This window comes from Lepidochelys olivacea (assembly GCF_965140295.1).
Source record: "Lepidochelys olivacea isolate rLepOli2 genome assembly, chromosome: 10".
NCBI classification, from domain to species: Eukaryota; Metazoa; Chordata; order Testudines; family Cheloniidae; genus Lepidochelys; species Lepidochelys olivacea.
In genome coordinates this window covers 63,989,144-64,061,232 of record NC_140420.1, presented here as the reverse complement: position 1 = coordinate 64,061,232, position 72,089 = coordinate 63,989,144, and the positions used below count along the sequence as shown (strand labels likewise).

The 72,089-nt window shown below is 41.9% G+C and overlaps 1 long non-coding RNA gene across 1 annotated transcript; it reads right to left on the bottom strand.

Moving 5' to 3' along the window:
- Positions 1-21,776: 21,776 nt before the first annotated feature.
- Positions 21,777-63,520, bottom strand: LOC311527691. Its single transcript, XR_014713420.1, has 5 exons — positions 63,360-63,520; positions 62,524-62,639; positions 61,236-61,431; positions 22,127-22,224; positions 21,777-21,857 (listed from the first exon to the last, which is right to left on the bottom strand). It is a non-coding gene; the product is annotated as an uncharacterized lncRNA (long non-coding RNA).
- Positions 63,521-72,089: the final 8,569 nt, after the last annotated feature.

Below are 72,089 nucleotides of genomic sequence, written 5' to 3'. Positions count from 1 at the left end.
GACATTTTTGAAAGAAAATGCTGATTTTTCAGTTCAAAATGACTTTGTTTAGAAATTTTCTCGAATTTTATTTCAAAAATTAAAACACACAGTAATGCTCAAAATTGAAAAGGAACTTTTTTTTTTACCCAAAACAGTTTATTTTTTTAATTTTAATTGTATTTATTTATTTTGTAATTGCCAGCAAACTGAACAAAGGCATTATTCACCCAGTACTACTTATGATATCAAGATACATTTCTACCCATTATTCATTTTTTTAACTTGTAACCTTTTCAACAGATCTAATATTATGACCAACAAAACTCCACTTGTCGGGAAACATGGTCCATTTCAGAGAGTCAGAAAAAATGCAGCATAAATTGCACAGGCCTGACCATGGGACTTGTAAGCCAGGAAATCTTGAGTTCTAATCCTGGCTCTGCCATTAATTCACTATCTAGTCTTGGACAAGACACTTAACATATCTGTGCTTCTATCTCCTCACCTGTGAAATGGGCATAACGGTATATATTACCTACCTTACAAATGACATAAGGATTAATTACAAAGGGCTCACCTAATAGCTGTGCTCTTCAAGAGGAATTGAATGAGGAAGCGGTCCAGCATTGGCTAAAATGCACACACCCTGTAGAATACTGCACACCAGCTGATTGTGGGAATATGTACTGCACCTATTACACAGACAAGTGTTGCAGGTGCTACCAGTGAGCTTGCTTACCCTGGCACCCCTGCTGCACGATGCCTGTTCCTGGCCTATGCAGGCATAATTCATCAAGGGTTCCATTATTGGGTGCTGCCCACATCCCAACTCAGTTACACCTGGGACTCATGAGCCATAATAAAACCCTTCATGTTTGGGTTTTGAAGTTAGATGCCAAGGGCTCATCTCCACTCCATCCAGGGGGAGAATGGAAATGATGAGCCTCAAAGAGCTGGTCATAGCTCCCTCTTCCGGCTAGCCACAAGAGAAACATAATTGAGAGATGGGTGCTGAAGAGAAAGGGCAAAAGACTTACCACTTCAGTTCTACACTGCTGAGAAAGATTTGAGGAATCAGTCTGTTGCTTCAGTTCCGACGGATGAGCTACTCTAATTAAGGTTGTTCAATCACATTTTTGAAGTTTTATATCTCAATTCTTAAAGGAAAAAAAGACTTCAAATCCCATTACAACTCTATATGCAGTTCCTGATCCTACTGTAAAATGGATGTCATGTACTTTATGCCATTAAAATGTTTAGCATTTTATTTTGTTTGGTAGCCTTTAACTGGGATAGTAGCATACAAAATACAACACAACTTAAAGAGCAGTACTATCTTTTTGGATAGAATTAATGTTTTAATAACGAATACTGCTATTTTTTTAAATTTCTCTTCAAAATCATCTAATGTAATTTGCTTAGCTCTTAAAAGTTGTTTATTCACCTTCTCTGGGCTCATAAACAAACAACTAGAAGATGACTAGAATGGGTGAAATGTACTCTTGCACAGAGTGCCAAAATAAAGCCCGGACATCACATAAGTCTTCAGGAACTTGTGCTGGCAATCAAGGGTGAATTTCACCCAACGGATAACTTTATATCAAAAAGGTGCTAGATTTTCATAACTATTGCTGGGCTAGCAGGCTCCACAGAAGGGTTATTTGAGAACCTACATGATAATGCCAGCCAGCTAAAGGCTCTGAAGGAATTATGTGATATTAAAACAAATTTTACACAGATTTTAAAATGCCATAGTGATCTGCATGTGGTGAGGCACTTTCATTTTTCTCTAAATTATTTGAAATACCCCGGACATGCCAGGCCAATCTCCCCTTATGAGACAACACTTTGATACCACTCTCTTACATGCTCAGATCCCTGGTCTCACAAGACCCAAGATGCAATGTTCTGCCCACACAGAGCTCATTACTGGGCCATGTCCCAAATTTTTAAAATCAATCCCAGTAGACAAAGCACAAAGCTCTCTTACTCAATAAACAAACAAATAAATGAAGTCTTTTTAAAATAACTTTCAAACAATCTGGTGGCAAAATATCGGTTTAAAGACTTGTCAAAATTTTCTGAGAGGTCTTTTCTGATTTTCTTAAGTTACCAACAATCTTCATTAAATGGGCACAGAGAAAGGCACCAGTTTGACTAGATTTCTTTTAGTAAAGGCAAACTGGATTAATGTGGCCATTGGTTGTGGTATTTGGTCTTAATTTAATCTAAGAAAAATATTTTAACATTCATTTCAGGATGGAAGTGATGGCTGGAAACAGAATGGAAAGGAAAAGGAATATCTGTCATCTTATCCCATGTGTTTTCAAGTTTTATCCATTGAGATTTCATGCATCCTAAATTACATAATTATTTCCAGTATTCCCTATACTTTCTATAGGGTTCTATAGACCTGAGGGATTAGAGTCACAAAGGGGATTTATTTCAGAGTAGCAGCCGTGTTAGTCTGTATCCGCAACAAAAAAAAGGAGTACTTGTGGCACCTTAGAGACTAACAAATTTATTTGAGCATAAGCTTTTGTGAGCTACAGCTCACTTCATTGGATGCATCCAGTGAAGTGAGCTGTAGCTCACGAAAGCTTATGCTCAAAAAAATTTGTTAGTCTCTAAGGTGCCACAAGTACTCCTTTTTTAAAGGGGATTTAGGCTCAGCCCTGCAACACCTAATTTTGGGTACCCTGCCACCTAGTGGAATCCATTACCCCAAGACAGGAGCCCAGACTCCCTATACAAGACTTGGGAAGAGTTAGGCTCCTAAGAATGGGATCCACAAAAGCCAGGAAGCTGAGCTGGCCTAAACCCCATCCCTCAAAAGAAGTTAGGCACCTATCTCTGGGCAAGAGGAAGGCACCTACTTTCATTTATTCACAGCCATGAATCATCTCCTGGAGTTAGATGTCTCCACTAGATCAGCCCCTTCTTGCCCCAAGGAAAAAAAAATGCTTACAGGATTAGGTGGCAGTGAATGGGGATCCCTTTGTGGATCTAACCCTGAATATGTTTTAAAGGGTGACTCACAAACTCTGCATAAATATCCACTGATAATCCAGTGATCAAAAAGTAAACATCAACACTACAGTACAATTTTATTGTAGACTTACTAGCCTGCAGGCCTTTAAGATGTTCTGCCTTTATCAAAGCAGAACATGTTAACATGAGCTTCTTTTGAAAGATATTCTTCTTCAAAGTTTCAATGAGCACATTCTATGAGGTCTGGCTTGACAATAGCATATTGATATCTTTATTCATCATCTTCCATTCACATACCCTCCTCCAGGCATCCTTGGAGATATCTACCATAGAGCCCTTGATTCTTACCACCATGCTGTGAAATTCTGTGTACCCCCAATCAACTTAATATATCTAGACTCAACTATTAACCACCTTAGCCCAAAGGATGAGAGTGGATTTGACAACCTCATATGTTACATGAGAGAACACTTGCTCAGAGACAGATTATCTTCATTGGTACATCTCTTTTTCTTATTGCCCTCACTGATTACAAGAAAGTATTCTTTTAGAAATAGAAAACATCCCTCCGAGTATTACAAGATATAATATATCTAGCCTGAACAATGACAAAGAGCTAAAAGAGATGAAATCATGCTTAAGTTTAGTAAAGACTATCTTACTTTTGAATCATTTACTTCGCTAGAATGTTCTATCATTTTACACAGTCCTCTTTGGAGTACCGATAATACTAAATAAAGGACACCCACAATAGGAAACCAACTTGTTTTACAGGTGCTAGATCTAACTCCGCTTGAAGGTTTTAGATTTGTAAGATGTCAACTTAACCCACAGAGTGTGGTTTGTGAAATCAATACAATCAAAACCAGTGTGTTATACACAATCCTACTTATGACTCTGCCACTGTATGTTTGGGGTCCAGAGAAAGAACATATATCAACTGCAAAAATGTAGAAGGAAGTAATACTGTCAAGAGATTCTTTTAGACTTGCTACCATTAGATGCCCATAATAGGTCTTGCATTCCAGGCCCTCTTGCAATAAACAAGTATTCTTTAATTCCAGGAAAATATTATAAACACCCCTGTACAAAAGATACACACAGAGCAACTCAATGCTGTGCCAATATCTTGTTGGAAGTTTTGAATATTTATAACTACTAGGGGCAGATGGACTACACAAACAGTGCTGGGTTTAGCGAAGGATAAAAAAAACTTAATGGGAATTATTTAAAATGTTTTTGGCATTTTTCAAGAATGCATGCCATCTCCACCAGGCTGTAGAGAATAAGTTGTGAGGCTGTATTCTGAGCCCTGTCTTCGCAAAAATTTACTACACTTTATCAGCCCTGACTGCTCAGCAAGTGAATGGTAGAGAAGGGGAATCAGTTACTCACCATTAATCACTCTAAGAAGTAGCCCTGCAAGCCCATACATTGCAGATAAGCCATTTTCTCAGACGTGATTAGGATAAGTAAGGTAGGACTATAACTTCTGGGGAGAGAAAAAAAAAAGGATACTCCCAAGTTGTCAAGACTGTCTGAATATTAACGTGTCTCAAGTTTTGCTACTACTGCACCAACCCTTTCCTTGGCATTAGAGCAGGGGTCGGCAACCTTTCAGAAGTGGTGTGGTGTTATAGTTTATATAACTAAACTATTGTCGTATGTAAAGTAAACAAGGTTTTCAAAATGTTTAAGAAGCTTCATTTAAAATTAAATTAAAATGCTGATCTTAAGCCACTGGCCCATTCAGCCCGCTGCCAGCCTGGGGTTCTGTTCACCTAGGCCGGCAGCAGGCTGAGCAGGGCCTGCACCTGGGACCCCAGCTGGCAAGGGGCCGGCAGCCAGAACCCCAGACCGGCAGGGGGCTGAGCGGGGCCAGCGGCCAGGACCCCCAGACCGGCAGCGGGCTGAGCGGGGCCAGCGGCCAGGACCCCCAGACCGGCAGCGGGCTGAGCGGGGCCAGCGGCCAGGACCCCCAGACCGGCAGCGGGCTGAGCGGCTCAGCCCGCTGCCGCTCAGCCTGCTACTGGTTTGGGGTTCCATCCGCCGGCTCCTGCCAGCCAGGGTCCCGGCTGCCAGACCTGCTCTGCCTGCTGCTGGTCTGGGATCCCAGCCCTGCCCACATACAGTGGGTACCTACCTTCTCCTTGGTTCTAGCCCATTCCCTTCCTCTCTCTCTGCACTGAGCTGAGGGTGGGAGTGCAATGAGCACAGAGCTGGGGGTGAAGGATCAGGCTGGGGGTTGGAGTGTAGGGTCTGGCCAGGAGCTAGAATGAGGGAGGGGGCTCAAGGTTGGGGCAGGAGTGGGTGTGGAGTGGTTACCAGGGCAGCTCCCATTTGGTGCGAGGGGTGCGGTGGGAATGTGTGTGTGTGGGGGGGGGGGAGTGCAGGAGCTCCCGTTTGGTGCTCAGGGTGGGGGTACGAATGCGGGGGGTGCAAGAGTCAGGGTATGGGATGTGGGAGGGCTGGGTATGTGTGGGGGTGCTGGAGTCAGGGCTGGGGTCGTGGGGGCTGCACGGGTCAGGGCAGAGGGCTGGGGGGTTTGGGTTAGAGTCCTAGGGGTGCTCCCAGCCCCCTGCCCAGAGTGGCTCATGGCAGGGGGCTGGAGGGGATATGCCGATTCCACCCCCTTTCCCCAAGGCCCCGTCCCCACCTCTTCTCCGCCTCCTCCCCGGAGCAGCAAGCACACTCTGTCTCCACTTCTCTCCCTCCTCCCAAGGGCCATCAGCTGATCGGCGGCAGGGAGGGAGAGGAGGAGGGGCAGGAACCCCAGCACGCCAGCAGAAGAGGTGGGGGAGGGGGATCTTGCCTTCCCTGCAGCAGCAGCCAGCAGGACCAAGCTTCTTCACCCTGCCCCCATTGGGGGAGGGCGGAGAAGAGCAGGCCGGGGCAGGCAGGATTTTTAATGGCACACTGCTGCTTGCCGGGGTCCCGGCTTGGGTTCGGCAGCAGGATGAGCAGAGCCGGCAGCTGGAACCCTGCAGGCATCAGCATGGCATTAAAAATTGGCACGCATGCCATAGGTTGCCGACCCTGCATTAGAGTGTGTTCCACATAAGTAGTACTGAATCTAACTTGCGAAGAAATTGCAAGGCAGGCAGGCTATGCACAGAAAGCCTCAAATTAAAATTTTAAGGCCCTGGGAAAATACCAACAAGTCTACATCTGGCAGCCAAAATGCTTTTTGCCAATAGTGAGACCTTTTACACCTCTTTCCACTTTATGCTTTCCTTCTTCAGCAAACCTAGACATTTTCTCATCTACATATGGACCCATGTGATTCTTAGCAGCTGAATGCATATTTAATCTCTTTTTTTGTTCTCCGTACCCCTTAGTACAGCTCTTTTCTAAACAGACAGACATTGACACCCAGGTTCACTGAAGGTTATATGTTACATTCATTCATAATTGGAGATGAATGAATATTCTACAATGAATACCTTATTCAATAAGCTTAGCCTCTTACTGGTCATAGAATATCCATGGGCACATTGTAATTTCTACAGGTTTGTCATTTGAATTAATTTAACACTTTTTTTCTTTTACCTCTCCAGATTGATCACATATAGCCAGCCACCGAGCTGTGTTGTGATTCACCATGTAAGCCCTATCTTATTTTTTTCTGTTCCCTGATTAGAGGATTATATAAACAAATATTTTGAACACTGGTTTGAATTTTTAACCAAATTTGCTTCCACCGGACTCAGACGCTTTTTGTGTTCGCTTTCCACTACCAATTGAGTTTTGCTGGCATTAACGTTGGCTGAGATGTCCAAATTTCCAAGTCCCATGCATGAGTATTGTTTTCTGGAAACTAAAATTTAAATTCAGTTTTCCCCCATGATTATACAAGTTCTAAGCATAACATTGTTCTAGAGTCATTCAGTCTCTCACTGGAATATATACTGAGTGTGAACACAAACCTGCTCTTTCTACTGATCAAGAGCTCAACCTGGCTATACATCAACTGCAGTCTAAAAAGGCTCCTGGTCTACACAACATCCATAAGAAGTTCATCATTCCTTTTGGGCCAATCACCAAAAGCTGCCCGCTTTGATTTTTGCATCCTTGTACCCAGGATTGCAGCATCCCAACCGTCTGGCACAGAGCAAAGGTCATAGCTGTTGCCAAGCCAGGGAAAGCATTGACAGACCCAAAGAGCTATCAACCATTTTCTCTGCAGTGTATTATCTACAAGGTGATGAAGAGACTAATACTGATGCAGATTAAAGAGGCAGTCTATCCTCAGCTGCCTCACCTTTAGACTGGATTTAGGAGGGGAAAATAGAAGGTACTCTACCCAAATCAAGATATAGAAAATGCATTTGTATCAGAAAAGAAAGTTGGTGCAGTTCTTATTGATCTTACGTCAGCCTACGACACGGTACATCGGGCTGACTGCCAAGCTGCTGCAAGTTATTCCGTGTAGGTGGATGGTGCCATTCATTCAAGAAATGATTAGCAACTGAAGCTTCATTCCGCAAATTGGGGAGATAATCCATCACTTTAAACATCTCTGCAATGGCCTTCACAAAGGTCAGTTTTGGCTCCCCTTTCGTTCAATATCTACATACAACCTTCCTGAAATGCAGGCCAAGAAATACGTGTATGCTGATGGCATCTGTATTGCTGACAAGGGATACAATTTCCACAGGATTGAAGGAAATCTCTGCCAAGACCTGAATACTCTGATCACTTACTTTCAGCAATGGAGACTAATTCAACCGAGACGGTGGCAACTACTTTCCATCTAAACAACTCTCTTGCCAATCGATCCATCCTGATTCATGTACAAGCACAGCTATTGCTATTCCATCCAGTTGTCACATACTTGAGAGTAAAACTTAAAGATACTTTTGGGACACAAAATGGCTGAATGTACAAACAAACTGCTTATTGCTCCTTGGGGCATCAGTCACATTCACTTTGATCCTCTGCTAATCAGCTCCTGGTTCCTCATTTGCTCCAGTGCTTATGATTGCTGCTTTTTTGAGCTTGATTTTTTTTCAGACACCTGGCTTTCATTTGATGGAAAAGGACTGTAGAAAGGGAAGGAAATGGAATACCCTTCACAGCCCTTTGACTTCTGCAATTGTCTCTGTGCCCTTTCTTCACAGTATTCTGAACTGTATTTCCCAGTTATTTGGAGCTCCTCTCCATTACCTCTGATTCTGCAATAGAGGGCCAGGTCCTCAGCTGTTGTGAAGTGAAGTTCCCCCGACTTCAAATAAGCTACACTGATTGACACTAGTTAAAGATCTAGCCTAGTCTTTCAAAACCTCTCTCACACAAACAATTAAGAAAAATCTCCATTTAAATGATAATTTAAAAGTCTTTCAGTAAAACTGAATTTTGCTTAATCTTAGCAAAATAATACACAGATGCACTTGCAGAAAGATTGACAGCACAGGCACATAGAAATAATCTGGTCTCTTTGCAAGTGGTGATCGAAACATCTGCTTAACAATAAATGGCATAACATCATCTGTGCTGCTTTTCTTCCCATTTCAGTCAAAATGTTTTAGAATGCTGGGCTAGGAATCATTCTTGGTTGGACCACTTTCTTGTCTTTGGAGATCGAGTTGTTGTAAAGGAGGTATCTGGACAATCTGGAGACAAAAGGGAACTGACTTAAATTTTCTAAAAGTCTATGAGGTTGAAGAGCTCTGCCAATTAAACAGAGCCAACCAGAGAGAAACTAATTTAATTTCTCTGTCAGCAGACAATGAGCAATGACGCCTTGGCAAAGTATGGGCATTACATAAGGATCCCTGAGCTACTCTTTACAGGAAACATCCAGGCACACTAGTTTGTTCTGGTATATCTGTTCTATGGACAAGTCTTTTTTATAAAACCATTGGGTATGGACCTCCTGCTTGATTTTCGACTTATTCAGACCAGTTCTGATTTTACCTTTGTGTAGATCCCTTGCTTTCTGTAGAATTACTCCAGGTTTATACCAGCATCATTTAAAGAAGAAGCAATTCTACTGCTATCTGTAGAGATTTTGTCTGCCTTTGATTTAGCTCCAAGCTTTGTTTAGTCAATGTGTTTTGACAATTTAAGCATGCTTTGATATTGCTCCAGATAACTATGGTCAGTTATTGGTGTTTTCTGCCAGTCATGAGCTTCTGCAGGGGTGATTTCTGTGCAACCTTTGACTTTTTCTTAACTTTGTCTCAGACACGCATTTTTAATTTAGGTTTTCAAATATGATTAATTTCACTTAATGTTCTTTATGCTATTGAACACATTTTTTTTCTTCTCTTGGTGGTGTTCCCTGTGGGTTGGATACAGAATTCTGTACTTAAGTTTTCAACTGTTCCAATTGTATTATTTTATTTTGGTTTCTTGAGTAGACATGTCACCCTTCTTCTTTGTTCTTGCTTCTTCCTACTATTATAGTGCCCAAGTATTTTTGGGCTGACTGCAGAAGGGCAGACTGAGGTCTGTTTCATCCTCAGCTGGGTTTCCTAGTTCAAGTGGCAGCTCTTCTCAGCCTTGTAGCAAGTATATATAGTTTGTTTCAATTATTTATATGTCATTCAAATACTTTGGCTGTGGCTCAGACTATTAAGTTCATAGAGAAATGACAACCCAGAACTGGGCTCCAACTCTTTTGTAAGATAATATGTTTTAAGGACTGCTCATTTTAGGCAAAGGAGGAATGTCTCTAGGCCTTGCAATCATTCTCACCATTGTAATCCTGCAGAGACATCAAAGAGTCTGAACACACTAGTTAATGTCTTAATTTTGTTATATATGGGATGGCTACTCACTAGACAAAATCTAATGTTCTTCTAGAACTGACTGCTAGACTTCTGAAGGAGCCAATGTGTTTGTTGTAATTATAATTTGACTAACTATGCCAGATGTTTAGTAAATCTTCCTTAGTTGCAGAGACCCACTCTTTATTTAAAATAAACTTAGGAGGATGGTGAGGAACACACTTCTTCTCTTATTTATACTGGGAAGTCGAATGAAGAAGTCAATAAAGTTACATCTGTGTGAAACTAGTGCAAGTATAGGAGTATCCTTTCTAATTTATTATTTATTTATGCTGACCTCTACCTAAAGCCTTAGATCTTTCCACCTTCAAAAAGATGCAGTTCAGTTATTTCCCTTTACGGATAGCTGGTGATTATATATCATTCATTTGAGTTAATAACAAAGTTTGTATATGCATGTACATTTTGCTGTCAATTTAAATATTTTATTTCAATATTCGTATTAAATAATGCCACCTTCTCTGGCTTTCACTGGAATCATTTGAAAGTCATCAGTGTCCTCTATCCCAGCTCAGAGCACTAGCTGCTGCCTGATTCCAGTAATGCTCTTCAACTTTTACGTAACAATAAATGCACTTCTGTTAAAAGAACCTAGTGGTCAGCTCCTCCTTGTCATAGTGTTGAGTGCTGTAATTTGAGGGCACTTGGTACCAACACTCCTTTGGAAGAGAGCCATTTCCTCTTTACCGCAATGCCTTTTCCTGATGTTAAGAATATAGCTGATCAGTATAATAGCACTCTCTTGACGCCTCCAAATGGAATAAGCTGTACTAGAGATGAGCCTACTGATGGTTCTTCCGCCTTGGTTTTCATTTGAATCCAGATGGACATGGAAGAAGAGTTTTCATCTATGGTATGTCTAGACGGCACACAGCAGTGTGTGGTGTACATCCCCACACAGCCCCCTTGCATGGGTATGAACAGAAGTGTATTAAGTGAGTAGAGTGCAGACATGCCTGACGGGTGTGAGTATGTATACAACTACGTACCCTAAACATCTCTCTATTTGTTCAAGCCATGCCTCCCCATCTACACTGCTATGTTTAGCAGTGCAGCCTCCCAGTGCCTGAAGCGTGTAGCTGCACATACCCTACATGCTGCCGCCAGCGATGGGTAGTATAGACGTAGCCTAAGAGGAGCTTAAAAATGCACAGTGATAGTGTTTAATGAGAAACTGATTTCCAGGGAGTCAATCACAATCCCAGGCAGTTATTTTACAAAATAGTAGTAAGTAATATACATACAATATGATGGGGGCTAATTTAGTTACAACCAATCAGGAGGAAGATCTTGGAGTCATCGTGGATAGTTCTCTGAAGACGTCCACGCAGTGTGCAGCGGCAGTCAAAAAAGCAAAGGGGATGTTAGGAATCATTAAAAAAGGGATAGAGAATAAGATGGAGAATATTTTATTGCCCGTGTATAAATCCATGGTACGCCCACATCTTGAATACAGCATACAGATGTGGTCCCCTCATCTCAAAAAAGATATACTGGCATTAGAAAAGGTTCAGAAAAGGGCAACTAAAATGATTAGGGGTTTGGAATGGGTCCCACACAAGGAGAGATTAAAGAGGCTAGGACTTTTCAGATTGGAAAAGAGAAGACGAAGGGGAGGACATGATAGAGGTATATAAAATCATGAGTGGTGTAGAGAAAGTGAATAAGGAAAAGTTATTTACTTGTTCCCATAATATAAGAACTAGGGGCCACCAAATGAAATTAATGGGTAGAAGGTTTAACACAGATAAAAGGAAGTTCTTCTTCACTCAGCACACAGTCAACCTGTGGAACTCCTTGCCTGAGGAGATTGTGAAGACTAAGACTGTAATAGGGTTTAAAAGTGAATTGGGTAAATTCATGGAGGTTAAGACCACTAATGGCTTTTAGCCAGAATGGGTAAGGAATGGTGCCCCTACCCTCTGTTTGTCAGAGGGTGGAGGTGGATGGCAGGAGAGAGATCACTTGATCATTACCTGTTAGGTTCACTCCCTCTGGGGCACCTGGCACTGGCCACTGTTGGTAGACGGAATACTGGGCTGGATGGACCTTTGGTCTGACCCAGTATGGCCATTCTTATGTTCTTATGAAAACAATATTTTTATCTCTAATATAGAGCTTTATGAGCCCCATTTTCAGCAGGCAGCCTCCATGTGCATCTTTGCAGCGGCACACACCTTTTGCACTGTTTGGTGCACTAATACTTGCATGTTTGATCACTACACATGCACATTTTGTCAGATGTTCATGTAAATAATGTTACCACACTGAGCATGCGTACCGGTGTGCACACAGACAGAGGCTGGACAGAGAAAAATCAGGTCTTAGATAATATATGTACTGTACAAACATTAAGGGCCCAATCCTGCAACACTTACTCAGACATGCAGTACCATTGATTGGGGAAGAGATGTTCCAAATCTCCAGTCTTTTAGATGGCGTTGTTCAGGATTCTTGTATTTAGGAAATGTAATGGGGAATCCAATTAGATTTCACATATTTTAGCTGGAGCAGCAAAAAGCAGCTGAAATGTATCAGTGACTACAGAGCCCAGAGTTCTCATTTACTTCACTTTCAAGATGCCAGGGTAGGGAAGGACGCTTCCTGATTTGTATCACTGCACTCATGGTTGGTCTACTTTCACCGATTTGGCAGGCTGTTTGGAATTTGGTGACTTGATTTATCTGCTCTGAAACCTATTTTGATCATGTTACCCCTTGGATTAAGAAGTTTCATTGGACTTTTTTTGAGAACAGGGATATAATTTAAAGTTCTACATATGTTCAAGGCACTTGAAGCCTCTCAGCTGTGTTATTTATAGGAACTGATAAATGCCTATGTTCCATTTGAGAGCTTATGTCAGATGCAGATTACTGTCTGCCCTGACACCTCTTTGTCCACTGGTAAAATTCAAGCATTTTACAGTTTGGTCCCTGTTCATGCTAATTCTGTTTCTCACAAGGAGCCCGAACCTGCATTCCTTATCCACGCAAAATGCTGATTAAAGTCAAAATTAGGAATATGCTTAAGTTCTGTGCTGAATCAGGGCTTGAGTCTCTGTGTGCTTCAGCCCTGCCAGTAATGGGAATAAAAATTCTTTTTCCCCCATCTTTTGCCTGTCTCATCTATACAGAAGATTTTCAAAAGTGTGCAAGCAATTTAGGAGCCCAAATCCTTTCAACTGGGGTTGAGTTCCTAAATCCCTGAGACATTTGAAAATCTCTCCTTTAGTTTGCAAGCTCTTCAGGGCAGGGAATGCCTCCAACTATGCCTTTGTACAACACACAATAGAGCTTTATAGGACTACTCACGCTGAGCTCTCTTGGGCCTAGTCTCATAAATACTATTCAGACTGAATGGAAGTTGCAGAATTGGACTGAAGAATATAAAGTTTAGGGGGCACATCCTCAACCAGCATAAGTTGTCATAGTTCTGTTGAAGTCAATGGAAGTGTGAAAATTTACATCAGTTGAGGATCTGCCCTTAGACTTTTAGGAACTGCTCCATAAATAATGGTCTTGCCAACAGGGTTGCCAACTTTCTAATCGCACAAAAGTGAACACCCTTGCCCCGCCCCTTCCCCTAGGCCCCCCCACCCCTTCTCCAAGGCCCCGCCCCCACTCACTCCATCCTGCCTCCCTCTGTCGCTCGCTTTTTCCCACCCTCATTCACTTGCTCATTTTCACCAGGCTAGGGCAGGGGGAAGGCGTCTGGGGTGTGGAGCCAAGAGGTTCAGAGTGTGGGAAGTGGCGCTGGGCTGAGGCAGGGGGTTCGGGTGCAGGCTCCGGGAGGGAGTTTGGGTGCAGGAGGGGGCTCCAGGCTGGGGCAGGAGGTTGGGGTCTAGACTCTGGGGTGGGTCAGGTATGAGGTGTTTGGAGTGAAGGAGGGGGCTCTGGGCTAGGGGTGTAACCAAGGGATTCAGAGAGTGGGAGGTAGCTCTGAACTGAGGCAGGGGGTAGGGGTGCAGGCTCCAGGTAGGAGCTCAGGGTTGGGGCAGGGAGTACAGGGTGTGGACTCTGGGAGGGAGTTTGGGTGTGGGAGGGGGCTCAGGGCTGTGGTGGGGGTTGGAGTATGGGAGGGAGTGAGGGGTGCAGGTGGTGCTTACCTTGGGGGGTCCCCGGAAGCTACAACATGTCCCTTGGCTGCTCGGCAGAGGTGCGGCCAGGCAGCTCTGCATGCTGCCTCTGCCAGCAGGCAGCGCCCCCGCAGCTCCCAGCCAACGGGAGCTGCAGAACCGGTGCTCAGGGCAGGGGCAGCACACGGAGCCCCGCTGGCTGCACCTCCACCTAGAAGTCGAGGGACAGGTCACAGCTTCCGGAGAGTTGCGAGAAGCCAGGTAGGGGGCCTGCCATCCCTGCCAACCGAACTTTTAACAGCCCGGTCAGCAGTACTGACTGGGGCCACCAGGGTCCCTTTTCGACCAGATGTTCCAGTCAAAAACGGACATCTGGCAACGCATACATTTTAAACAGTTTGAAGATGACTCCAGTGATTACAAGACCTAGTTTATACGGGGGGTGGGGAGGAGGAGACAGAGACTATTCAGGATACAGAATGTTGTCAGAAAAAACAACAGAATTCCAATGCCCCATTTTCTCTCCGTTCTGAAAGCCTGATTCTGATCTCAGAGTATTGTAAATCAAGAGAAAATTATTTCACTTTTTGAATTTTATGAAGTGGTGGGCTGCATATTCTGAAATCCTGACTTCGAAAGGTAAAAGCTTTCAAAACAGCAACACGCTAACCTCAAACTATAAAACATAAATAAATATTCAATGCAACTACATAATCCAGAATAACTCCATTTTCAGCATCTTGTTACAAAGCATAAGATCTTTGCTCTTGTGATTTATGGTATCACCCAATGTTGGAAATAAATAAGTTATCCTTTATTACCAAATGACAACCTTTTTTTTTTAAATGGTGAATACATATATAAATACACTACCTGTATAAACATACTATAGCATGTGCTGTTTGTATATATACACACACACACCTATAACCAAATAAAAGAGATTCTTTGCTTGTGCATCTCCATCTGCATTGCAGAAATTCTTACCACCACCTCTAACCTGTTATTCCGCAAAATTAGATTTATGGTGCTCTAAATCCCATTTATATTTTTATCTGAATCAGCCTGCTCATCCCTTGCTGCTCTGCCTTTCCAAATCAAATTCAGTCAGTCCTGTCTAGCTTTGTCTGAATGTTTCCTTTGATTGAGTGATGTTATTTCTAGAAAAAAAACACTCAAATCAATTTAATGCAAATGCCTTTTCACGTCCTGGTTGACCCATCAGGACTTTGACAATAATAGATTGAAGTAGTTACTTCCTGAGGCAGATGACTCATTGAGTGCTTAGTAATCAATTTTCATCGTTGTGACTGCATAATCTGTCTTTGGGGTTCTGTTACATATCGTGACTAGAATGCCATAGAATACCAATGTGCTCCATATGAAAAATGGATTGCACAGTTGCAGAGGAGTTGACAATCTCTAGTCATTGATATATTTTGCTTTCCACAACCAAATCTCTGTACAACTTTTCACAAGGGATGTACGAGTATTTGGATTCTAAAATCTAAACTGTATTGTTAAATCTATTCACCTAAATTTGGGTTATTCCTGATTACGTACTCTATGTATCATATGACTTTAAAAACAAACTTTGTATTTGAGGATAATCTAAGCACTATAACCAGATGTACAGACACTCTTTTCCCAAACTATGTTTTATATATATTTTTTTAACATTTCCTTTAATAAAAATTTTAAATCTGTCAGGGAAAAGAGTGTCACCCTTATCTCCTCTTTACTCCAAACTTTACTCTGTATAGTCCAGCGTAACTCCATTGAATTCAAACAAGATACTTCAGCAGAACATTTTACCCTCATGAAAGAGTTGAGCTTGGAGTGATTAGCATTGGGAAGTTCTGAGTTTGGGCAACTTAATGAATTTTACTGCAAGAAAACCATGTTCTTCTGTATGGATGAATCCAATTTTCTTTGGCAGCTTCCTGGTGGTCTTCACTGCACAGGCCTATAAAGTCTGCATTCTTTATCTTTTTCACAAAAGAAACAACTTCTTACTTTAACCTTTAATGGAAGGATTGTTTTTAAAAGTTAAAATAAATGAAACCTACATGAAGTTATATTGGGGAAATATTACATTTTAGGAGACTAAAACAGTCTGAAAAATGGGAGCGAAATATTTCTTTTCCTGTTAACAATACAAGCTAAATATTCAGACACACTGTTTCAGCTGAAAAAGACAGATGTAACAGACTAAAAAATTCTAGCAATCACTTGTCAAAATATGCAGTGGTGTTGTTGCCCTCTTGGTCCCAGGATATGAGAGAGACAAGGTGGGTAAGGTAATATCTTTTATTTATTTATTTAGAAGTTGGTCCAGAAAAGAAAATTACCTTACCACTTTGTCAAAATACAGCATTTTCAAAATGACTTAAGGACCCTAACTTACTATAGTGTATAGGAATAGAGAAGTATCCCTTTAAATAGTTGGAGTCCCCTAGTAGTACTCACCATGTTCTATACTTAGAATCTAGGAGAACCCTCCCAGAGCAGCAGTATATATAGGCAGCTGGACCTTGAGAGTTCTATGTGTATACTGAAAACGTGATTATTTTGACCCCACTGTGCCAGTGTTCTGTCCCTCACACTCTTATGTATACAGCAAAAGACACAACACCTACACTCCTTGCATGATCAAGACACACAATGAAGACAATGGTATTTAACTTCACAAAGAACACAGGACTAGTCTGTATGGAGTAAATATAGTTGGGCTGTATTTTGGCTGCTCCTAGCATGTTTGCAAAGGGAAAGATAGTGCACAATTCCTTCCCTGCTAGTGGTCCAGTGAAAAATGCAGCCTAATGATATGTCTACACAGCAAAAAATAAACCCAAAAATAAACTCATGGCAGCGAGTCTCAGAGACCAGATCTATAGACTCAGGCTCACACTACAGCACTAAAAATACCTGTGTAGACATCTGGGCTCAGGCTTTGAAGCCCAAAAAGTAGGATGGGTTTCAGAGCCCAAGCCCAAATGTCTACACAGCTATTTTTAGCACTGTAGCACAAGCCCAAGTCTATAGATTTGGACTCTGAGACTTGCTGCTGCAGGGAGATAAAAGGTTGCCATGTAGACATACCCTCAATCCTATCCCTTGCACTGCAGCCTTGCCGACCCTAGACTTATTTTTATGAAATTTCTTGTTTCTACCTCTAACTTACCCCTAGGAATGGGGGGAATGATAGCGTAGACAAAGTTCTGGCAGCTGCTGGCCTTACGAGCACATGCTCAGATCAAGGTTAGGTGTCACAGTGCCAGAAATACTAGCAGTTGTCTGGAACCAGGTCTACAATAGCTCTCCTGAACCAGCTCCAGCAACAATGGGAAACTTTTGGCAGAAGACCCTATTGTAGATACAAATGGACATATCCTCTCCATAAGCTCCTTTGCTGTGAAGTGTGGAGGACCATCAGTAGCTGCAAGGCACCACAAAGAAAACAGGCCATGATTTCTTTCACCTCCATATTACCCAGAGATCTGAGTCTGGCACAACAAGGAACAGCTACTGTATCCTTTATAAAGGCAATCATAATAGTATATACTTCTGAATGCACTCCCCCAGACCCCAGAGGTCTGGGGGAGTGCATTCAGAAGTACACACTATTGTTGCCTTTTACAGGCAAAACACCTCTAGCCATTGCTGCTTGTTCAAGGCGTCTGTATATATCCCATCCCCTAATACAGCAAGAACTACAGATGTCACAATCCAGTCCATGGTAATTTAAGTTTCCAAGTGAACGTGTCATAGAAGCATGGCTACAGGAGTAAGATTTCATAATTCAGATCACATCACAGAATGTCTGATAATTGTCAGTGAAGTATTTAGAATGAAAGAGATTCTCTCTTAAAGGAAAAGTACATGTGGTGAATGTAGACTGACCATAGATATGCCGAATAACAGCAACTGTCTGAGCTGCAAATACAGTCTATTTTGATCATGATTATTATCTCCACAGGTACCTGCTCTTTTGCCTGCCTGATTTTCCATATTGTGCCAGTAAAACACACTTGTAAAAAACTGCCTCTTTCAAAGACAGTTGTTACAATAAAAGAAATTGAAATATAATAGTGATTTTTATTGCTTGGCAATAGTTTTCCAAACAACAGTACTTTGTCCAGAAGCCTTATCGTGTTACAAGTTCCCTTTACACCTGTTATCTGAAGATCTCCAAGCAGCTGACAAGTAATGGGCTCATTCCTGCTCTTGACTGAACTCATGCATAGGAGCAAGCTGATGAATTAAAGCATGGTTGTGCTCTGAAAAGTGGTAATGTAAAAATGGCAGCCCCCTAACTCAGCAAAGCCCCTCCCTGTGCTTATTCAAAGACACATGAAGTGACTTAAGCAACAACAAAAGAAAAAAATATAAAGCGATTACTGCCTTTTACTCTTGTTAGAACTTCCAAGTGAAAGACGCATTCTACATCTTCTTGGGTATTCTTGAGTCTATATGGTCTAGCAGTTGAGGAAGAGATTTAAAAATCGCACCATGGAATGAGCTTCCCTGCAAGGGGGGCTTGCCCTGCATAGCTAGGAGTAATTTCCTAGGACCAGGAAAGGCTCTTTGCTGCTACTGCACTGGGATATGATACAGCTGGAAGGAGTATACACAACCCCTGCAACAGATTAGAAGTACTTCAATTTGCACCCCTACCATTCAAAGCACAATGCTTTCCAGTGCTCTGCTACTCAATTACTGGCCTTATGGGGGTGGACCTGTCAAATGAGTCACTGGAATTTCATCAAGAAACAGAGAGAAAGTATGCATATGCTAAGGAGGTATATAGATGTCCAAGGACTCAAGAAGGGTAAGATAGCTTGAGAAAGTTCTCAGGGAAACTCTGGACAGAGATACTACTAGAACTCTCAACAGCACTCCACTTGGGGGATATATGTAAATATTGGAATCTCTCAATCTGCTTGTACCCTTCTTCAAAATCCATATTTATACTCTTGCTAAGTCTGTGCTAAGGTTTGTATCTTCTTTTTGTGAGATTTTTTCCCCCTTCTGTTAGAGATACTAAAGTTCTATTCTTTTTAAGTGCTGTAGATTGAGGCCACACCAAATGCCACCACTTGCATCACCAAGAGAATTGCCTGCTAAGTTCCAATAAATTCCATCTGTGTCAATCTGACAACAGCAGTAGGGTTACACAGATGTCACTGAAGAACTAATTTAAACTTTGTTAGGGGTAATATGTTTGGGCAGGAAAGATCCTGATCTGATTTGCTGAGCTTTGGGTGAGTTTTCCAGAATGGCAGTTAAAAAAAAATCCCCCATCAGTTTACTTGGAACATTTATACAGGTGATATGGAATAAAGAGAAAATAAAGCAGGAACTTCATGCTGCTTTTCTTTATAGTCACTTTCAGAAAGGAACTGTACTTTAAACTATGCTGCATTTGGTAAGGAACTGATTCTTGGAGAAATTTTCTAAAACAATTATGAGATTTAGGAGCACAAGCTCCATTGTAGCATAATTCTCCATGGAAGTCAAACTCCCTTGGGTGCTTCTGAAAGTCTTCCCTTCAATCATTAGGGAATGTTAGGCATGGAAAATTAATCAAACCTGCCCAATGTGACTCAGCAGCTTAGTGATAGAGCTCGGGAAAGAATCCAAATCCCCTGACTCCCATTCAGCTGATAGTGTTGTCTGTCTCATTCTCATTCACAAAATAAATCCTGAGACAGCGAGACAACTTTTTCTATCAAGCTCTCCCTGCTGGGTGTTACTGGATGTTACTGATGACACAGGAAAATTCAGGCTATGAAACCTCCCACTTGAAGAGGAATTTACCAGTTGATTTTCAGCTTTCCCCTCCATTGGACACAAATATTTAAACTTTGCTAAACTAACAGTTTAACTGGCAAAACATCTGTTTACTTAATGCAAAAAACAGGTTAGACTGCACTGAGGAATGGAATATGTATTTATTTTGACTTTCTAAGAAAGAAGCAAAACATGAGTTTTGATTTCTCATCAAAGATAGAAACCATTTTCTAGACATCATACCCCAAGTTGTTGCGGCCCTATTCAGTGTACTCGAAGTGACCTTGAGACAGTTAGGAGGCAGACATTCAACTTGCCAAATATATCAAAGCAACTTTTGATGAAAGAAAATGTCACCATCACTATTTTCATGATTTTCAACAATAATACCAGGTAACATAGGGATTATGAATGTAGCAGAGAAATGCATAGCAAGAACCAACATCTGGAAGTTGAAGGAAGACTCAATTTAGAAATAAGGCACAATTATTTAACATTGAGGCTGATTAACCACTGGAACAAAACTACCAAGGAAAGTGGTGGATTCTCCATTTCTTGAAGTCTTCAAATCAAGACTAGATGCCTTTCTAAAAGATATCTTCCAGTCAAATGCAAGTTATTGGGCTCAATTTAATCCAGGAATAACTGGATTAAATCCTATGGCCTTTATTATACGGGAGGTCAGACCAAATGATCTAATGGGCCCTTCTGCCTTTAATATCTATGAATCTATTTGGAATAGATGACTGATATTTTGAAATTTGGTTTTTGTCCTGATTTGGAATGAAAACCAAAAATTTTGAAATTCTCCACAAAAGGGAAAACCCTGGAGTTCCCAGCATGGGGACCATCCACTTGGAGGGCTGCCCTGGAACCTGGAACTCTTGGCAGGCATGTTTCAAAGACTGCTTGGAGGAATTTCATCTAAATTGAACCAGCTACACAGAATGTTTCAGTTTTGAACTAAAATTGATAAAATCTGAGGGGAAATGTTGAGGAAATATTTCTGACTAGCGCTAATTTGTAGTGAATACTTTTAAAGAAATTAGCAAGCAAAAAAATGGCTTAATGACTATTTGAAAAACACCAAATTCAGTTCATTGTAATTTATGGGGTCAGATTATTTGTTGCACAAATGTATTTGGACATCTGTGAGGTACCCGTGAAAATGTTCACAAATCTTGAAAGTTTTACAAATGTTTATTCATCTCAATATTTTTATTGGAAAGGTGTTATTCAGTCATTGCTATCTGAAAGTTCCAGACATCCAAACAGGGAGCAGAAATAATGCTATGTGACACAAGATGAATAACGAATAACAAATAGTCAAAATTAACTACTAAAAACATATAGACTAAAATGTTATTTGTCCAGACTACCCAGCAAATATTGAAAAATAACACATGCAATAAAAAAATAATTGTAATGAAATATTTGCTATTCCAAAAAGGGCTAAATTCATAATGAATTTTATTCAAAATAAATTTCATCTAGCTCTGATTTTTTTAAATACTGTAAGTCACTATAATTGTAATTAATAATTTCTGGTCTGCATTAATGTGTCTTGTCTCTACAGTGACACACATTACTAAAGTGCAGCATTATACACAAAGAGGCCCCAGGAATCTAACTGTAGCTGCAGTGAAGTGGGATATAATTAACTCTTACATAGTTCAGATATGCAGGGATTGAGATACCTGCCACCCACAAACAATTTATGTCCGGTCTTCAAAAACTGGGGCGGGGGGGAAAGCGGGGGGAGGAAAGTGTTGTAGATATCGGAGTAAACAAACAAAAGAAATAATACTGTATTATTATTATTGATACGTCATGAAACATTTTCTTATGTAAACAATGTTAACAACTTGATGCATTATAAATCTAGTTTGTATTACTTATTTTCCCCACACTCTCTTAATTGGGTCCCTAAATTCTATGAGTAGATGCCATGAGCTAAATGGGCATGGAGACTGAAAAAGAGCGGTCAACATTAAAAGTGAACACTTACCAACCGCTGCCACTCACTGCTATCAGAAATCTTGTCATTGTATGTCACACACCATTCTCTAGAAAATCTAGTGCATAAATGGTATATCTGAGACTGCTGCATAGTAGCACTTAATAAATGGTAGTGACTATTGTACCTTCTCATCCTTTACAGATGGTCCTCCTGGTTCTGGTTATGAATACATGAGCAGAGAAGTATGGGAAAGCTTGCACTATACCTATATTGGGGATAAATACAGAAAATCAGTCTCCGGTACTATCAGTCTGGTATTTTCAAGAGCACTACAACCACTTAAAGTACATAAATAAAATAACACAAGATGGCAGGAGAAATATTATGATATATATGCAATCACATCCACATTGGGACTGAAATGACAGTCATATAACAGAACAGTTTAACTGAATTTTCACTCCTAAGAAGGAAACGTGTGATCCTTGGTCACACCTCCAATCAAAGGAAATCATTAATATGCACAGAACTTACCTATGTAGTGCTTTGTACACAGCATCATGCCACATAGGTAGAAATGGGCTACTTTCTGACAAAAATGTATTCCTCTTCTAAAATGATTACCACTCTTTCTGTCAAATTAAAAGTGAAAGTGATGATGAGCCAGCACAAGGAAACAGAACACAATTTAAAATCTGAAACATAACAAAAGGAAAAAATGCTAAAATACATGTAATTATCTCAATTGAAGTTCTATCGAAGAATGTATCGCTGGCAGTCTACACATCTAAGATACCTGAAAGTGCATGATTGGTTTCCTAGAACACTTAATTACAGTGCTTGCTGTTTTACATAAGAATCTAAGACTTATTTTCACGAGCAAAGATTTAACAGACTGAGGAAACAGGCCACAGAAAAGATGGGATTTATTTTCAGGTTTCCTTAATTAAAATTTAGTTAGGTAAAATACTTAATGCTGGAGGATTTGTCCCTTCGGGGATGTTTTGGTTATAATGTGACTACATGTTGGAAAAAAATAAATTACATTATCTTAAATATTTAAAATAGTGATAGTTTGCACTGAAAATCAAATTATTCTCTTATCCCTTGTTGGAAAGTATCAGTGTCAAAGCGTAGTTAAATATGCAACTTAAATGTCAGGTCTTGCCCATGAAGCTGAATTTAATGATCCAGAGTTACCAAAGGTACAAAGGGATCAGTGCATTTTCCCTTTATTCTTTGCTTTTTATTCCAGCCACAGTATCATTTTATATAAAAACTTGTACGTGTTTCTCATTTCTGCTTTTATTCATGTCCTTCATTCCCTTAGTAATAAAATAATCTTGTTTAAAAACTCCCAATGCTTATGGGTTTCTTTTGTCTGTCTTGAATAACATGAAGACTATAAAGTTAGAGATTAATGGACAGTTTACCTTACTCAGTCCCTATGAGAAATATTCATAAACATCAGAAAACAAACCCCAGAGCATGACAAGGTTATAAGTATTGTTAAAAATATTTGTCTTCCAACCAGCTCATTAGTAATACTCTGATAACAGTGAGCTAAATAAAAATGTTTGGGGGCTGCATTAAAAATGCAAAAATACCATGTGCTGTGCTGACAGTGTAATCTCAGCTGACTGATACCTACCCTGACAGGGAAAAGAGAAAACAAATGAATTTAGTTTAATTGTAAATAATGATCTTGTTGTATGGTTAGGTTCCCGCCTCGCCTTATATTCTGTTTTCGGACAGTATATTAGAGTAATGAAATATCTCTGCAATAACTGGCCCGTTTGGACATTGAAACATGTGGTCAGTAGAAAGCAGAAACCCAAACAAGATAATGGGATTTCTCTTAATTTGATTTGCCACAGATGCATTAAGCATGTCAGCGTCCCTGGAGATGCTACTATTTATATTTTGGCTGCTAAATAACCTGGGCACTCAGACTGGTACAAAATGCTGCTAGCTGACCTACCATTCCATATAAATCTAATTTGGCCTTGAAGAGCATTGCTAGTTCTGTGAACATGAGGAATTGTCTATCAAACACCACAATGGCCTATTGCATCTGTTGAAAATAGGAAGTTCTCCATCCAGTTTGGTGTTTGGTAGAGCAGAGTGAGGAAGAATAGTAGTCACTGCAAATAACAAATCAATTTCTTCCCCAAATGTTGCTCTGACTATGGCAATTTAATAATAAAAGTATGATATTGAAGGGACATGAGAGCCTTAAAGAAAAGATTTAAAATTGATTTTGAAAGTTTCTAAACTAGGCCATAGAATGGATGGCCTGGGTTGAGGTAAATGCTTAGTCTCACTCCTAAAACTCCTTGTAGAGAGTGACATTTCAATTTTCCCCAGCTTTGAGAAGCTTGATTTTTACAGCTTCACAGCTCAGTCTTCGAGAAGCACCTTCTAGCAGTGATAATAAAGTATACTGAGTGGGGATATGGACAATATTGATAAAGGGGCACTAATCCCTTTCCTCTGTGAAAAATAGTCTGAAAGCAGATTCCATCCTGAGGAGAGGGAAAAAATACTAAACATGACTAGGAGTAACCTATTTTTCAAAGAGCTTTTCGGAGCCTAAATGCATTTTTCTACTAATATACAATATATATGGATGGCCATGTGATTAAAAAACATTTTAAGAAAAATAATTAAGTAGAAGTAAAAAAATACATATAGTATATAGTGCACTGAAATGAGGAAGAAAACAAATAACTTAAATGAGCTTTAGGAGGATCTTGCCTGTAAGATCTGACACATCAATGTGAAGATTTGCATTTGGGGCTGGAGATTTCCCTTGTAATTGGTTCCCATATCACTGTTTACAACTTCAGCAGTGTGAGCTTTCAAGTCCTCAGCTGAATGCTGCTCAAAAAAGTTCTACCAGAGCTAGCACCAGCATAATTCATGGACAGCCTCTCTGTACTGTAAAAAGAAAAGGAGTACTTGTGGCACCTTAGAGACGAACAAATTGCATTCGATGAAGTGAGCTCACGAAAGCTTATGCTCAAATAAATTTGTTCGTCTCTAAGGTGCCACAAGTCCTCCTTTTCTTTTTGCGGATACAGACTAACACAGCTGCTACTCTGAAATCTGTACTGTAAAGAACACAATGTTAATGATCTTAGAATCTCTTAGGCCTCCAGAAAAAGTGAGAATTACAACTCTCCCTGAATATACATTGGAAAGCCCCCCAAGATTAAATCTTGAAAAATGAACTAGTGTCATTTTTCCATGAGCCATTTAAATGTATTAATGTCTCAGAGCCAATAGTTAGGTTTCAGAATATCACCCTTAGACATAGAGACGAACAGCAAAGATTTATGGTCAGAACCCAGACATATCCATGATTCAGTCACCAGAAAGAGGTTGGAATCATACTCTGGCAAGTCAGCCATTAAACTGGAGAACAACAGGAAATAATGTGTGGGGAAATCAATACTTGTCAGAATGAAAATACCCAAAAATATGCCAGATGACCCAGGTTTTATGGTTCATTATTACAAAAAATAACATTCAGAAGCCTGGACACCAAAAGCTTAATTGCATGGCAGTATCACTTTCTTCAATAGCAGGAATTGGAGATGTGAAGAAGTGTGATACAAACATCACAATATATACTGATAGGGTATAACGTGATTAATCAAAAATGTGACAGCTTGCCATAATTGGCTGATCAACAATGGTAATAGAACCTGAAAAACAGCAACACACACAGAACCAGCCAAAAAGAGCAATCTGCATCATCAGTGTGCTGTTGAATTTACTTTGGATACTGTGGTGAAGTGGTTAAGATAGCCATGTTGAATTAAGAGGGAACCCACAGAAAGGGAAAACAGTAGAGCTGATTGGAAATTTCTTGATGACATTTTTTGTTGTTAAAAATGCTGATTAATCTAACTCAAAACTTTTCATGAAAACGTACTGGTTTCAATGAGAATTGTCAGAAGGAATTCTCAGATCCAGGATGGAATTTCTGGTGTGTGTTCACGCATCCACCCACCCCTACCTGATTAGCCAATAGCCTAGTGGTTGCAGCACTCTTCTGGGATGTGGGAGACCCTAACTAACAGGCTATAGAGTAAGTCTCTCTCTCTGGTCCCATGAAAATTGATTTATACATACAAAGTGGAAAAGTTCCATCAGGAGAAACTGACTGACTTGATAACCTGGTGGCCAATGTGCTCACCTAGGATTTGGCAAACCCAGGTTCAAATCCCTGGGTTGACTCAGCCAGACCAGGAACTTAAACCTGAGTCTTCTATATGTCAGTTGAGTGCCCAAACCACTGGATTATTCACTATCCTGTCAGTCGCTCAAAAACGTTGAAAGGTCTTGGTTTAGTCCTGTTGAACAAAAATAAATATAGAAGCTTCATTTTTTTTCCACAAAACAGGATGGTGGTTTTCTAGACCACCCTACCAGCCATTACAGACATACACAGCTGAATAACGGAGTATCAAGTTGAGTTAACTAGTAAGAACAATAGGAAGCCTGATCAAGAAAATACAAGCAAAATGTCTGGTTTAGAGTCCTGAGAGTGGATCTGAATTTGAGTCCTTCATTTGTCCCTTGTGTCTCATCTCAAGAGTGAATGAGAGTACTGCAGGCAAAACACTTGCTGCCTTGCAGGAGAGAGCACCCTGAGTGATTGCTTCTTGCTAACCTATGGAGTAATATTAATGGGTATTGGAGTGAGCTGCAACCCTGCCCTCTTCAGTTGGATTTATGGGACAGATGTAGCCTCAAGTTCTTCTGTTTTGCTTTTTCATATAGCAGGAGCAATTTGGTGGGAACTGGTGTAGCAGATAAGACCTCATTCACCATAATTTCTTTAAAAAAAAATTATTCAGGCACCAGGTCAAATAAAAATTTGAAGCCTTCATATGGCTTTGCTTTGTGTGGTAGAGGTTTGCTCCTAGATATGTCATTTCTGTTCAGCTGACAACAAGGCCTTAATAATTGAATGAGTCTAGAATTTTATCACCACCATTTACTCATCCTTAATTTCAGCAATGCATATCAGTTCCACTTCTGCTATGATTGACATGCTGATGAGAGTTTTATGAACCGAATAAAACTTGTTTATTTACGGCATGGTGCATCCAGAAGCAACTTACTACCTGCTTGTCTGTCCTTTTTCAGTACTTCAGGATCCAATCAATCTTTCCAGCTGAAATCCTGCAATATTACATGGGGACTAAATGGTATGGGTTTGTCACATTACAAGTTTAAATATCTTAGGAGTTCATTGTACTAAAAATGCAAATGTTTATGTATTATTGTGGGATTGTATGCAACTTCTTTAGGGGAGGAAGATGTGGTCAGTGTAAACCCTGGGAAGTGTTATGAGTTTCAAAGGACTTTTTTAAACAGTGTGCCAGGCACAAAAGTACTTTGGGAAAAAGTTAAGGGTTTCCCAGAAACTCTCTAGGGGAAAATGTATGCAAATGCACCCCTTCTGGTTATAGATTTCAGAGTAGCAGCCGTGTTAGTCTGAATTCGCAAAAAGAAAAGGAGGACTTGTGGCACCTTAGAGACTAACCAATTTATTAGAGCATAAGCTTTCGTGAGCTACAGCTCACTTCCTCAGATGCGATATGCATCTGAGGAAGTGAGCTGTAGCTCACGAAAGCTTATGCTCTAATAAATTGGTTAGTCTCTAAGGTGCCACAAGTCCTCCTTTCCTTCTGGTTATGCAACTCAGTCATTTGAAGCTTCACCCTGAAGAGAAGACCTATGTTTGCAGATCACCTGTTATAGGAGGACAAGCTCAGAGGCCCACTCTGTATAAAGAACTGACTTCAGGTTCATGAGTTTGCTTATTCTGAGCCAAGGTGGTTCTGAACTTGTAACCACAGAAAAACCCTTTGGGGGGGTTTGAAGGACTGATTCCTACCAGAGCCCTTGTTGGAGCTGGGGTGATCTCTGGCAAGATTAACAGCATGGAGGTAGGCTATTTTATTATTTTAATGTGTTTTCTCTGTAATGCTTTCACTTTAAGAATAAATGTGCTTGCTTAGGAAAAACTGTGTGGTAACTTATAACAGTGAGGAATTCCGCTGTTTATAACCTGAAGAGAAACGCAAAGCATGTCTGTTTAGGCAGTCTGACTTGCTGGGGAATGCACTGGGTAGGCAGAGACTGTGCAGCCTAGAAATACCCAAGTCAACAGGGAGAGAGAGAGAGGTGTGTGTCTCCACCAGAGAGGTGACCGTTGGTGGACCACAGAGGGGGAATACAGATGCACACTAGTCCTCAGTTCCTGTCTCTTGGCACTTGGTTCCTGTCTTCCTCCCTAGGCCTCAGGTTACACACTCCGGTTCCAGTCCCTGCCTTCCCAGTCACACCGAGGTCACCATCCCCAGCTGCCTCAGACTGACCATTACTCCTCCTTCCACGCAAAATTCCCCATTCAGAAGTTCCCACTACTCCTTCCCTCCAGGCCCCTGTTTTGGACTTTTATATTTCCTATCCTCCCCTCAGCTGCAGCAGCCGGTCCCTCAGTGGTAGGAGGTCTCAGAGAAGTAGCTGCAGCACTAGGGTCCTGCAGAAGTTGTGGGCAATGGGGTTCCCTAGATGGCTGATCTTTCAGCAGCAGAGTATTACAGATCTCACAGTTTCTGGTAACAGTGGCAACTTATATAGGTGCAGAAGGTTCCTCAGTGGCAACAACTATGGTAGTTGCAGCAGATTCCTGGGTAGCAACAGATATCTGTGGCATTCCTCACATGGCTTCCCAGCTCTTCATATATCTTCAGGAAATGCTCTGCAGACTGCAGTTTGGGAACCTCTGGCATCAAGAGTAAATTCTACATTAGCATGATGGTGCGTCAAGCGTTTAAAAAAAAAAAAAAAAAAGATCTAGCTAAGTATAGGCCTGTCAGTCTGAAATAAGTCATAACTGTCCCAAAACTTCATTCAAACTCCATACTGGAAAGAAGTGAAACATTATTTAAGGTCTAAAAAGCCTTAAGGTCTAAAAACTTTTTAAAAATTATTCCTCTGATTTTTGGCTGGGATAAGTCTTAGAATGAATACCCCAAAACAGTATGTGAAAGCCTATTCCTGCTATAGTTCCAAACCAAAAAGGTGTGGATAATCATCTGAACTTTTACATGCTTACCTGAACTCGCCAGCAAGCCTTTTAGGATTCATCTATAGCGAGAACTGACATTTCTGAGATGGATGAATCTCTGTCTGTGACCTAAACTTGTTCGATCAAAGTAAGTATTTAACTATCACAGGTCATTTTCTCCTCCAAAGAGCCTCAGTTTTTTTCTGAAAAGTCAGGTTTTAACAATTTCAGGACTGGCCGGCACTTACAGAATGTAATTAAGCCTTACAGAACTTAACCTTCATGGGGGCGAGGGGGAGTGGGAGGAGTCATGTATCCGTACAGTAACTGTTGTTCTTCAAAATGTGTTGTGTACATATACATTCTACTGCCGGTGCACCCCGTGCACTGTAGTTGGAGACTTCTGCCAGCAGCATCACTAGTCAACACAAGCCCCGGCTCTCATCAGCTGGGCCAAGGGCATATCCACGGCCTCTCTCCATTTCTTCGTACCGACGTATTCGTGAGGTCCAAAGCAGCAGGGAAGGTGGGAGAGTTGTGGAATGTATATGTGCACAACATATCTCAAGGAACAACAGGTAAAGAATAGATCAGTAAGCATGTTTCCTCCTTCAGGTGATTGTGCACATATACATTCTATTGCAGGTGACTCCTCAGCAGGTCCCTTCCGAGCGGCGGGACTTCCATGCACTTGAACAGAGACTATAACATCAACTTGCCAAAGGTGGCATCGTCTCTAGACGATTCACGGATGGTGTAATGTCTGGAAGAGACAGGTACAGATGACCATGTAGCTGCTTTGGGTACACAAAGACCACACTGGGCAACACGGGTTTAAAGAGCTAGTAGTGTGGGCTCAGCGGCCCCACCCTATCACACCTGTGAGAGATGTCAGAATTGGAGCGAGGAGCTTAAGAGAGAGAAATGCAGCTCAGTTAATGGCAGACCAGGGAGGAGAGCAGACCAGACCTTCAGTCCTCACCTCCTGGAGAGAGGGCCGGCTAAAGGCAGGAGCTCCTACTGACCATGCCCAATAGCCCCTCCATGAAGGAAGGAAGGGCCTGATCCTGACTCACCTTGAAAGGGGACTATTGCTCTCTATTACTTGTGAATTTAGTATAGGTCCACAGCCTGCTGAGCACCCTCTGAAAAGAGGGAGCCTTAACCCAGCTTTGGGACAACCCATTTCTGTTAATTATCCTTTCTTTCTGTTCATCGACAGCCCCAGAAGAGGTTGACTAGCTGGGGACCAGCCAGAGAGCTGAGCCTCTTAGTCAGGCCCGGCTCCAGGCACCAGCGAACCAAGCCAGTGCCTGGGGTGGCAAATGTAAAGGAGCAGCAGGATGTCAGGCTCTGGGGCGGCAATCTGCCCTGGGCAGCAGTGGGGACACAACTCTTCTTCAGTCACCAGCAGCAATTCAGCAGCCGCACCATCACTCCGCCTCCATGTTCAGCGGGCAGGATTCCGCCTCCCCGTTTGGCAGCAAGTTGGGTTTTTTTGCCGCTTGGGGCGGCAAAAATGCTGGAGCCGGCCCTGCTCTTAGGGCTGGAGCTGGAGTGGGAAACCACCTAGACATCCCAGAGCCATAGCCTGGGTGAGTGCTGGGGCCCCACCCAGAGCCTGGGGGGGGTGCCCCAGTGACAGAATGTTGTTCAGAAAAGCTGATGTAGTTGATTGAGCTCTGGTAGAGTGAGCTGTTATTGCTGGTGGTGGAGACTTTAGCAAGATCATAGCACAGCTTCATGCAGTCAGAAATCCAATGTGAAATTTGCTCAGCTGTTACTGGTTGACCCCTAATTCTTTCAGTAAGGCTACAAAGAGTCTGGGAGAAGATTTGAAAGACTGCGCAGTTTAGGTAAAATGCCAAAGCTCTACAAACATCTAAGGTATAGAACACTTTTTCAGCTGTGGACGAGTGAGGGTTTAGAAAAAACACCAGAAGTTGAATAGTTTGAATGAGGTGGAAAGCTGACATCTTTAACATGAACTTAGGGTCTAGCCTAAGGGAAGCCTTATCTTTATGAAAGGCTACAAAAGGAGAATCAGCTAAGAGATCTTAAAGTTTTGAAAAAAGAAAAGGAGGACTTGTGGCACCTTAGAGACTAACCAATTTATTAGAGCATAAGCTTTCGTGAGCTACAGCTCACTTCCTCAGATGCATATCGTGGAAACTGCAGCAGGCTTTATATATACACAGAGAATATGAAACAATACCTATTCCCACCCCACTGTCCTGCTGGTAATAGCTTATCTAAAGTGATTTCCAGCACTCTCCTTGCAGACTCTCCTTGCAGAAGTGCTTGACACCACAAATGCAGTCTTCATATACAATAGAGATAGCGAGGTTCTCAGCGAGGTTCTCACCATAGGTTTAACGGGGGAATACATTAGTCTGGAGAAAACTAGGTTAAAATCCCACAAAGGTACTGGATCAGACCCAGTAGGGTATACCTTGACTAGAACTTTCTGAAATCTGGATATCCAAGAGTGACAGAAATGGAAAAATCTATCCACAGGCAGGTATACTGCTGATATAGACAGCCAGGTAGACTCTCAGTGAACTGATGGAAAAGCCAGCTGATTAAGAGTAAAGGTTGCTTGGTGGTATGTTATTCCCTAGCAGTATGTTGTGTTGAGCAAAACTCAAAACTTCTGAAAACCAGGAAATGCAGAGTTAAGGTTGTCTATGCAACCTAAAGACCCAGTTCCTGGAATGAGCAATTACATCAGAATCTCAGCTTTCATTTTAAAAAAACTGTCCTCCTTATTGCAGAGAAAAGCTTGAAAATGTGAACCCTAATGGTTGAAAATCCAGAGGCAAATGTAAAAAATAAAAAAATAAAAAATACATGTAGGATTATTTTAAGTGTCATGATTTTTAAAGCAGTCTGGCCTGACTCAATTTTGAATGGTTTGGACTGGCAGTGATTTAAAAAGTTGATGAATTATTTATATGTATCACAATAGTAACTAAGGACCCTGGGGCAGGCCAACATTTGTCAGAGGTCACAGCAGGGTTTTTCTTCTTCTGAGAACTCAGACCATCCTCAGAGGTCAACTTGAAACATCAAACAGAGTTTTCCCTGTACCTGGGACAGATTGTCTGCAATATTCTCCCACAATCTCTCTCCAGACTAGCATGCATGTACCAGAATTCCTGGGAATACACTACCCAGCATTCCCTCTGAACAGAGATCAGATGGAAGCTTCCACTCACCTTGCCTCTAGGGGTTCCATTCTTGGGCAAAGTCAGGAGTCCTGCTGTACTTCCAAACATCCCTCCCCAAAACCACTTCCTTTTATTTCTAAGTGGCTGTTCTTCTTGTCCTACAACTCTGCCTTTACCATAAAACTGCTGCAACATGTTAAAATGGTTCTAGAGACTTCCCTCATCTCTCTCTTAAAGTGCCAGTTCACCCAATTACTGGACCAATTGGGAATTGCAGCCCACTCCACTAGGCATTGTACAAACATAGTCCCCGCTCCAGAAAGCTAACTATCTAGTTAGATTTAAAACAAAGGGAATAGAGGAGGGAGAATGACAACAGCAACAATTAATTTAAACATATATATTTCACATAAAAAACTATATTAAAATAACAAATGTTGCAAAGTCAAGCACTCAAAATTAGTAAATGCCTGAATTAAGTTTGTTCGTGCAACTGAAAAGAGGGTCATATACAAGGAAGTATTAAGGCTTGGCTACACTTCTAAGTTAGAGCGCATTAAAGGAACCCCGGGCGCACTAGCTCACTACCCGTCCACACTGGCATGGCATGTACAGTGCTCTGACTCCGTGGCTAGAGCGCGCCTGGTATTCCACCTCGGCGAGTGGAATAACATTTTGTGCGCCTCCGCTGGAGCACCACAGAGCCAGTGTGGACACCCTGGTCTGTTAGCGTGCTCTGATTGGCCTCCAGAAGTGTCCCACAATGCCTGTTCTAGCCACTCTGGTCATCACTTTGAACTCTACTGCTCTGCCCTCTGGTGACCAACCATCAGACCTGCTGTTTAAATTCTCTGGGAATTTTGAAAATCCCCTTCCTCTTTGCTCAGCCAGGCATGGAGTGCTTTCAGCGAATCTTTCCAGGTGATCATGCCTCCACACGCCAGGTGATCCCCAGTCTGGAGCAATGGCGAGGTGCTGGACCTTATCAGTATTTGAGGGGAGGAAGCTGTCCAATCTCAGCTGCGCTCCAGTGGTAGGAATTACGATACCTTCAGGCAGATATCAAGGGACATGATGGAAAGGGGCCATGACTGGGATGCACTGCAGTGCAGGATTAAAGTGAAGGAGCTGCAGAATGCCTACTGCAAAGCTTGCAAGGCAAACAGCTGCTCTGGTGCTGCCCCTGCAACTTGCTGTTTCTACAAAGAGCTGGACACGATACTTGGGGGCAACCCCATCTCCACTCCAAGTACCACCGTGGTCACTTCAGAACCCAGTTCAACAAGGCAGGAGGAGGAGGAGCAGCAGCAGCAAAGTGGGAGCGAGGGTGCTGAGGTGGAGGAAGGCACCCCGAAATCCCTAGACGCACGCAGCCAGAAGCTGTTCTCAAGCCAGGAGGAAGGTAGCCAGTCACAGCGGCCGGTGATTGGGGAAGGACAAACACCAGAGGAGGTTCCCAGTAAGCAGCTTTTATTTTAGGAAGGAAGTTATTCGGTGCGGGCTCTTGGGGCGAGGAGGATTAGGGCTGCATGCATGCCTAGTTGTGGAATAGAGCGTTGATGTGCTCTTTCACATCATGGTAATCGGCCTCCGTGATCTCTTCAAAGGTCTCATCCAGAACTTGGGCGATGCGCTTGCGCAGGTTTCTCGAGAGAGCCACTGCGGTCCTTGTCCCAGTCAGGCTAACTTGTCTGCGCCACTGTGCTGTGAGGGGCGGAAGGACCATTGCTGCACACAGGCAAGCTGCATATGGGCCAGGGCGGAAGCTGCATTGCAGTAGAAGACCCTCCCTTGCTTCCCAGGTTACCCTCAGCAGCGAGATATCTTCCAGGACGAACTCATCCTATGGAAAATGTGGGGACAGTGTTCAGTTTAGGAGCCCCCTGCCGCTGTCGGGTCTCCCCAAGGCACAGAAACCCAGAAGACAGTACAGCCACGAAACAATCAGTCACGCTTGACCCAGTGCTTACTCACCGTTTTGGGGCTCCCATGGGTTATGTGTGCTCGCTTTGGGACAGTCAAATTATGCTATTGTGTAGACTGTGCTTGCCCTTAAGTAAGGGGGAATCATTGCTCTATCTGGTGTGAACAATGCTGCCTCTGTTAAGTGCTGCATTTTGCTTTTACAAATACAACCTTGAGATCTCAGCCGTCCGTGTTATCACCGGCCAAAAAACTCCAAAGAATCAGAAAGAGGCCACGTACAAGTAAAGAACATATGTTGCATGAAGTAATGCAGCATTCAAGTAATGAAAATCAAAAAGTGCAGAAGTGGCGGGACAGTGAAAGGAGGATCCGCCAACAGAATGAGGAGCGCCGGCACAAAAGCGCGGTGCTCCGGCAGCAAAGCACGGATCGGCTGATAAGCATAATGGAGAGCCAGGCAGACTCTAACCAGAAGCTCGTAGCCACGCAGGTGGAGCACTACCGCGCCCCCCCTGCAGCCCTTGTCTCAAAACTCTTTCCCTGGTGCCCCCATGTCCACCTCCAACCCACTTCCCCCAACATCCAGGTTCTTACCACCACCAGCATCCTCCAACACCTGTAGCTTCACCATCGAGCCCTGAAAACTACGACCCTTACCCACTGCACTCAACCCCCATCACCATGCAGTATAGCACTCATTGCACAGCACTCAGGAAGGCTGAGTATAACAACAGGACATACGCAAATCTGTGACTGTACCGTTCCCCTCCCACCTTGTTGCCCTGTTTCCCAAGCAATTGTGTTTCTTTTCAATAATGAATTTTCTTTTCAATAAATGGATTTTTTGGCTTTGAAAACATTTTTTATTACTGCATAAAGTAAAAGATGCAGTGCCTGTTTCTTTCCTGGGCTAAGGTAAGTCAACGTAGCAAACACAGATTCCTACTAACATTGGAACCACTGCACTTCACTCCTGTGCAGGGCACCAGACATTACCGGTAGCTTTCAGCCTCAAATTGCTCCCTCAAGGCAACCCTAATCCTTGCAGCCCCACGCTGGGCCCCTCTAATAGCCCTGCTCTCTGACTGTTCCAATTCAGCCTCCAGGCATTGAGCCTCCAAGTTTCATGCCTGAGTGAATCATTCACCCTTCCCTTCACAAAAGTTATGAAGGATACAGCATGCGGATATAACCGCGGGGATGCTGTCATCGGCCAGTTCCAGCTTCCCATACAGAGAGCACTAGCGGCCCTTTAAATGGCCAAAAGCACACTCAAGTCATTCTGCACCGGCTCAGCCTGTTGAACCAATCCTGCTGCTGCCAAGGCTCTCTGTGTAGAGCCACGGCATTAAAGGGTAAGCAGGGTCTCCAAGAATAACAGGCATTTCGACTTCCCCAACGGTGATCTTCTGGTCTGGGAAAAAAAAAAAAGAGTCCCGGCTTGCAGCTTCCTGAACAGGCCACAGCGCCAGAATGGGAAGAGGTGCTCTGTGGGATAGCTACCCATAATGCACCGCTCCCAATGCCGCAAATGTGGCCACTCCAGTGCGCTTGCAGCTGTCAGTGTGGACTGCAGCGCTCTCCCTACTGCGCTCTCCAAAGGTGGATTTAACTCAAAGTGCTCTACATCTGCAAGTGTAGCCATGCCATTAGGCAACCTTAAGTATAGGCAGCACTACCGGCTCTGCCTATAATACTACAAACCCCACTGTCCTCCTTCTAAGCCATTATGCTGAGGCATTGTTTATTTTCACTGTACAAATCACTATACCACCACACATAGCACTTTTGTCAGTTTGGGTTGTCATAATATTGATGATGATGATACAGGAGGAGCTGTCATTATAGTATCTTCAGTAGCTTAGTTCTGGCAGCGAGCACAAAACCATGCTTCAAGTGATGATACTTTCTTTGAAGGACACTACATAAAAATAAATTGCATTGTATCCATATCCAGGAAAGTGAAGTCAAAGTATTGCTTCCAGCCCCACCGTTACTCCTGATTTTTCGGATCTGGAATAGGTGAAATGATAGCTATAGATATATTCTTCTATTCTCTCTGTCTGAGAATGCTACTTTCAGGAAATTGTAGAGTGCACATAGTAGTTTATTTTTTTTTTCCAGACAGATGGGGTGGAATGACCAAGAATTTATAAAACCTTAAAATATGAGTTATAGAGCCTTACAATGAAGCAGAAAAAGGAGCAGGGCATTGAAGATTCAATCCTGCTGCAAGTGAACTCAATAGCCAAGTGCCCACAGACTTCAATGGCAACGGATTCTGTTCCCTAATCACTGATAATACGACCCATTACTACGGATGCTGGTAATGGTCCTCGGATTCCCTTCTTTTTTACACCAAGGCTTCTCACAAAACATGATGATGTCAGTAAATTGAGGCACAAAGCCACATTCCCCTCTTCAGACCTTGTTGCTGCGAGATGCTTGAGCCCGCTAATCTGCTTCTCACTCTCCTAAATAGAAGTTTCTCTTTAAATGCTTTGCTGAACTGAGACCTTTTGCAATATCCTTTGTTGGGTTCTTCTGCAGCTGGGGAAATTTTTCCTAAAATCTGTCCTGACTGATACTGGGGAATTTTCTTAATGAAGTAGGCATTCCTATAACATGGGACATTCTCTTTTTAAGTAACCCTTATTGTAATCTGGCAAATTTCCATCTGGAAATGGTTCCATTTATCACCAAGGTACTTTATTTTTAATCATATCTAGATGCAGTTTCTAACTTCCTTTTTTTAAAAAAAAATTTACACTTATCTTTTTCTTTATCAAAATAACCTTAGTTGTTACTGGAGAAGTTCCTTTTTGAGTTAACCCTAATTTTTATTGGGAAAAAATCTTTTTTTGAACTAGTCCCAGTTGTAATTTGAATCTGCCCCAGTTGTAATTCGGGAAGTTTCTTCTTAAAGTATTAGTAATAAAACTTAACTTCCATAGTTTCTCTTTCATAGAGTTCATGGCACTTTGCAGGATAGACATCACCACCATATTACAGGTGTGGAAACTGAGGAATGGAGTGGTTAAATAACTTGCCCCTGGTCTATGTAGAGGCTTGTAGGGGCTTTGTGTTGGAAGAGAAGCTGAGCCCTGATCAGGGGGCAGGGCTTCTCTGACTAGGGGTCCTATAAAGGTAGCCAGCCAGCCAGGCAGCGGCACAGGAGCCAGCAAACAGAGCTGTACACAGGGGAGTTTGTAAGCGGAGTTTGTATTGAGGTGCTTGTTTGGGTTTTGTTTTTGCTGTGGGTGGTGGTGGTTTGGTGTGGTTTGTGTTTCCCAAAGTAACAGGATTTAGGTGAGAAGGCTATGGCAGATTCAGAGGCAGCAGTGGGAGTGACTCATTTCGTGGAAGACACAATGAAGATGACTGGATGTGGAAGCTGTGGCATGTACATGATCCTGGAAGGGGTACCTGGTAAGAGTTTTGTCTGCATGAAATGCCGTCTGAGAGAGCTGATGGAGGAAAAGATCCGAGGTTTGGAGATGCAGGCGGAAAGTCTGGTTGAGTTTAGGAAAGGGTTCGAGCAGATTATGGAGCAAAGACATGAGGTATCTGAAGGGAAAAGCTCAGACTTGCAGATGGAAGCAGGACTGAGAAATTCTGAGGGGAGACTGGGTAAGGAAAGTGGTCAGCAGAAGCATGTGACTAAAAGAACCAGGCAGAGGAAAAGACAGGCTAGTGAAGGAGAAACAGAGCTCAAGAACAGGTCTGCAGAATTGGAAAATGAAGAAGAAGCTCAGCAGGTAGTCACTGAAGGTGGAAGGGCAAGGAAGAAGAGAAGAGCGGCTAGTCCTACAGGAAAAGGGGAAGAGTCGATGGAGACTACACCAAATATGAGCCCCAGGAGGATACAGGATGGGTTGAAGAGGATTACAAGGGAGAATAGGAATGGAAAGAACTTGCAGACAGAGGGAACAGGAGATAGACTGGAGAATAGCACCGTCACCAGGAAAAGGCAGGTCTATGTGATCGGGGACTCTTTACTGAGAAGAATAGACAGGCCTGTAACCAGAGCTGATCCAGAGAATAGAAGGCTATGCTGTCTTCCAGGTGCTAAGATACGGGATGTAGACCTGAGGTTGAAAAGGATCCTAAAGGGAGCAGGAAAGAATCCCCTAATTATCCTTCATATGAGAACAAATGATACGGCTAGATTCTCGCTGGAAAGTATTAAGGGAGACTATGCTAGGCTGGGGAAGACGCTTAAGGAAATCAAGGCTCAGGTGATCTTTAGTGGGATTCTGCCTATTCCTAGAGAAGGGCAACAAAGGTGTGACAAGATTATGACTATCAACAGATGGCTTAGGCAGTGGTGCTATAAGGAGGGCTTTGGGATGTATGGCCACTGGGAGGCATTCATGGATAGAGGACAGTTCTCTCGGGACAGACTTCATCTAAGAAGGGAAGGAAATAGACTTATAGGATGGAGGCTGGCACAACTGATTAAGAGAGCTTTAAACTAGGAATTTGGGGGAGATGGTTGGGAGATGTCCAAGTAATCTCCACGCCGGATTTTAGCATTGAGAAGGAAGAAAATGAAGTAAGAAAGGATACAGCCGTGGGTCAGAGAATGTATATAAGGAGGAAGGGCAGTGTGGATACCAGTCTAATAGGTTATACTGGCTGTAGAATGACCGTGCCTAATAGGGTACAGAATGTGAGCGAGGCCAAACAGCAAAAATTAAGATGTTTGTACACCAATGCGAGGAGCCGAGGTAACAAAATGGAGGAACCAGAGCTACTGGTGCAGGAAGTGAAACCAGATATTATAGGGATAACAGAAACATGGTGGAATAGTAGTCATGACTGGACTACAGGTATTGAAGGGTATGTGCTGTTTAGGAAAGACCAAAATAAAGGTAAAGGTGGTGGAGTAGCATTGTATATCAATGATGAGGTAGAATGTAAAGAAATAAGAAGCGATGGAATGGATAAGACAGAGTCTGTCTGGGCATAAATTACATTGGGGAAGAAAACTATTAGAGCCTCCCCTGGGATAGTGCTTGGGGTGTGCTATAGACCTCAGGGATCGGATATGGATAGAGCCCTTTTTAATGTTTTTAATAAAGTAAATACTAATGGAAACTGCATGATCATGGGAGACTAACTTCCCAGATATAGACTGGAGGACAAGTGCTAGTAATAATAATAGGGCTCAGATTTCCCTACATGCGATAGCTGATGGATTCCTTCACCAAGTAGTTGCTGAACCAACAAGAGGGGAGGCCATGTTAGATTTGGTTTTGGTGAGTAGTGAGGACCTCATAGAAGAAATGGTTGTAGGGGATAATCTTGGTTCAAGTGATCATGAGCTAATTCAGTTCAAACTGAACGGAAGGATTAACAGAAATAAATCTGCAACTAGGGTTTTTGATTTCAAAAGGGCTGACTTTCAAAAATTAAGGAAATTAGTTAGGGAAGTGGATTGGACTGAAGAATTTATGGATCTAAAGGCAGAGCGGGCCTGGGATTACTTTAAACCAAAGCTGCAGAAGCTATGGGAAGCCTGCATCCCAAGAAAGGGGAAAAAATTCAGAGGCAGGAGTTGTAGACCAAGCTGGATGAGCAAGCATCTCAGAAAGGTGATTAAGAAAAAGCAGAAAGCATCCAGGGAGTGGAAGATGGGAGGGATCAGCAAGGAAAGCTACCTTATTGAGGTCAGAACATGTATGGATAAAGTGAGATAGGCTAAAAGTCAAGTAGAGTTGGACCTTGCAAAGGGAATTAAAACCAATAATAAAAGGTTCTATAGCCATATAAAGAAGAAGAAAACAAAGAAAGAAGAAGTGGGACCACTAAACACTGAGGATGGAGTGGAGGTCAAGGATAATCTAGGCATGGCCCAATATCTAAATAAATACTTTGCCTCAGTCTTTAATAAGGCTAAAGAGGATCTTAGGGATAATGGTAGCATGACAAATGGGAATGAGGTTATGGAGGTAGATATTACCGTATCTGAGGTAGAAGCGAAACTCAAACAGCTTAATGAGACTAAATCGGGGGGGCCCAAATAATCTTCATCCAAGAATATTAAAGGAATTGGCACACGAAATTGCAAGCCCATTAGCAAGAATTTTTAATGAATCTGTAAACTCAGGGGTTGTACCATATGATTGGAGATTTGATAACACAGTTCCTATTTTTAAGAAAGGGGGGGGGGGAAGTGATCCGGGTAACTACAGGCCTGTTAGTTTGACATCTGTAGTATGCAAGGTCTTGGAAAAAATTCTGAAGGAGAAAGTAGTTAAGGACATTGACGTCAATGGCAAATGGGACAAAATACAACATGGTTTTACAAAAGGTAGATCGTGCCAAACCAACCTGATCTCCTTCTTTGAGAAAGTAACAGATTTTTTAGACAAAGGAAACACAGTGGATCTAATTTATCTAGATTTCAGTAAGGTGTTTGATACCATGCGACATGGGGAATTATTAGTTAAATTGGAAAAGATGGGGATCAATATGAAAATTGAAAGGTGGATAAGGAATTGGTTAACAGGGAAACTACAGCGGGTCCTACTGAAAGGTGAACTGTCAGGCTGGAGGGAGGTCACCAGTGGAGTTCCTCAGGGATCAGTTTTGGGACCAATCTTACTTAATCTTTTTATTACTGACTTTGGCACAAAAAGTGGGAGTGTGCTAATAAAGTTTGCGGATAATACAAAGCTGGGAGGTATTACCAATTTAGAGAAGGACTGGGATATCATACAGGAGGATCTGGAAGACCTTATAAACTGGACTAATAGTAATAGGATGGAATTTAAGAGTGAGACGTGTAAGGTTATGCATTTAGGAATTAATAACAAGAATTTTAGTTATAAGCTGGGGACACATCAATTAGCAGTAACAGAGGAGGAGACGGACCTTGGGATATTGGTCATAGGATGACTATGAGCTGCCAGTGTGATATTGCCGTGAAAAAAGCCTATGCAGTCTTGGGATGCATCAGGCGAGGTATTTCCAGTAGAGATAAGGAGGTTTTAGTACCGTTATACAAGGCACTGGTGAGACCTCATCTGGAATACTGTGTGCAGTTCTGGTCTCCCATGTTTAAGAAGGATGAATTCAAACTGGAACAGGTACAGAGAAAAGCTACTAGGATGATCCAAGGAATGGAAAACTTGCCTTACGAAAGGAGACTTGGCTTGTTTAGCCTAACTAAAAGAAGGTTGAGGGGAGATATGATTGCTCTCTATAAATATATCAGAGGGATAAATACCGGAGAGGGAGAGGAATTATTTAAGCTCAGTACCAATGTGGACACAAAAACAAATGGATATAAACTGGTCATTGGGAAGTTTAGACTTGAAATTAGATAAAGGTTTCTAACCATCAGAGGAGTGAAGTTTTGGAATAGCCTTCCAAGGGAAGAAGTGGGGGCAAAAGATCTATCAGGCTTTAAGATTAAACTCGATAAGTTTATGGAGGAGATGGTATGATGGGACAACATGATTTTGGTAATTAATTGATCTTTAAATATTCATGGTAAATAGGCCCAATGGCCTGTGATGGAATGGGATCGGAGTTACTACAGAAAATTCTTTCCTGGGTATCTGGTGAATCTTGCCCATATGCTCAGGGTTTCGCTGATTGCCATATTTGGGGTCAGGAAGGAATTTTCCTCCAGAGCAGATTGGAAGAGGCCCTGGAGGTTTTTCGCCTTCCTCTGTAGCATGGGGCACGGGTCACTTGCTGGAGGATTCTCTGCTCCTTGAAGTCTTTAAACCACAATTTAAGGACTTCAATAGCTCAGACAGAGGTGAGAGGTTTTTCGCAGGAGTGGGTGGGTGAGATTCTGTGGCCTGCGTTGTGCAGGAGGTCAGACTAGATGATCATAATGGTCCCTTCTGACCTTAGTATCTATGAATCTATATCTATTTAGGACCTCACTCCTTCAAAAAGAGATGCATACAAAGAAGCTTATGTGCACATGTAAACCATCTAGTGTACTCAAAGGGACAGTTCACATGCATAAAGTTACTCATGTGAGTAAGAGTTTATAGTATTGGGCCTGTTATTGTTATCTTTTCCAGATTGTGAAAAATTGGTACACTAAATCCAGAGAAAAACAGTCATAGAAAAATTCATATAGAGCTCCATCCGATGACCGTTGAGTAAAAGAAAAGATTCCCACTGACTTCAATTGGATTTGAATCAGGCACACATTTCCAGATGTCTCAAGAATAACTCAAAGTTGGAAGAAAAGTACTGATTTCTGAGGGCAGATTTTTTGCAATTTGCTTTAGAGTCTTCATATTTTTTCCATCTAAATTACGCCTCAGTAAAATAAATTTGTTCTATGATTATGATCAATCTAAAGAATTTGTATGTATTCAGAAGATGAATAATGATACAAATTAAGCTGATACCAAAGACAAATTATATATCACTATTCTGAATTTTCTGATCCCTCAGTTTGTAGTTTATTGTTTTTTAATTATTCTATTATACATAGAAGGAAAGAATATGGCCTTAATGGGTTTTTATCATGTTTTTAGGAGAAAAAAATATAGATGTCTATTATATTTGTAGAAGCCCAATTGCAAGGGGATTTAGAAATCATTCTTTAATTCTAAAGCCCTGATTCTGCAAGTGAATCCAAATGAGTGGCCTCTTGAACCCATGTGTAGATCCAGTTGCAAGTTTGGGGGCTTAAAGCACTGATTCAGCAAGGTACTTAGGCAAATGTTTAATCTAATCATGTGAGTAGTCCCATTGATTTCAATAGGAAAACTCACATGTTTAAAGTGAGGCATGTAGGCCCAGATCAAAGGTATTTAGGCACCTAACTCCATTTCAAAGGACCATACTTCTTAAGTATCTTGCTGAACTGGGTAAGATGGGGTAAATACTTTGGCTCTGATTCAGGAAGGACACTTAAATATTTGGTTAACTTTAAGTCACTGAGACTTAAGGACTGCCTGTTGGTTAACAATCCTGAGCTGTAGGCCCCCCGGGGAGTAGACCTTTCTACCAAAAAGGTCAAGTTTTTTTTAAAGAGTCCTTGGACACAGGCGTGGGTCCCTGCCTCCCCTGCCTTTCATGTTCATCAACCGCAGACACCACCAAGGAGCAGGGCTGCAATTGGGAGTCTAGATGCGTGTAACCCTTGGAGGGACGAAGTATTTGCATTCTACTCCTGAGGCCATCGTGGGGAGAGGCCAGGGTAAGCCACACAGTTTTGATGCTGTTTTGAATGGTCCTAATGAGTGGCAGTGCCACTCGGGATGGACCTTCTGGGGCCAAAATGTCCACCACTGGGTCCTCCTGTTCCACCACCTCCTTGACTTGTAAGCCCAGATTGTGCACCACCCTGCAGAGTAGGTCCTGGTGGGTGCGACTATCTATGGGTGGTGGTCCTGAGACTGAAGTTCCCGCTAGCACCTTGTCCGGGAAAGGGGACGAGGACGCAGGCAGGGGAAACCGGGTCATCCTGGGTCTGTTGGTCCATGCGCACCTCCTGTTCCAGATCAGTGACCACTGGTTCCACCACAGGGGCAGGGGTCTGTGCCAGTGAAGGTGCTATAGCCGGAATCCCTTCCGCACCTCTGGGCGCAGCACAGCTGTCCGAAGCCACCAGCACCCTGGGCTCAGATGCCACTGATTGGGAGTCCTTGGACAAGGTACCCTGGGACTGATGATATGTCCAGGGGGTCCAAAAAGGCCTTTGTGCCAGTCCTTGCCATTGAGGCAGCCATGGCATTGCACGCACTTCAGGCCATCAATGTGCCAACCGGTGCTGGCACCAGTGTGAGTATCTAGACCCCACATCTGATTCAGAGGATGGGGACTGGGATCTCAGAATAATGCCCCCTTTACTGTGCTGGGGACAAGTGACTTTAGAGAAGCAGATGGGCTTGTCATGGCTTGTCACGGGACAGTAGCGCCCACAGCAGTGCTGGGGGCTTGTCACAGAAAGTCAGGGATAGTCATGTGCAGCCTCAAAGGTGTCCAGGGTGGACGGTAGCCCCACCTCCTCCACCATATGGATTGGGGAGTCCAATGGCCCTGGGCTCAATAGTACTCCTTGTGGGTCTGAAGTTCCCGGTGCCAACTCCGACAGTCTCGGGGCTGGGTACTCCTCTCTGGGACGCGCCCCATTAGCCGAGACCACAGGACTTTCAGGGCTTGAACACCGGGGATCGAGACATGCCCCATTGTCCCCAAGGGAAAAAGATTGGGGTGGAAGGAGAAACCTCCGCTCCCAACAGAACTACTACTAACTAACAAAATGCAGAACAACTGTAAACTACTGAGATAAACTACATTGGAAAGCTTGGGGAAGAGAAGAGAACTTGCAAGCAACCCACTCGCAGTTCTGACAACTGTGACAGGTGATAAGAAGGAACTAAGGAGGGACCAAGTCGGCAGGGTCACATATTAGAGCGCCATGAAGGCGCCACTCCAGGGGGCTCCACAGTTGACCCAACGGGAGCTGCTGGCGGGAAAAAAAAAAAAAAACTTATCAGCAACTGTGCATGCAGCATGCACACCCCTGATTGGAATCAACATGAACAAGCACTCGTAGTATTATAATTAATTTCCCTGAATCTGAAATCTGCCCACCAAAAAAGTTATCTGGACAATCAATAGTACAGCTTCCCCAAAACCTTTTCCATTTATTGATGCAAAGGGTTAAAAAATTAGATTTATTAGACTCATATAAAACATTCCAAATCCCTCCCCCCACCCCAACCCCAAGCAACGGGATGTGCTTGTATAGCCAAAAGAGGCCACTACCTGTACATATTGATAAAGTGTTTCTTTCTCCAGCCCAAGAAAGATTTTAAACTTTCAAAGGATTACAGGATTTTATATTGTTAGTGGATAAACCTAATCTTCTGCTACCCATGTCTTGGAATCCCTATTTAATGAAAAAAAAACCCCAAAGATTAAAAGCTACTGGTATTACAATTGTCAACACATTAGCCTTAATTTTTTCAAAAGATTTCAGATGGGTCTTGTTCAGAAAATACTCAATCAGTTATTTTTATAAACACAACACATGCTTGTAAATTCACTCTTTAAATGCTTCTATGTCCCTTCAGACAGACACCATTTAGAAAGATAAGGTCATTCAGGATATTAAGGTACTCACAAAGGCTACTCTCCCAGCTTAGACTCAAATCGCAGTATTGACTGGTAGTGCAGTGCTTGTTGGTGTTCTGACTTTTTAGAAGAGGGCATACTGAACATTGTGTTAATGTCGTACAGTCTTGTGAGGCTGTGGACCACTGAATTCCCCCTGCCACCGCTACCACCACATTCAAGTAGTGAATTGAAACCTAGTTTAGCAACTGCTGTGATTCAATGTTCTTTGCCTCGGCAAGCACATGACAGGACAGCTGTGGACTACTGGGACTGTTTTACTTAAGACTCCCCAAAATGATGTTCACATTCACGTTGGCTGGCATGACATGACTAAGTCATCAAACAGTAGGGTAAGAAGTGATGTGAACAGCATCATTGCCCTTTGCTTTCCGAGAATTGTGAGCAAGACAGCAAACAGGTGATTGCATTTAAAGAGAGAAGGGCTGGAAACATTTTTATTGGCTTTTTCTCTTGGGTTTGGAATCCTCAGTCAATGGCTGGGGGATGAGAGAGGGTATTTTTTAAGGCATAGGCTTTACCTGGGATCCCACTGAGTGTTTACACAGGTCATAGCCTGAGAGAAGACACTTGCGAAGCAGAACCTACTGCATGTCTCATAATATATTCTTTCCCTCATACTCTGCAAATATTTAATGGCAAAAAACTACTATAATGCACAGTTAGGGTTGCTTGTTTGTATGTCATTCTCTTGCAGAACATGGAATTGAGCAAAACGCAAACTTCTGACCACCACAAAATGCCCAAGCAACCTTAACTCTGCCCTCTCTCAGCAACGCCCCGATATGCCTTGTTGACACACATACTGTTACTCTGCCAACCCCACAATTGATTAATTGTATGGGTACTTCATCTTCTTTTACAAACCAGTCATTCTCACCCACAACATTCCATCTAACACTAATAATGGACAAAGGATGAAAGTTAGCCTGAGTATGTCTAATCAAGTTGAGAAACACACCCACAGCTTCAAGTGTAGACGTAGCCTGTAATCCTGCCAGACTGCACATCTATACAAATGAATAAGTGAATATGTTCTTAAATATCATTCACCATTTGGGTTCCCCAAGGTACCAAGCACTACCTTGGGTGGAAAAAAACAACTGAGCCATTCGGACCCGTATCACAGCAATAGTTTGATCTCTATCTCTGCGCTCACACAAAAATGACTTAAGTGCTATTTTTTCAGGGTTTATATCTCTGGAACCTCTGAATCAAATGACTGAATGCATCCGATGAAGTGAGCTGTAGCTCACGAAAGATTATGCTCAAATAAATTGGTTAGTCTCTAAGGTGTCACAAGTACTCCTTTTCTTTTTGCGAATACAGACTAACACGACTGCTACTCTGAAAACTGTGGATTATTCTGTACTTCCTATTCTGTACTTCCACATGGTTCAGAAAACTTAAAGAAAATCTGTGCAAGTATGTGGATTTTAGAGCACTTAGAAATGTCATCCTTTAGAAGGAAAGGGCTCCTCCACACACCCATCTGCATCATGGGACATTCTGAAAGGTGTGATGTAGCCCATTCATTCTCAATGTGATGTTTTCAGTAGAATGAGAACACAACATTGAGATGAATATGACCTGAAACAACAGCTTTAAAATGTGTGAACTGCTCCATTCAATCTCAATGGGTGTTTCCATCGTCCTCTTGAGTGTTTACAGCCTGTGATATGCATGAAGTATACTCACTCTCAGCTCCGCAGCCCAGATGTCGGCTCACATGGAGAGGGCCTCTTGAAAGGGCATGCCCCATGCCCAAGAACCCGAGTCACATACGTAAGGGGTAAAGGGTCTAACCCATGTAGATGGGCATGGGCCTCCCAGATCCTAGCACAGGCACTGGGGGCAGTGATAGGGGCTCAGATGCTCCCAGAGGGATAAGACCCTCTATATCCCAGCTCATAAGAGGAGAACACAGAGGGGTCTCAGAGCCCCGCAGATCTGGGCACACACATGAGAGGGGAAAATGTGGGACCAATCTGTGCCTCTGCCCCTATTCTCCCCCAGTTTCCCTGCCACTCACCCTCATCTCCCGCTTCCTCCAATCCCCAAACCTACCCTCACCTGAACCCTTAGCCTCTCTACCCTCTCCTACCATGCTTCTCCCTATAAATCTGTTCCCCTCACTGCAGCCCGAACCCTTCTCCCCCACTTCCCCTCTCCTCTGTCCCCGCCCCCTAATACTCCTCCCCTCCCAAGAAGTATTCACATGTCTCATTCTCTCTCCCAAAGACTTTGATTACATTTCCCCCCCGCAATAAAAGTGCCCCCTGATTCACAAATTGTAGCATCCTCCAGCCACTCAATCCAAAACCTCTTTTTGTCTTAGGTGGGGACTTGTGATTAATTTATCCCTAATTATTTCAATTGAGAGTTCACAGCCACTGAACTCCATAGGGTCACTGATTTCTCCCATCATTGGTACCTCTCAATTTAAAAGTACAAGACAGTAGCAGGAAACCATTTTGAGGGGGTATTAACTTGGAAACCCCTTGGTCAAATGATCCCAAATCTGGATCACTAATGCTATCCCTGCGCCTCCACGAGGAATACCAAATTACAAAACAACCCAACTAACTGTTTAGATTTAGAGCACCTACAAGAGTCAAGATTTAAAGTATATAAAATGGCAGAAATGGAAATCCTCCATACATTTTTCTGTATTGGGGCATGTACACTGTACAAAGTGCACATTTTCTTAAATATTGTTCTCAGTTTGGATCCCTCAAAGATTTAGTGGGTGTCATGCACCACCCTGGGGAAAACTAGACAGATCGAGACCATTTTGACCACATCACATCAATAGTTTGTTCTCCAGCTGTAAGCAATAAAAAAAAAATCCGCTTAAAAATGTGTGGGAAAATTGCTTTTTTGGGGTGGGCAGGCTTATATTGCCACAACCTCAAGTTCAAATTTGGGTCAATAACCCCAATTTGCACCAAAGACTCACCAAATTTCAAAGGAATCTGACTCAGCATGTCAATTTCAGAGGACTTAGAAAGGTCAACCTTTAAACAAGATGTTGTGATGCAACCTTAACTATTGTGGCACTGCTCCGGCACTATAGCTCCTGGTGGTCAAAAGGCCATGCTCCTATCTCTCAATTAAAGCTGTGGAAATACTCTGCATAATAATGCACCGCCTTTGCTCGGCCCATGTGGGCAGAACATGTCCTCCCTACCAAATTATTGTCATAGCATATGGCTGAACTTGAAAACCAGGCATCAGGCCTGGAGTCAAGAATCCATCCTTAAAGTCAATGAGACTTAAACCTCTGCCTAAAGGAAATCATGTACTTAATGCTTTGCTGCACTGAGGTCTCCATGGGGCCCTGTCTTTCTCTATCATTTGCAAACAAGCATGCACTCTGTGATATTATATCTGCAGAGTGCTCTCTCTTCCCATACCTGATGGTGCTCTGCAGGCTCCCAGAATGTGGAGTTGGAGTGGGCTGGGAAGCCCAGCTGGCAGGGCTTCTTTGGCTAATACCATCCCACATTTATATAGAACTTTTAGTTAATACAGCTCCCCTTTGTGGGGGAGGGTCTGGGGCTAAACCCCTAGCAGTAGCACCCCACTGGAGTCACAATTGAGCCAAGGAAGCAATGGAGGTCCTAGAATTGCTATGAAGGCACAGAACCCCTACACAAATGGCCCTGGGCTCCCAGTCACATGAGCAGAACCACCAGTTTCTTTTGTAGTGGAGGCAAACCTACCTCCCACTCCACCATCCCCAGGGGAAGAATTCCCTAGGCAGCTCCATACTGGAGTTTCCCCTCACCTATGCAGGTTATTCCTGTGTAAAGGAGGAGACTGTGCTAAAATAAAGCTGTATTGGGAGAGAAAGAAAAGAAACAGACACTGAAAAATCCTTCACCTCTCTCTTTCACATTGATTCAACAAGCTAACAGGCAATTAGCTGCTGCAATGGTACACTGCTCCCTAGAAGAAGCACTTCAAGACATCACAAACATCCCATCTGATTATTAAAGAGCAAAGATGCCAGCACATTGGCCAGTTCTTTTGCAGTTTGACCTCTGAGTTCTACATTTTCTGCCAACAAGCACACCTACCAAATGTATGTTTAGCACAGCAAGAGACATTATAATTGAAACAAGATACAGAGAGATGTCAAAAAATGTAGAATGGCTTTCATATTAAAAAGTTAACCTGCACTGATTTACTGTACTCACATAACCTTTCTGAAAAATAAATCACACAAATGTAATTAAGAAAACAAGTGGATCAAGTAAGTCAACAGCAGAACATTGTGTGGGAGAGCCAGAACATTGTATTATTATATCTATTTATGGATTAAGCAGGACTGTCTATTGTTCTCCCTCTTTCAAAAAACTGTCCCTTATCCTTTGCATGCAGGGTAGTATAGCCATGTCAGACCCAGGTTATTAGAGAGACATGGTGGATGAGTTAGTAGCTGTTACTGGACCAACTTTTGTTGGTGAGTGACAAACTTTTGAGCCACACAGAGCTCTTCCTTCACATACTCCCAGCATCTGCAAAATGCAAGATGGAACAGATTGTTGGCATATTGTAGTTCGCACATACAATATATGCTAACTACACATATTAGTGTAAGGGACCATTCAAGGTAGAGTGTCCTGTTAACACATCTGTGGATTTCTTGTATATAGCTGTCTGTAAGAGATCACCTCGCCTACTTTCCTAACTCCAGGAACTACCCCAAACACTCCCAAGAAGTCTGTTATCTACAGCCAGGCACTAACGGCTAGTCTACACTAGAAGCGCTACAGCTGCACCGCTGCAGTGCGTCTGGCGAAGACACTCTCTGCCAACGGGAGAGAGTTCTGCTGTTGGCAAAATAAATGCACGTCCCAGAGACACAGTAGCTATGTCCACAGTGGCGCTTAGGTCAGTGCAACTTATGTCGCTCAGGGGGATGGCTTACTCACACCCTTGAGTGACATAAGTTATACCAACATAACCTTTAGTATAGACAGGCCCTCAGCTACCACGGACTATGCTCTGAGAAGAAAGTCTGGGATATTGGGATATACACCTTCACACACTTAGAACTGCCTTCACCAAACAAGGGCAGTACTCCACCAGAGAAGTAGATCGCATCACGGAATGAGCAACATAGATACCCTAAGAGAACCTGCTTCAATACAGAAATAAACCTCCCCAACACCCATACCCGATGGGGACCCCACCCTGAAATAAATCTTTCCTGAACCCCCACTTCTGGCCTTCAGACAACCTCTCCAAGCTGATCATCAGATGTAAGCTTCCCACAGACCAGGACAAACCAAAATTTGATCAAAGGAGCAACAAACCCTGCCAGAACAACAGTTGCAAAATGTGCAGACATCTCTACTACGATGATCAACACCCCCCCACACACACACACATCTTCCAAGATTCATAGATCATACACATGATCATCACAACATGTGGTATAACTCATCCAGTGCATTAAATGCCCCAACAACTACTATGTAGGTGAAACCAAACAATCACTACACTCACACAGGAAAATGATAAAAGACAAAAACACCCTTTCACCTGTGAGTGAACACTACACAAAGTGATCACTCAATATTTGACCTCCAGTCCTTATCCTCAAAGGAAAGCTGCACAACACTTTCAAAAGATGAGCCTGGGAGCTTAAATTCATTTATCTGCTAGACACTAAAAATCATGGACTGAACAGAGACACTAGATTTATAGCTTATTACCACAATTTGTAACCCAAACCACCTCTTTTTGTCCTATGATTGCAGAGGTGTTAACAGGCCACTTATCTTGAATGGTCCCATATAATATGTGCTAACTATTTGTACTAAACTATCTGTTCCACCTTTAATTTTGCTGTGACCTTGGGAGTACCTTTCCCAGACCTGAAGAAGAGCTCTGTATGTGTGTATGTGGCCCAAAAGCTTGTGTCTCTCACCAACAGAATTTAATTCAATAAAATAGATTACCTCATTCACTAGATCTAATCCTGACACCCTTACTCAATCAAGACTTCCACTGAAGTCAAAGGAAGTCTTAATGGAGTATGTTTTCTTGTCACTGCATTAAATGTGCCTTGGGATGTTTAACATCTAAAAAACACTTCCATTTTTATTTTTTAAATGTTTGTGTGTTCAAAAGGGTTAGGCACAGGAGATTATACAACTGACTAAACAGGCACAGAGTAGGCATAAAAACAAGAACAGACATGTTGGATCAGACCAATGGTTCATCTGGCCCAGTATCCTGTCGCAAACAGTGGCCAGTGCCAGATGCATCAGAGGAAATGACCAGAACAGGGCAATTTCGAGTGATCCATCCCCATTGTCCAGTGCCAGCTTCTGGCAGTTGGACTATTTTCCATGAACTTATCTAATACTTTTGGCCTTCACAACATCCCAGGATGACAACTTCCATAGGTTGACTGCGTGTTGCATGAAGTAGTACTTGGTTTTAATCCTGCTGCTATTAATTTCATTGGGCGACCCCTAGTTCTTTTGTTGCATGAAAGGATAAATAAGACTTCCCTATTCACTTTCTCCACACCATTCATGATTCATGACCTCTATCCAATCCCCCTTTAGTTATCTATTTTCTAAGATGACCAGTCCCAGTCTATTTAATCTTCTCTCATACAGAAGCTGTTTCAGACCCCTAATCTTTTTTGTTACTCTTCTCTGCACCTTTTCCAGTTCTAATATCTTTTTCTTTCTTTTTCTTTTTTTAAATGGGGCAACCGAAACTGGACACAGTATTCAAAGTAGCAGCTGTGTTAGTCTGTATTCGCAAAAAGAAAAGAAGTACTTGTGTACTTTGTTCACAGTGTAGACCTACCGTGGATTTAGATAGTGGCATTATGATATTTTCTCTTTTATTATCTATCCCTTTCTAATCATTTCTAACATAGTTAGTTTTTTGTTTTTCAAACACTACTGCTGCACATTGAGTGGATGTTTTAAAAGAACCATCCATGACGACTCCAAGATCTCTTTCTTGAGTGGTAACAGCTAATTTAGACCCCATCTTTTTTTGTGCATAGTTAAGGTCATTCAGTCATCCATTTTAGTGAGATCCCTTTGAAAGTCTTGTTTGAAAGATGTTTGCTCAGTAGGGCTTGCTGACTTTTTTTTCTCCAATACTGTTTTTTCCACACACAAAAAATGTGTTCTCAAACAAATGTATTTTGCACAAAAGGGTCTGCTTTCCACAAAAAAATTTTCTGTCAAAAATCCAACACCCCAAAACAGAAAATGTTTTGATTTTCAGACAAAACAAATAATATTTTGGCCAAAAATGGAAATATTGCTATTTGGATATGCTGCTGCAGTGCATTATGTGAGCTGTAGTTCACTTGCCTCATTTCCCTATTTTTTTCCTATGAATTAGGCTCTCAGGCAGAACTTCATCTCCCATGGAGAAATTTAGCCACTGGACACCCATGTCCTTCCCCTCACTCAGAGGAGAGACTGGAGTGCATCATGGATATGTAGTTAGACCAGGGAGCTCAGCCTATAAACGAGAATGATAGAATGAGGCCACTGAACTACAATTCTTATAAGACATCACAGTAGCATTTCCAAATTGAAATATTCAGTTTTCAATTTTTCCATAGGGAAAAAAAATATTCTGACCAGCTCTATTCCACAGTAAAATGTATGGCCTTCAGTTACCTCAGAAGGATGAAAAACTGAGTCTAATCCTGCTGAGATTAAAATCTTTGGTTTCAGAGATTCAAGGTATTTCAAACTCCCCATCTTCACCTTGGGAAAGTTTTAATCTCGACTTTTTGATCTGAGAATCTCAATAATGGTCCCAACCTGGTATCACTAATCACTCTAAAGTTGGGGACAGAATCTGGAGACTAACTGAATGGCCTGGATCTCATCTGTGTTTCAATCTAAAGCAATTCTATTCCACAAAAACACTCTACACCCATGAGAAGGGATTTTGTTCAGCTATGCTTTCAACCCACTAGCTGTACAATTCAACTACTCAGTATTTGTGTTTATTCTATGGGTATGTCTATGGGAGAGCTCTCCCATCGGCATAAAAAAAAAAAAAACCCACCTCCGTGAACGGTAGAAGCTATGACTGTGGGAGAAGCTCTCCTGCTGACATAGCACTGTGCACACAAGCGCTTCCATCTGGGTAACTTAAGTCGCTCAGGAGGTTGCAATATTCACCCCCAAGTGACATAAGTGTTGCCAACATAGGCTGTAGCGTAGACATAGCCTAATCTATTTCTTCCAATTACACTAGTAAAGTACTTCTCTTTCTTAAACAAAGCTAAACTTTTTGTCTCACACTGGCAGTTTGTCACTTAATTAAATTATTATATACACTTTAACAGGAAGCTGTAAAACATCCAGATAAGCTATTACCAGCAGGACAGTGGGGTGGGAGGAGGTATTGTTTCATGATCTCTGTGTGTATATAATGTCTGCTGCAGTTTCCACGGTATGCATCCGATGAAGTGAGCTGTAGCTCACGAAAGCTCATGCTCAAATAAATTGGTTAGTCTCTAAGGTGCCACAAGTACTCCTTTTCTTTTTGCGAATACAGATTAATATGGCTGTTACTCTGAAACACATCTAAAACAGAGAGCTTTTTCCAGCAAAGCTCTTTTAAACCAAAGAGTGTGGAAGTTTGCCATTTCCCATTCCCTAGCACTAACAACTTTGAGTATTCAGTCTGTTTACTCCAAAGATGTCTTTGCAAAAATACAATATATTGTGTACATACTGCATAATGATGTAAATAGAAAATCTCTCTATGAATATTTACACGAACACAGCAAATATGTTAGTGTCACTCACATATACAAAGGGATTCCATTACGAAGAGCTGTCTAATCTGGGAATTATGCCACAAAACTAGTCTTTCATCATACAATAATAAATTCAAACGAACTCAGATTAAATGTTTTATCAGACACAATAATGATTATGCCTAAAATGCAACGAACTATTCCCTAATAACTCAGATAGCAGGAATATGGGACACTTATATGCTGTATGAACAATGGGGAATCTAAATAAATAAATGATTTGGCTAAACTATGAATACCCTCCCTAAAGCCTCAATATTTAACCCCTTGAATAGGAAAGTCTTACAGGTGTGATGACGTCTGTCCAGCTTTCTACTTCCATCTCTTCAGGTTAGGACAGGATTCACAGATTGATAAAAAGGGCTCCAGACCCATTCCATAGTCTACATCTCATTCTGCCATTGCAAGTGATGTGCCTGGCCACGATCTTCTCCCCATCAAAGGCTCTGCAGCTATGCCACTGTATTGCAGACACTTACTACAGTGACAGAAGGAGTTTTTCCATCAACATAGTAAATCCACCTCCTCAAAAGGCAGTAACTAAGTCGATGGAAGAATTCTTCCATCAATCTTGCTGTGTCTACAGTGGGGATTATGTCCACCTAACTACATTGCACAGGGTGTGAAATTTTTCACAGTCCTGAGCAATATAGATGGTTGATTTAAGTTTTAGGTGTAGCCCAGGTCTGAGTTTGCACTTCAGGTGGAAGGAGGATCTTATAATTCCAGGGGACCTGGGTTCAATTCCTGGTTCTGCCCAGCTGTTCTGCATGACCTTGAACAAATCACGTAATCTCTCTGTGCCTGATTCCCCATCTGTAAAATGAGAATGATAATAATTCCCTTCTCTTACATTTTTTGTTGTTGGTCTATTTAGATTGGAACCTCTTTGGGGCAGAGACTGTTACTTACTATGCGATTGTGCAATGCCATGGGCAATGGGGCTCCAATCTCAGCTAGCATCTATCAGTGCTGCTATAATATAAACAATTAAGCACCTACCTATTTGAACTTCCAGATAGAAAATAAAGTTTCCTTTTTCAGCAATGATACATTGTAACCTGAAATCATGTTTTAATAAGAAAAAAATACAGCATCATTTGCCCTTTTGTTATGTCATGCTATTTATGTTATATAATAATAATTTACAGGCTGGGCAGTTTACCAAAAAAGACATCACATTTTCAAGCCTAGTAGACTGTAATGTGTGAAGTGGCAGAATTCTTTGCCAAATGCCTGTGAAATGACAGCTTGCTACTGTTTGCTAAGGAGTTGCAAATCCAAACAGCAACATGTCCTCTAAACAATTGGGTCTATTCCTTGGGTAACTGAGTCAAATGATAATGGGATAACATACTATTTTTTAATACAGAAGTATGTAGGAGGAGAGAGGTTTCCCATTGGCTGCAGTAGCATGTGCATTTTTGATTAACAAGCCTTTAGAGTTGTTTGCTTAAAAATAAATCATTTCAAGTAATAAGCAACTTTCCTTTGCTGCATTATCATTGCTCCATATCACTAGTCTGAACAAGCTTACCACCCTTACCAATTAGAATTAGCATACAGATGTGTGAGAGTGAAAAAGGACCAAAACAAACTGGCAATGCCTCTTCTTGAGTTGGCAGTATCAAGGTTTGAATTACTGAGGTAAAACTTGTGAAAGCTAGATAACACCTACCTTACAAATGCAGAGAAAATACACTTTGGTGTGGGCTCTGTGTTATTTTATTAACTATTCTATTGCTGCCACTGCATCGTGTTTCTATCCTTCCTGGAGTCCTCATATACTTCTTTTCTAGAGTTAGTGCTCCATAGGGGTTTGGGACAGGACATGGGGTAGGAGGGGAAAGAGGAGGGGACCTGGTACATTTTGTAACACTACCCCCTTTTGCCTCCTCTCAGTTACCTCCACACCTGCTACTGGGGAGCCAGCCAATGGGAATCTCGCAGGAATCATGCTGCCACAGGACATCCGAAGGCAGAAGAGCCATTTGGGGGGTTTCCAGGCCTCTTACGTTTGGTGGAGCAGGTTTCTTCCCTGGGAAGCCACAGCATGTGCAGGATTAAGAACCCTCCAAGCCCCGCTCCTTAGTTGTGGGCTGCTGCACAGAGAGCCCCACAAGATTCATATCACACAGAGATTCCTGACCCTCTGGCCCCCTGCAACAAGTGTGTCCCTGGGAGGGGGTCATCTAGCTTGTGGTGACAGGAGGTTAGTGACCATTAACAAGTTTTATTTAACAACATGTGTCCAGACTGACAAATCAAGGGAAGTATCTGCATGCAGCCAATCTACAGAACTTTCCAACAAAATGCACAGCAATAAAGAAATAAAAATAAAACATCAAGTTTAAATTTGAGTTAAATTTAAGGAGCAGTCATGGTGCAATCTGTTGTCAAAACCAACAGACGATTTTATGCAGATGACTCAACCTTTTTAGCCTTTGAAAATGTTTTGATTGTGCATCAGGTTGACCATCTCGAACCTATGAGTAGGGGGGGCACTTGCTTCCATGTTCAAATATTCAGAGGGTCTTCTTTCGCCTCTTTCAATCTAATCAGCCGAACAGAATCCAGTACCAATACTCACCACCACCACACAACCACTCTGTGTCTCTCAGGGCACAACCCTCCAAAGGTCAGAGTGGAGTGCAGCATGAGCCTAGCTGCATCAGGACGCTCCGTGCACAAGCCCCTACCTGATTATGAGCTCAATGCCACTCCTCTGTTAAGTTCTTGATAACAAGCCAACAAAATATCTACCCAAAATCACAAGCTCTAGTCTGTGTCGCCCACTAGATCTTATAAAGAAGCAATGCTGAGAAATTCAAACTGCTCAGAGCATGAGAATCCACAGCTATGCTGAAAGGATGAGATCGGAATGAGACCACTGCATTATTTATTACCTCATTATGAACATGCATATTGTCTGTGTGTGCTCTGTGACCTAGGGCTCAAGCAGTAGAGAGCCTGAAAGAGAAGAGACTGCACAGATGGAATGAATTTTAAAAGATAATTTTCAAGTTTTTTTAAATTAATATCAGAGAGATGAAGAAACTGAGGAGTAAGAGTGGAATGAATCTCAATAGAGGATTTTTTTCAGCAGAGAATTGGGATGGAAAAGATCTGGTGTCTCCAAACATGGAGAGCCTGTTAGCCCATGCACAAGAGGAAAGCAATAAATAATAATGATGCTTAGCTTTCAAATATAGTTTACACATAAAGGGTAGATTCCTTCCTCCAAGCAAACTCCAGCCCAGGTGGATAGGTGGGACAGGGGTGGGACATGAACCTAGCTTTGTGATTCTAGACTAACTGATTTTGACAGGTGTCTTTAACAATCCCAGGATGCATGTTGCCCAGCAGTGAAACCAAGTACCATGGAATACCTGCCAAGAGACTCTGTCCTCAGTTCACAGCAGACTACTGCCCTGTGTTTACATGATGTGAATTGAAAACAGTTGGTGGAAATTACCTGATTTGCATCAAAAAGCTTTGGATTAAACCACTATGTAAACATGCTCTAAATTGTACAATGGCCACTGCTGGCCCCCAGAGTGCCCTCCCTCCCCTCCCTTTCCCCAGATTGCCCCTGCTGTGACCCGGGGACCTTTTAGTGGCAACTGTCAGAGGGCACAGGAGGTACATACGTTTTTTAATCTGACCCAGGGGATCCCTCTATGAATAACAAAAAGAAAAGAAGTACTAGTGGCACCTTAGAGGCTAACCAATTTATTTGAGCATAAGCTTTCGTGAGCTCCAGCTCACTTGAACTGTAGCTCACGAAAGCTTATGCTCAAATAAATTGGTTAGTCTCTAAGGTGCCACTAGTCCTCCTTTTCTTTTTGCGAATACAGACTAACACGGCTGCTACTCTGAAATCTATAACAGTTCACCAAAGGGTGGCATGTGAGGTCTCTACCAAAGAGCCAGTGGTCCACTGGTCAACATAACCATTGGGAAACATATGTACAAATGATATTTAGAGTTACATATCTATACCAAAAGTTATGTTCTTAAAGTCTTAAAGTTAAGGTAGGTCACCAAGAGGGGACATTCCTTGGAAACGTTCCTTTCCGGCAGGAAGTAGCCGTCACCTATCTTCCTGTCCAGTCATTGGCATGCCGTATGCCTCACAAGATGGGCCTATTTGCATATACAGCCACAGGAGAAAGAAGAGATTGCAAAATCTACAAGAAAGGAAATTCACAAGATGAAACAATCAGCAGGTGGTGTCCTGTTTCTGACTAAAGACAAAGGATTGTTACAGTATATCTTGAGGGTGCAAGGAAACACCTGGAATCCTTCACTTGGGAAGCTAGCTCACAAAGTACTCATCTCAGGGAAGGAGGACCACAGCCACATGTGGCTGTAACAAGTTGCAAGGATTTGGGGTGAGCATTACTCTACAAAACATGAGAGTATCCTATTAAGTAAGTCTAGGCTCTAGAATGGATGTTATGATTTTATTTTATATGTAACTTTTTGTTTCCAATGCTTCTACTTGCTATTACTTGAATCTCTATGCTTTGTTAAATACACTTATACCTGATGTCACTATAAACATATCTAAGTGCTGTGTACTAAGCACAACAGTGATCTGAGGTGGAACTGGCAAGCTGGGGTGTACTGTTTTTATGGAAGCAGTGAATTTGTGAACACTATGAGGGTTCAGTGGAACAAGATGACACTCAGAGGGCTCAAGGGTTGGAGTGTGTCTATTGCTATCCTGTAGAGAAACAGTGGGGCGTGCAAGCCCTAGAGGAGAGTGCTTATGTTGCCCATGGCTGGTGGAGTTGGCAAAGACAAGGATTCCTTAGGCTAAAGGCAGATGGTAGCAAGATGCCTCACAATCCTGGGTACCCCCAAGAAGCATCTTACCTACCCTATGCCCAGAGTGGGACAGTGACAGCCCAGAGCGGGACAGTGACAGCCCAGAGCCAGCACATCCACTTCAAGAGGGAGTTCTCTTCTGACAGCTCTTAAATAAATAGGATTTGCTGGAAAGGTCATCAATTTTGGATTTTTTAACATGTTTATGTTGGGGAATAGGTTTTGATTGAATATCCTGCAAGATGAAAGAATCTCTATACTTGGGGTTGCAAAGAAAACGGGGAGCATGTGTTTGGGAGGAGGATTAACTAATCCAGAATTACCTATGGTGATAGAAAAAAGTTCAAACATGACTGTGACGTTGCCCAATAGAGGTAACGCTATAGGTCTGTTCTGAGAGAGAACAAGTCCTCAGACCTTTGGTGAGCACAATAGTTCATTATTATAAGCCCAAAACTCCAGTCCCAGGATTTATTGTTTTAGACAAAGGTAACAACATAATCTACACAAATAAAAACACCACTTACATCCTGTTCTGCTGACGTCCTTTAGTATGCATGATGCTTCCTTTGTTGCCACTTTGTGCAGTTTTATGAAAGAACTGTCCAGCAAATAAATCAATGCTTTGTAACAATCTCAGAAATTCAGTTATACTATTAAAAACCAGAATCCCTCTATCTTGTCCTTCTACTCCTCCAGGCAATTGCTAAACGCCTACAAGCTGTTGTAAACATATGCAGCACAAATTACTTGAGGAGGATTTGTGGAACATTCCTACCATCATGCCTGCCTATTCCCAGATAGCATATTCTTCTACCCCATTATAATACTGACTGCCACCAGAGGGGATGATAGACCTTCTAAGGCTGTCTAACAATAGAGGTTTGAGGGAATGTGTGAAAAAATTGGCCCTGGATAAGATGCTATATGGTTAGGAAAGGATCAGTGCCAGTAAATTGCTTTTTCTATGTGTACATGCAACAACCATGGATCATTCCCCTTCCCACCCAGTCCAAGAAAAATTTGGCTAGCTACCAAATACAAAATTAAAAACCATGTGCCAAACATGCACAGCTGCATCAGCCACTGCTGAGCCATCTGCAAACATGTTAAAAGATAGTTGCTTTACTTAGGATGAACTGGGACCCATCAGGACCAATGGCCAAAGCACAGTTAAGAAACCATTTTTTCACTATATTGCTCTGCTTCAATCATTGTTTAAAAATACCCTATACATGGTTGCATAAATCATGTATCAAGTATACACCTTGAATTAACCCAATGCAATCAGCCCAATATAGACATCCTAGTTCAAAACACCCCAAACAATCATTACCCCATTTTCACACAAACACAGTCAGCCTGTGGAACTCCTTGCCAGAGGATGTTGTGAAGGACAAGACTACAACAGGGTTCAAAAAAGAACTAGATAAATTAATGGAGGATAGGTCCAACAATGGCTATTAGCCAGGATGGGCAGGGATGCTGTCCCTAGCCTCTGTTTGCCAGAAGCTGGGAATGGGTGACGGGGATGGATCACTTGATGATTACCTGTTCTGTTCATTCTCTCTGAGGCACCTGGCACTGGCCACTGTCAGAAGACAGGATACTAGGCTAGATGGACCTTTGGTCTGACCCAGAATGGCCGTTCTTATGTTCAATCTAAGTCCCCTCCATACAAATATATAAGCGTCTCAGAATGTTTAATTTGTTAATTATACACAGGTATGAAGCTCTTCATACAAATGAAGAATAGAGGCAACTACCAGATATCACCTTATCATCTACAGTTCAACTCCCTGTACAAGTGATATTTATAACCAAGCTGAGGTAAATCTCTAGTGACAACAGTATGTCCACACCTTTTTTCTAGCTTTCCAGAATGACAGAACCTCACTTTAGGGCCAGATTGTGTGCAGTCTAAACCTGGAACTCACCAATAGAATTGGCCGAGGAAGTTTGACTCAGAGGAGCTTGGAAGTCTCCAGCTGCATCGGACTGATTACGTCCTACAGATTTTTTGAGCCCTTACACTACGCTCAAAATAGGGCTAGTCAAAAATTTGCTAAAAGAAGTTGATAAAAAAAATTGGGTTTTCAACTAAATAATATTTCCACAGAAAGCATCTGCTTTCCTATATAATTTTAAATTTATTGTTGAAAAACTTAGAATTTTGGGAGGTTAGTCAAAATTTCAGTTTTTGGCTGAAAAACAATTAGTTTTCACTAGACCCTCCCCCCAAAAAAATTAAAAAAAAATCAATTGGCGGGGTGGGGTTTGCTTTATGAAAAGGTGACATTTTCCACAGGGAAAAAAAATTCTGACCAGCTTCTACTGTGGCTATGCAAGAAGCAAACAGAGTGGGTCAATTAAGTGTCAATCAGTGGATTTATTTTGAATAATACAAAGTCTGGTTAATCTAGGTCACCTTCACTCATTTTGAGGAAATTACATGTCATCTTTTGGACAAAATCATGCAGATTCAGTCTGTATTATCTGCTTCTATAGATGCAGGGCAGTATTTCCCAGGGGGAAAATGCCAGGTTTAAGTCTTGAATTAATAATAACTCCTTTTGTTTTCAGAATATCAGCATATATTTTCCACCAGGCTGAAGCCCAGCCTTGCAGTTTCCAGTGGCCATATGAATCAACAAACTCTGCACCTACCTTATTGGCCCAGAAGGTGAACTGTGGTTGTAAATCTGCGCACTTGTGCTTCTTGCTACCTGATTGGGGCCTACAATCAGGTAATTAGAATCAAGAATACTCAGATTTCCACCTGTGAACTTCTACCCCATTATCTGACAATCAGTTTCAGGAAGCTTTTCCTTAAGTCTCATCTTCATGTTCCTTCCAGAAAGTTCTGTTAAAATCATAATTGTTTGGCTAATCAAAAATGGCAGAATCCACTTTCATGTCCTAATCCACTTGTTAACAATGGTTCTAATTAAGTTTTCTGAAATTTATCCTGTTACCACTTAAATTCCATACAAAAATTTCCCCTTCCTTGTAAAATCCTTAATCCTTTTTCCAAAGAGAGAAGGAAGAACTTGTGATTATTCACTAAACTAGGCGATGTGGGTTTCAATTCCCAGCTCTGACACAGACTTCCTGTGTGAACCTGGGCAAGTCATTTAATCTTGCTGTGCCTTAGTTGCCCATCTGTAAAATGGGGATAATGATACTTCCCCCACCTCACATGGTCTATCAAGGGTAAAATCATTAATAACGTGAGGTGCCCAGGCTAACCCCTACAGAAAAGCTTATAAATAAATAAATAAATAAATAAATACTTTCAGAATAGCACACATATAGATTTTATTATAGTCAGACTATAATCCCTCCTTTTCCTAAATAGTGCGCTCTAGTTCTGATGAAGACTCTGGATGTTACCAGATAAGTAGAACTGATTAATACTTGATATGCCTCTGAATTTGTTCTAATGATACTAGGGAAGTCTTGTGTAAATTAAGATTTACAGTAGGAACAACAATCCTCCTGCATGGGAATGTCTTATGCCTTTCTCTGCCTTTCATTTACAGTCAAGAAGAGCAACTCCCTCTGGAGGGGAAAATCTATCCCAACAAATCTTCACCAGTTTGGACCCATCTTCCAGTTTTGTAACTTATTCTGGAGGAGTCTTTCTCTGCCACTGATTTTTAAAGCAGAAATCCCCACTGAGCTTAGTGGGGATTTCTCTTTAAAAATAAACAAACAATGTGGCTCAGGTATTTAAGATAACCTCGGGTCCTGCTTTAATCTACTCTCCTACTCTACTTCCTGGTCCTGTTGTGCAGCAGAAGGAGATAGTGTTTGCTATTTTTAATTTCTCTATTGACTGGATTTTAAATTATTACATTTACCAACCCTACACAACTGGCCATTTTTTCATTATTATGTAAACTCCCCCTCCGCCCTTTCCTCCATAGGTTACTCAGGAGCAGGTAACACTCACCTGTGTGCCTGGGCACCTGATGATGTTGACATTAAAGGAGATCCTGAAGTATCCCAATGATGATGTTGGATAGGTAGGAATCCTTAATCCACCCCTCTGCTGCAGTCCCTTTACTCCTAAAGGAATTTACAATCGGTGGTGCCTCCACCCGGCTGGCCCCTGTACACACTCAATGGCATGCCTAGAGAGCCTCCAGGAATAAACCCATTCTAATAAAATCATCATCATCATCATCTGCGGCATGGTTCTAACTCAAAAATACCAATTATAAATAATATACATCCAATATACTTACATTAGAGCTAACACTCATTTACTTAATTTAAGAAACAAGGTATACCAGACTAAGATTAAATGTCACTACCAATGTAAACAGGGGGCAGTTGAATAAAATCCAATTAACAAATACAGTACACGGTAATAAATGAAACTTAACTGGCATTTACACTGCCATCATTTACCCAGCCCCGGGGTGTACATTCCTCTGGATTTCAGAGACCTGCATGGGCGCGCCTGAAGATCTGCAGCTGGAGACAGCACTCTGTTGGTTCTGTGCACCAGTCCAGCCAACGCAACAAGCTGCACAGCCCTTCTGAAGATTGGAGCTGGCCCCACCAAAAGTCAGCAGTGGGTCCTGGTTCTATGGGAAGATCACTCTGCCCCAGTGAGCTGTAGCTCACAAAACCTTATGCTCAAATAAATTTGTTAGTCTCTAAGGTGCCACAAGTACTCCTTTTCTTTCCACAGACTCAGTCTCTCTGCTGGGCCCCTTCCCTTGCAAGTACTTTCCCAAACAAGAGTGGGGGTTACTCACAGTTCCTTCACTGCAGACCTACCCAGTTAGCTCTAGGCACAGCAATAGTCTCTGCCCTGGCTCCAGGAAAGCCACCAACCACCTCTCAAGCTCCCTGCTTGAGCAAAGCCCCAGTAGGCTCTTAGCAGCAGCTCCTAGTACAGAGAGTGCTCCACACCAGCAATCTTGCTCCTCTCCCCAAAAATGGAGCCCACCACCTGCTCTCCCTGGAAGAGGAAGTGTCTCACTGTTTCCCCAAGGCATCATGGGAGTTGTGGTCTCTAAAGCTGGATTGCAGCACCCAGAATCTTCCCAACTGGAACACTCCCAATTAAGTTCAGACACCCCACTAGAAAGGGTGCCTACAATTATTTTAAAGGAAGCCTTGTTTCCCCCCCAAATGTCACAACTCTAGGCACAGTGGAGATGAGCTGCAGTGTGTTGGGCCATAGGGTACAATAGGAAGACTCAGTGAGAATGACTGCAACGGAAAACTAGGAATCTATTGACAATCCTGCCTAGAAATATGGTTTCTTTTCAGCACAGTATGTTGCTTTCAATTCACTTTGTAGTCAGGGCACATGAGGATTTGTTTGAAGGATATTTACTATACTTTTGCAGGCTGCTGCATGTAATGTAGTGGCTTTCACTCAAATACATGTCTCCTGTCTATGGAGGCACCGGGAGTACAGAGACTCACATGCAGAGCCCAAATGCTATATAAGAGTCCCACTGAAGAAAATTAGAAATGACATGTTTTTGAGCATTTGTTTTTCTAAAAAAGTAAAAGGTCTCTTCAACCTCTGTCAATTATCTTATGTAAGGGAAAAATATCTCTGTAGCTCCCACAAATCGTTTCCTATACCTCTCCTTGATGGTTTTCTCCTTCTGTCATGCAAATTTTGTATATCCAGAGCTGAGTCCTGTTTGTCAAATTTCTCAGGCCAAATTCATCCCTGTTATTTCAGTGGCATTACACCAGGAATGGATTTGGCCTATCAAGTTTCAATTAGTTTCTGGCTTACTCCAAATGAATTAACAATACTCCATGTGGTCAAATTCCACCCTGATTGACATCTGCTGACACTAGCTTATAAGACTAGATGAGGCCTCCCTTCAATTAAGGATGGTTTAGGAATTATTACATCAGTCTTGCTGTACCACAAACAAAGTTTTGATGGTCCCTATTGAATCTGCCAAGGAAACTAAACTGAAAATAATATTGTCTAAAATATTACATCCTTACTAATGGGCACAGAGAAAGTTAAATGTATAGATCAAAAGATTGTGATGGGTGCCAGAGACAGGAAGGAATCAGTTGTGATTTTGACCATTCAATAACATTAAGAAGAAATTGATTGCTGTTGCCATATTGTGTTCTAAATGTATTCTGGTGAAAGATGGTAAATAATTTACAGCCCCACCGGACTTTTTTACACTTGTGATGCTAATTGCTTTGTTGTTGTTAAGGAACAGTATTTCAGAGACAGAAAGAAACATGCTTTAAATATATAGAGGATTGGAAATTCTTCAAACAAGTATTAAGTAAAGGACCTGCTCCTTATCCCATTCAAAACAATGACAAATTCCAGTTGACTTCACCGGGTGCAAATTTGGGGCCACTGATAATTTCAGGGGGATAGTCACTAAAATAAACTGAGATTTGGCTCATTATATATAAATTAGGCATTTTTTCCCATTAGGATTATAAACCTCAATCCTCAACTGCCCGTAAGGATCTTTAAGTCATAAGAACATATGAATAGCCCTACTGGGTCAGACCAAGGGTCCATCCCCTGTCACTCATTCCCAGCTTCTGGCAAACAGAGGCTAGGGACACCATTGCTGCCCATCCTGGCTAATAGCCTTTGATGGACCTATCTTCCATATTTTATCTAGTTCTTTTTTGAACCCTGTTATGGTCTTGGCCTTCACAACATCTTCTGGCAAGGAGTGCCACAGGTTGACAGTGAGTTATGTGAAGAAATACTTCCTTTTATTTGTTTTAAACCAGCTGCCTATTAGTTTCATTTGGTGACCCCTAATTCTTGTGTTATGAGAAGTAGTAAACAACAGTTCCTTATCAACTTTCTCTATACCAGTCATGATTTTATAGACCTCAATCATATCTCCCCTTAGCCGTCTCTTTTCCAAACTGAAAAGTCCCAGTCTTATTAATCTCTCCTCATACGAAAGCCATTCCATACCCCTAATCATTTTTGTTGTCCTTTTCCAATTCCAATATTTTTTTTTGAAATGGGGCAACCATATCTGTACACAGTATTCAAGATATGGACATACCATGGATTTATATAGAGGCAACATGATATTTCCTGTCCTCTTATCTATCCCTTTCTTAATTATGCCTAGCATTCTGTTCGCTTTTTTGACTGCCACTGCACATTAAGTGGATGTTTTCAGAGAACTATCTACAGTGACTCCAAGATCTCTTTCTTGAGTGGTAACAGCTAATTTAGACCCCATTATTTTATATGTATAGTTGGGATTATGCTTTACAATGTGCATTACTTTGCATTTATCAACATTAAATTTCATCTGCCATTTATGTTCCCCTGATCATGGGTCTGCTTTGCCAATCTCCTGTTAAAGTTAGAGTAGTGTTAAGGGTGCTCTAATTTGTGCTGGCTACCCGTGGAACCAAAGGCCATTCTGGAAACTGTGGATCACGAGGATGCAAGCATCCTTTAGTCACATTTTTACCCCTAGCCAGGACACCTCCTGCTGTGCTTCGTACAGCTCTGTATTTTTAAGAAGGTACAATACAAGTGGGTGGAAGCAGCAGCTGTGGTACCTGATGATGTAGATTAACATTAAATGCAGACTCTAATTTCCTTTACCACCCCCATTGGACTTTCTGCTGCAACATCTGTTTTAGATCAACTATGTTGAGGCAAGTGCTTTGTCACTCAATTGATATAATAGCTTCTACTTGGCTCTGAGACCAGTAAGAGCATAAAGAGACAGAGAGCTCATAGCATGAATTATGCTGTAGGCACTCATGCCTTACCACCTTCAGTATTGAGCAGAGATGTTATTACACTTCGTTCCAATACAGAACAATATTGGTTAGGGAAACAATACAAGAACCATTATTTCCAAAACTATAAAAATAGCAAGCTCAGAATGTTGGAAAGTTGCTTGGTAGCACCTTCACACTCAAGGGTCTTTCAGCAAATCCATAATACAGCTGTTGTTCAAGAGTCTACAACTCATCTGTCAATATTGGCTATTGGCTGACATTGAAAGCATTGTGTAAAAATGGTATTCATTCTCAAAGAGCTTCAACATTCAACCTCCTAGGTGGCTGCACTTCCGTGGTCAGCTAAGTGTTCTCGATATAGTACATCCCCTTACATATCTCAGAAGGTTATTCTCAGGCCTTGAAGGATTAATTTTTTTTAAAAAAAATCCCATAATTAAGATGTTTTAAAGTGATGAATATACTTAATTTGATTTCAACCAGTAATAAATGCATTGTCTTCCCATTGTCCTACCCCATGCGCAGAACAACAACTTCACACTTCTACAGCAGCTTCCATCTGAGGAGCTCAAACCATTTATTGACTTTAATTATTTAAACCTCACAATGACTGAGTAAGATAGGAAAGTAGTATTCCTACTTTACAGATGGGGAATCTGACACATTACATAGGAAGTCTGTGGAAGTGCCAGTAACAGAACCCAGATCTCCTGACTTCCAATCTTGTGCCTGAACCAAAAGACCAGCCCCTTCTTAAAAATGTGCATTACTGGGTGACTGGCTGGCTCAGGGGCTTGACAATGAAATGCAAAGACTTTCACCCTCTAGATTTGCTACTTTCTCCCCTTTTGTCCTTCTGTCTTACAAATTAAATTGTATTCTTACTACTTTACCAGGATTAATGTCTAATAAAAGATAATTGTACAACATAAAAAAAGGTAAGTAAACATCCCCCGACGACGCACTGACTATCTACTGTACATCTGATTTCCAGGAGTCAGCTAGCTGTTAGCTCCTCCTGTGAGTAAACTCACCTTTGCCTCACGCAATATATCCTCCACCAACCCCAGACTTTCTATCTCTCAGTTTGACTGACCGCCCGCCCCCACGTTGGCAGAGGATACTGGTTGTTTGGAGCTAATTCCTTTCTAGTGGCTCTCACAGTATAAGCATTTCTGGTTCCCGATATGAAAACTGTCCATTCTGGGAACTCTTAGCCACGCTTGTCAATACAGAAGGGTAGGTCATGGCAGGGAGGCTGGAATACAGTATCCCACATCCAAACACACACCATTAAACCTGTGACAATCCAAAAGGAGTGAAATAGTAATTATTAGCAATTAGTGGTAATACTGCGGAGATAATTACACCTGCCAGAACAGACAGGCACTCCAAAGTTTTAATGAAGTCTAGCAGCAACTGGGGTCACAGCAAGTAAGAGGACTAGAGAAGAAAAAAAAATCACTGCAAAAGAGAAGGGATATGCTCATGGGAATGCTGCTGAAAGAAGTTATTTACAAACAGCCAAGCAACAGCCTGAGAGCAACATCTGCTTTGCCAGCAGCAAGCCATCAGTAGGTAGGATGAGACATGGAGTAGCATGTAATTTCCACTTTGTATATACATGTGTACAATAACCACTCATAAATGTCTTTTCCTTTTCAGTTCTCGGGAAGAGGCAGCCATCCTGTTTGCCTGTAGCTGACTCAAGTCCTACAGTAAGCAGCCTTCTGCATGTGAGCGCTGAATAACCTTCACATCAACCAATGTATTAAGTATATGAATTATAGTTTGCTTCTTGCTCTTTATCCCTTATCTCCCCAGAAGTGGAACAAATTTGATGTGTGCCATCATGGATGCTTTAATATTTTCACTTTGCTTTAAAATCCATTGTTTTGAAGGAAACTGACGAGTTGGGGGAGAAGCCTGTCACTGCAGCACAAAGCTTGTGGCCATTTTACACATACCTTCATGGCCAAAGTATGCTACTTCTTGCAGAGCCGTCATTTGAGTAGGACAAATCGGGGTGACTGCCTAGGCTGAGCTAGGGGGAGCCCCTGCCCCTCCCGGCAGATTAGAAACTCGGCATCTATGTCCCAGGCCCTACACCCCCCTTGGGACGGGCCTGACTTCATGGAACCTGTAGCTTCAGGTCACCTTGCGGGATCTCCCCTTGTTCCAGTTCAAAATCCCTACCAGAATTATTGAAGTCTCACTTTTGTTCTAACAGCTCTTTGAGCAATACAGAGCCATTAACGACGCTGCAATGTGACAACTCTGAGGTTATGTCTACACTGGTAACTGAATTACAAAACTTTTGTCTTTCAGAAGTGTTAAAAAAAAAACACAACATACACCCGAAAGACAAAAGTTTTGCTGATGACAAGCGCCGGTGTGAACATCTCTTTGTCAGCAGGAGCGCTCGCCTACCAACAACGCTAACACCGCTCCTTGGGGTTGGAAGTTCCTTGTCAGCAGGAAGGCCGACAAGCAGTGGCTACACTGCGTAGCTTTTAGCAGCATGGCTCTAGCAACACAGCTGTGTTGCTAAAAGCTGTGTAGTGTAGACATAGCCTGAATCTAACACCAGCTCAGTTTATTCTGCCAGCGTGGTTTCTCTAGGACTTTGATATATGATTACCTGGAAACCTTTTCAAGAGGCCATATGATAACATTCTCATTTTCGTTTTCTTTCTCATTTGGTCCATAGAGCCAGAAGTGTGGTGAGTATACAAGTTTAAATGGAGTAATGGATGATGTCACAAATCAGAGGTCAGTCCTCACTATCTCTTTAGATCTTTGATTCAAGATCAGCATGTCTGCTTTTGGCCATTAGGTGAAATGAAACACAACAGAGAACTACATAACTGAGGTTAAAAATATCAGATATAAGAAAGAGAAAAAAATTCTAAAATTGAACTTAAGCTGCAAAAAAAGCTGTCAAGTGACAGATGGAAGTTAGCAGTAACAGTCTGAAGAGAGACTGAACATGGGTTCCTACCTTCAGGATTTTATCATATGTCATTTCGAAGTGAATGTAATAGGTATGTACTCATAAATAAATACCACATGGGGTGGTAATATCCATGTAATATATATCATGTAATAAATTGCATTCATCTTATACTTTTGACTACCTCCCTGCACTGCCCACTAATCTGTTTCCCTTGGGATACTTCTTACATGCCATACTCCACCACCGTTTCAGTCTTTTTTTTTTTTTTTAAGTCAACCTGGCACAATAATATTTTCGTCTCTACCCTACTCTAGGACCCCCTGTCCTGCCCCCTCCCACACACCCAAAAATTACCCTTGCCTGAGGCATAGGGTGGGCAATATTCAGTCCTAGGTCAGTGATGTGTGTAAATTCTGACCATTTGTAATCCTGAAAGCTAGACACAGAAGATTCAGAGCACTGAAAAGTGAAGATTCCCAACCAGACACATAGTGCTGACTAGCTCTTGAAGGTCCTCAGAGTTCAGATTTTAAAGCCGAGACATCTTTATGTACGGGTCATTTTAGAGGCTTAATATTTTTCTCCCTGTGAACCATGCTCAGTAGAACTCACAAAGACATTAGGGAGGATGAAAGAAGTGGTTCCAACAAAGTAAAATAGAAAACACCCCTAAAATAGTTCTAAACTGGATTTTCTGTGTAGTACCTGGCATAATGCTGGTACAGAATGCATGATGATGTATCATGGCATGCAGATATTACTTCCACTCATTTAGGATGACCTGTATAACCATTATCACTCATAGATGAAGCAGCCTGTGATGGGGTGTACAAACCCCACACTTAACCTGAAGGAGTTAAAGGATAATACTGGACCCAGCTAGCCCTGCCCCTCCAGACCTGCAGAGGAAGCTGAAAAGGGAGCAAAATTTAGCTCAGAAAGAGGAGGAAGATAGACTTACCCTGAGGGCTTCAGAGCAAGGGTGCCAAAAAAGCCTCCTTGTGAAGAAGATAGCCTTCTTGAGCCCAGTAGGTGCTGAAGGTTTAGTTGTCTTGTCTTTTCCTATCTTATGTTGGACTTGGAGACATGGGGAGAGACAGAGGGTAAGAAGTGACCCAGGGAGGTAACTCTGAGGAAATTCCAAGGTACCAGACACTGATGACTGTCAGAGCCCGGTGGAGGGGGATGGCCCGGGGCTCCCCTACCACTTGCCCTTGTTGCAGGAGGGGCATAAGAGTCATTCCCACCCACTCCTTCTCTAGTAAGGAGAGGGCAAGGTTGTTGAAACCCTTAAGGTGAAGCTAGGCAACACTCAAGGGTTAGGAACTAGACTGAAAGCCCTTCCCACAGGGAAAAGAGACTAGAAACTGGATGTGCTACCCAGTAGGCCACCTGGCCTCCAAGGACTCTTTTACACAGCCCTACCAAACTTATACAGTAAAACATTATGCCACATGAAAACAAATCTCAATACACATAATGGAGAGCTGGAAGCTCCTGTGAAACACATGATGATCTTTTTGTTTATCAAGCTATGACCCATCAGAATCATATCTTTGTCTGTAATTAGCAACTACACTATTGTCACAGCAGGTAGCTTTTGTCAATCACTGTATACTTTTAATGTTAGTATAAGTAATGAATGAACTGGATGTTAATTTTATTTTTCTGTGCAAGATGCTACTTGTAAGTTTGATTTAAAGACCTCTTTTTCTTCTAAATGATGTGAAGCAGAAGTGCCTTAGAGATATAATGCAATCAGTTTTATAATTGACAACCATGATTACATTTTTGCAATAAAATATATGCCAGCACCTCAGCAAAATATGCCGAATTCTGTATGAATCCGGCATTAATGAAGAAATTGAAAAATAAACAATAGCGGCATCTTAAGTACAAAAATCATCAAGGCATATTTGAGACTAATGTGATTAAGTACAACATGATGTGTAAACAAAGATTGTTTCTTTGGTTCAACATTTCTAATTTTTAGATAGCTTACACTATTGCACAAGTTGTTTTATACTATATTGCTAAAGTAGTTTAGAAATATGGCATTCCCAGTTCTATTTTCTAAGAAGAAGAATATGTATACTCTTGGGATTATAGTCTATTAGTATGAGCAAATAATTTTTTCAAACTTGCTTGCTTAACATTAGATAAACTTGAGTTTGCAATATTTCTAAGCCATTTGTACATTTTGAAATAAGATGTTGCAATTAGATGAATGCCTGCAGAATTGGAACATGTTCTGGAGGGTTGCTGGATGGTTCTGCTTTGTGCAAAATGTTAGAAAAAAAAACTTACAATATGCCATATGATTTTAAGGGCAGACATGATCTCTATGGTTTGGTGAATTACGAGAAGCTCAAATGATTTAGTGACTGAACTTCAATGTCCTCTTTTGCTCCTTATGAATGCAGACTGTAACTGTCAGACTGTGCAAAAATTACTGACATACCTTTTTAAAAATTGCTAAGATACAGATAATATGTTTACCCTCCAAAATACCCGTTCTAGACAGCAGTATTGTATTTTGGAATCACTCACTTAAAATAGATTTCAAGGGCTAGATTCTGAGGTGCACTAAAGCTACCCTCCATTCAGCACACATGAGGTGGAAGAGCATTATTCCACTTTCCCACCTCCCAGTACCGGAAGCAGGTATGGATCAACATGAGAATGACTCTATAACTTATAACTCTTGCAGGATATGGAGACTCAGGATCCCGTCCTCTGCTCCAATGACTCAAGAGAGACAAGGTGGGTGAGGTAAAATCTTCTATTGAACCCACTTCTGTTGGTTAAAGAGAAGT